This window comes from Brachyhypopomus gauderio, chromosome 2 (genome assembly GCF_052324685.1).
Source record: "Brachyhypopomus gauderio isolate BG-103 chromosome 2, BGAUD_0.2, whole genome shotgun sequence".
Lineage (NCBI taxonomy): Eukaryota > Metazoa > Chordata > Actinopteri > Gymnotiformes > Hypopomidae > Brachyhypopomus > Brachyhypopomus gauderio.
In genome coordinates this window covers 30,385,918-30,457,619 of record NC_135212.1, presented here as the reverse complement: position 1 = coordinate 30,457,619, position 71,702 = coordinate 30,385,918, and the positions used below count along the sequence as shown (strand labels likewise).

At 42.8% G+C, this 71,702-nt stretch overlaps 4 protein-coding genes across 14 annotated transcripts in view; 1 reads left to right on the top strand and 3 right to left on the bottom strand.

The window, feature by feature from the left end:
• Nucleotides 1-4,823, bottom strand: part of homer2 (homer scaffold protein 2) — a 21,380-nt gene extending 16,557 nt beyond the window's left edge. The window contains exon 1 of one of the 2 annotated variants that reach the window (XM_076993725.1): nt 4,579-4,823. In XM_076993725.1, coding sequence (XP_076849840.1) covers nt 4,579-4,580 — 2 coding nt within the window. In that variant the 5' untranslated portion in view covers nt 4,581-4,823. Of the gene's footprint in view, nt 1-3,927; nt 4,375-4,578 lie in introns of those variants that run through there. The other variant, XM_076993723.1, reaches the window with a different exon arrangement.
• A 4,444-nt stretch (nt 4,824-9,267) lies between these two features.
• Nucleotides 9,268-13,924, bottom strand: LOC143498673 (BTB/POZ domain-containing protein 1-like). Of its 2 annotated transcripts, none has more exons than XM_076993721.1 (8): nt 13,395-13,924; nt 11,577-11,733; nt 11,132-11,237; nt 10,786-10,983; nt 10,362-10,554; nt 10,187-10,274; nt 9,956-10,102; nt 9,268-9,750 (listed from the first exon to the last, which is right to left on the bottom strand). In XM_076993721.1, the coding sequence occupies exons 1-8, from the start codon at nt 13,745-13,747 to the stop codon at nt 9,592-9,594; spliced, it is 1,401 nt and encodes a 466-aa protein (XP_076849836.1). In that variant the 5' UTR covers nt 13,748-13,924; the 3' UTR covers nt 9,268-9,591. The 2 variants fall into 2 exon arrangements, with proteins under 2 accessions (XP_076849836.1, XP_076849837.1); XM_076993722.1 differs by having other exon boundaries at nt 10,362-10,491; nt 13,395-13,922.
• Nucleotides 13,925-18,291: 4,367 nt separating this feature from the next.
• LOC143498571 (transmembrane 6 superfamily member 1-like) lies at nt 18,292-69,861 on the top strand. Of its 2 annotated transcripts, none has more exons than XM_076993713.1 (10): nt 18,292-18,639; nt 18,927-19,030; nt 19,148-19,245; nt 19,415-19,518; nt 19,698-19,780; nt 20,133-20,251; nt 28,518-28,622; nt 28,973-29,065; nt 29,335-29,454; nt 69,717-69,861. In XM_076993713.1, the coding sequence occupies exons 1-10, from the start codon at nt 18,539-18,541 to the stop codon at nt 69,732-69,734; spliced, it is 945 nt and encodes a 314-aa protein (XP_076849828.1). In that variant the 5' UTR covers nt 18,292-18,538; the 3' UTR covers nt 69,735-69,861. The 2 variants fall into 2 exon arrangements, with proteins under 2 accessions (XP_076849828.1, XP_076849827.1); XM_076993712.1 differs by lacking the exon at nt 69,717-69,861 and adding an exon at nt 44,911-45,633 and having other exon boundaries at nt 18,296-18,639.
• hdgfl3 (HDGF like 3) lies at nt 45,660-52,048 on the bottom strand. Of its 8 annotated transcripts, XR_013125965.1 has the most exons (8): nt 51,595-52,048; nt 49,843-49,919; nt 49,515-49,653; nt 48,659-48,820; nt 47,606-47,737; nt 47,003-47,057; nt 46,690-46,757; nt 45,660-46,058 (listed from the first exon to the last, which is right to left on the bottom strand). XR_013125965.1 is itself a non-coding variant. In XM_076993716.1 (7 exons), exons 1-6 carry the CDS (start codon nt 51,676-51,678, stop codon nt 47,028-47,030), a joined length of 624 nt encoding a protein of 207 aa, XP_076849831.1. In that variant the 5' UTR covers nt 51,679-52,048; the 3' UTR covers nt 45,660-46,757; nt 47,003-47,027. The 8 variants fall into 8 exon arrangements, 6 of the variants coding, with proteins under 6 accessions (XP_076849831.1, XP_076849832.1, XP_076849834.1 ...); XR_013125964.1 differs by having other exon boundaries at nt 46,690-47,057; nt 51,595-52,046; XM_076993716.1 differs by having other exon boundaries at nt 45,660-46,757.
• Nucleotides 69,862-71,702: the final 1,841 nt, after the last annotated feature.

The following is a 71,702-nucleotide window of genomic DNA, read 5'->3' as shown; positions in this document are numbered from 1 at the left end:
TTTCGGTCACTACCCAAAGCTCGTGACCATAGGTCCTGACATGTAAAGTTTCCCATAGACATGGCTGGCAAGGTAATATAACTAAGAGTACCTTTTGACTGCAGTAATCAGAATGACACATCACATTTGTTAAAAATCCATTTCACATGACATCAACCCACTCTGGGAAGGTATGTTTGCTTTAGCAAGTTCTGTAGTGACTGTATTATCTGACTAAGCAAACTATGATAGCCATCATAGATCTCTGAAACAGAATCCTGGGAATGTAACTTTAGATGCAATGTTACAGCAAGACAAAAATGCCACAACATATAAAATACCAGGACGTGTAAAACACCATGAGCAGCTGTTCCTTGGGGCAATAGGATACTGAATGTGGGTTTCTATTTAGGATGGGATGTAACTTCTACATCCAGGACATTTGTTGTTTGTAACCTTTTCCAGACAGGATAAGAGTAATTCAGAACTGCTGTGAACACCAGACAGTATTGTGGGATGCTTCTGCTCAAAGTGTTTTGCAGTGGAAAGGTGCTTACATTCGCTCACCTCTAGCTTGTGCTTGTGGCTGTGTTCAGACAAAGATCATCTGCTCAGAGCATGCTCAGAACCTCACCACAAGAAATCAAACTCTTCCATTCATTGTACCCAATAATTCTAATCTGAACCCTAGTTGTAATTTAGTTCACCCATGGTACAGGTTGTGTATCAAGGGGAGTGCTGACCTTGTGTGAGGGGCATGTCACCTTTCTGAATCAGACTGGAGCCGATGTAAGGAAAATGAAGAAAAGATTCAGAAACCATTGGCCACCATGCTGTATGCACGATGAAATGGAGCTATGAGCTGTGCACTGTAGAAACTTAGTGTGGCTACTGTCCCCTATTACCCACATTCATCTTTTTACCACTTCCCTTTCCAGTCTGAATTCCTCTGCAGACTCTGTCCTCATGCCATTTCAGTACCTCCCTCCATCCCCTCTCTCCACCACCTCAAGGCAACTCTGCCCTGTTCCTTCCCACTCTGTGATTATGCATATGATGAAGTGTTATATACTATAAATAAACAAAAGAAGACACTAATGCATACTAAAGAATGCATGCAAGGTGTAGCCTAGTCTTGCCAAGTCATGTGAAACATTTCTGGAATTCTTTTGAATGCAGACTACAAACAATGTGATGCACTTGCACTTACAAAACCATAGGAAACTAGTATGCAGCAAAGGAAGACCAACACGCTGGACAGGAATCACCCAGCACAACTCTCCAACTGCTCTCAGGCCCCTGAGTAGTTAGCCTCTCAGGTGTGGTCTGGCATGTGAGTAGATCATGCTGAGTGGGCAGAGCCTTACCAGGTGAGGTCTTACCAATAGCTCTGAGCTAAGCATTGATATCTGATAGTTTACACGTTTAATTGTATGTTCAGGAATACTGGGCATGTTAATGCATAAAGAAAAACTAAAATACATGATACCCCTTGTAAAGTAGCTAATGTTTTCCAGTCAGGAACCAACGGCTAGTTTGAATTTTAGTAGTAAAATGTATTATTTCAAATAATGCCACAATTAAAGGAATCCATTAAACATACATACATTTTATCATTCTGTATAATTGCTTACTTTACACAAATTTTATAATGCATTTTCAGGTTATATTGATCTAAGGATCTCTGTCATTCTAAATCTATCAGGGTCAATTGCACGATGATAAATCAACAATCAAGTCGTGAAAGACAGCATAAATACTTTAATTTTGAATACCCCAAATCATCCAGTTCATTGACCACACACCTTCCATGATTGTACTTGCTGTGCCTGGGTCGTCATTCAAACACTACAAATACACACCCCTCCCCCAACCTTATTCTTTTTATGCTTAAATCAACTGATTAAAGCCTGATTAAACTACAGATGTTGACCAATCACACCAACATTTTACTCTCTTGAAATAGAGGAAGGCTTTCATATGCACAAACAGCAAGAACACATGCACGTTCCTTGTGCAACACTCTTTAAATAGACACGCCCCCTGTGGAAAGCTCTTCGCAAAGACACACCCCCCTGTGCAAAGTGCAATATGTCCGTCACAGTCTCTGGTGGAGTGGTGCAGAAAGAGTGTTTGTACCAGTGTAATGACACAGAAAGCCAGACTGAAAGTGACTTAGTGGGTACAAAATACACATTAAAACTCACTGTGTCACAGTGCTCTCACAAAGTTAATCGGGATATCTCAGTCAGTAAGTGTGTGTGTGATTGGGAGAAGGAAAGAGAGAAGGTGAGAGACAGGAAGAAAGACGGAGAGAGAGAGAGAGAGAGAGAGAGAGAGAGAGAGAGAAGGTGAGAGACAGAACATATGAGGTTAATCTATAAGCTATAAGCTTGTAGCCTCGGGTCTGTCAGACTGCAGGAAAACAATCACCATTGAAAAGCCACTGTGCAACACCATATTCAGGTTCATGTAGAGAAATCACTATGGTGTTTCTAAAAGAGAATGGGAAACAAATTGAGAGCTACGCATACACCCATACAGCTACACTGTGGCAGGAATTGAGGATTAACCTTCTTAAAATCTCCTTATTTATTACCAGCATATTTTCATTGTCAGAGCTGTGTGATTCCTGAAGTCAGTAAGCTGCCCTGCCCTGGAACACTCACTCCACTCCCAAGAATGTGCATGTAATGTCAACGTGCATGTCATGATACCACGTCTCCTAACAGGGAGAAAGCCCACATGAGCAAGCCATAGCGTCTCCCATGGCTGAGATGGTAGTTGGAGAGTCAGTCCGGATAGTTTTTACCTGGTTGTGCTTTTTGTGATATGGTCGTTGTGTTTTTTTGCCAAGTTTCTGTTGCGCAAGGTGAGACTTCTCTGACTGGTCTGGCAGGTTTGATTTCTTCACATATACTAAGTGGCTTCCATACCAGCCTTGACATGGGTGCTTCAATGTTTCACTCTTTGCTCTCAGTTTAGCAATACGACATTCCTGAAGGAGAGGCCCCAAGTGTTGTATCTGCTAGGGAGTCCGGCTGACAAGAAGCCACAGACTGAGTGGAAAATATATAATGAAATACATACATACATACACACACATTATATATATATATATATATATATATATATATATATATATATATATATATATATATATATATATATATATATATATATAAAATTTTTTTTTTCTTCTAGAAATATTTCAATGTTTCATCACCTAAGCGCAGTTTGTTCAATATAAGTATATCACAGATGTGTACCAGGTCTGTTCAAATACATCTGCAAGGGCCCAGCTCGGTCCCCTTGCCCCCGTGTTCTCACAGACGCTGCTTGCTCACGCGTGGGTTGTATTGGTTCTGACCCGCACATTGCCACGAAAAACCAGCGATATCCACCTTCCTTATCACAACGTTACAACACGCCCGAACTAAAGACCTACCGAACAGAGCCGTTATTAAAAGAAAAACAAAACAATTGTGCTAGGTACTTAATTCACCAGGCCATTTTTATTACTAAGTAAATTCACCAACAATAACGACCTGTTAGATTGCTAAATTGCTCCACTTAAAAACATGACGAAGTGACTGCAGTAATGACAGTGACACTAAAGTAAAAATGAAGCCTCCCGTGAGGTTTGAAAAAACAACCCCGCAAAAATTAAAACTGTCCCGTATTTTCTGAAAAAGTTTTCACATTAACATTCCTTTACGGTTACATGTATAGTTCTGAGTACAGACGAGTTACGTTACTGCCCTTGTCATTGTCAAACAAAAGCGAATTTGCTGTCAAATCGCCACAAGAGCACAAGGGAACGACGGACTTAAAGGTAGCCATATGTATATTAAACGTAAACCGCAAGTGCCACATGACAAGTACGAAAATAGAGATTAGTACCTGCGTCTTAAAGAGTTCAAAGCAGAAAAAAGTCACCACACTCACCCCATCGCAGTGGACTTTGTGTCAGAACAGCAGTGAAAAACTAGCTTATCAGATGAAATAGTAAGCGAGACAGTAAAAGCTACTTGTACGGCGAATCCTCTTGGCGTTAGGTCCTCTTTGACTCCATATCAGGTCAGGCTTGACGAAAGAATTCGACAGAACTGAAATATGATAGTCAAGAACTAAAAGACTCCAGTTGCTCCAGGAGAATGCCGTAGATCGTAAAAACGTGCGTATGGTCTCAAGATATTCCACGCGTTTTCGGGTCCAAATAGCAACGGACAGTAAGTTTATCTTTATAAACTATAAGCGTAAAATTTCAAACACTGAGAAATCCTCTTATGTAGTTGTAACCGGGAGAATTTGGTCCGTGTGGTCCGCTCCCTGTCGGATTTAAATTACACGAGAGCGACAGAGCAGCGGCGGCGGCAGCGACACGGAGTGGATATTCCACCTGCTCCAGAACAACCTCCCACGTCTCCTCAATACTCACCAGCGAATCAACATCACCTAGCTTATACAAATGTCCAGTATATGCTTGAATCATTTTTCAGTGATATTCAGATGTCATCATTTAATAATGAGGCACAGGCCTACTGGAAGTGGGTTTTAAATTATATTCAAGTTAGCAGTTTACTTTATTTTGCTTACATGGCTGCGAATCCAAGGTCCGTTTGCTTAAGCAATCGAAAAAGTTGGAAAGAAAACTGGTTCCTGGAATCTGAACACTAGTTCAATTCAATCAATTCAACCGTCTAATCCTAACGGCAGATTAAACAGGTTGATTATTTATACCACATTGGTCACTCATGGAGGATTTTTATACCATGGTACATTTTAAAACATTCCCAACAGCCATTTAAGAGGCAAGTGCTGCGAAAACGCACCAAACAAATAAACCCTCTAAGTGAACCCAGCTGGCTGTTTTCGTGAGAATAAACTTGCAGAAAGATCGAGTCGGAACCTTTGTGGCAGCCACTGGGGGAAGTGAAGAGTGCACACTATAATTCAGCTTCCAGGCTTCCGTGGTGAGAAAGAAGAATAATCAGCTATATATTTCTATCTCAGTTAAATTAAAATTGAGGTTTATTCTTGACATACTACGTAAGTGCATGTTTTGACAGATACCCCAAAAGAACCACCAGTAGCCTCAAGCTGTCCTTTCACATTCACATTATTAAGATAGCTAGGTTAACCTAGCTGGCCAACACAATATCGCTAACTAGCTAGTACAAGATTTTATGGTTATCTTATAAGGGTTTGTCTTTTATTGGCTCTTTGTTTAGCTAATTGTCGTGGGGTATAATGACTGACTGTCCTGAAACATCTCCAAACTACGAGTCGCAGTTCGCGCAGCGGTTTAGTGAGGAGGACGAAGACTTTCAGCAGTATGTCCTCCGTCCTCCGAGCCAGCCACCCATAGTCGAGGCTTGGAGAGGGCGCGGAGGAGGATTTCAGCGAAGCAGAGACAACCGGTAAACTCAAACCTTTCCGCGTAAAAAAATATTTTTGCTATGCTCTTAGCTTGTAGGTCTGCTCATAGCGGATATACATTTTCATGCAAATTGGGTACAACGTTTCCCTATTCTTCGAATTTAGAATATATCCAAAAGAAAATCAACGCCGTCATGTTTATTGAAAGTGTTTTAGCGGTTAGTTCAGTGAAACTTAATCGCGGACAATTAAAATTAAGAAGCATACAATTACGAATTGCAGTTAAGTATGGTAAGCATACCAAGTACACAAAGTTCGGTGAGACTCTAAAGTTAATTATGATTATTAGGGTTTTCTTTAACCGATAATGTCAATGATACCTCAGTAATGGTTAGAGTAGCAAGTCAAGAACTGGAGGTTCAGGTCCATTCAAGATTGGGGGTTACATCTGTGGTAATTAGGGTAAGATTTTCATCTGATGTTTCATCAGATATATGGCAATAATGGTAACATCTAATGTACTAACTACACATTTTCTTGTGTGTGTTTGTGTACACAATTTCTTTGGTAATTATGGTAACATACAATCTAATGATATGTTGATACATTTATTTAATTGAATGATAATTGTGCTGTTGGGGCCTTTGTGCAAGTTATTTCACATTTCATGTTGGTGTTTTTAGTATTTTTATCTGCCTTGGCAATTTAGAGCCTGTTAAAATCATAATTGGACTGCTTCTGTGGTAGTAAGGCTTGGACAATACAGTAGCCTTAAGAATACACATGCTGTTACACCGATTAAAATAATTATGCAGTTGTTATTGTACATTTTAATTCAACATTATCAGCTGTCCTAAACTCAAAGGACCTCTGTGTTGCCTTCAGCTTCCAGGGCAGCAGACAGCATGGTGGACCAGAGTGGGATGGCGGATGGGACAGAGGCCGGGGCAGGGGGCGGAGCCAAGAGGAGGGGGGCTCCCAGCGGTGGGCTCCACATGGAGGGTATCGGAACTCCTACAATCAGAGACCACACTATGGCCGCTACTGATCACCTAGTGGATGTGGATATGCCAAGCTGCTTTTCTTTTCCTGTAAAAGGCTGTGCTCAAATGAACCAGTGTGTGTATATCGCAGTAGTTCAGTGCTTAATGACACTGGGGCCATTGTTTTTTTTTTTTGGGGGGGGGGGGGGGGGGGGTTGAAGCTGGGATGCTGTGTTCAAATTCTGAGCTCATGTAGCTATCTGCTTAGGTTTATTGGATATGTATTATACAGCCCAGTGCTTGACCTGTGATGCAGCTTATTGTGTTCTGCTGTCATGAATTGGGCCCTGTGAGTAAAGTCACTAGACTGAATCTCAGTGAAGAGGTCAAGGGAGCTTTGTAGAGGAGTATCACCAAAATGAACAAGATATAACAATTTGCAATGTAATTAAAGTTGTTTTTTAACGTTCTGTGTAAAGCATTTTGCCTTATGAGGCAGACAGTGTGGCTGTGTGTGGTTGTTTGTATGAAAGTGTGTGCGGAGTTTGGGGGAAACCTGATGAACAAGCTGCTGGGTCTTTATTCACACATCAGTAAGTTCTCAACCATTACAAACTACACTACAACCATTTGTCATCTACTGGGTGCAGCAGTTACTGTCCATATGTTTAGCTCCCACCTGCATCTTGCTTGAGGTTGTTTTGCACTGGATTGTTTTCTGGCAGTAGTATTGCTCAATCCCATTAATCCTGCATTCATTGTTACTGTCACTAAATGGCTAAAAGCTGTTGAAGACATTCCAGAATTCCGACTTTCTATCTCACGTTAACGCAGTACCCGTTTTAAAGACAGCAGGGTTAAACTTAAACCTGACTATACAGAGTGTGTTTTTCCAATCACCACAGATCAAACAATCACAATGTTAATTTACATCATCAATGTTAATTTACATTACAATCCCTGTGACACCACGTAAACCGTGCATGATAGAGAACCCTAATTTAATTTAAAAGAGGAAAAACCCCTATTATGTTTTGAGCAATTCAGTGCAGTAAAACCTTTTTTTTTTACATGAAAACGTGGAAGGACATTTTTCATAAGCATGCACAAAAGTCGAAGAGGATTTAGATGAAGTCATCTCTCAAGGTGTGTCTATGTGTATAAACATGATGTGACAGGACTATAGGGACATTTGGAATGATTGGTCTCACTCGGTGTCTCCATCCCCACATTTCTCTCCTCATCTCCGCATACTTCAACCTACATCTGAACTTTGTGGGATGGTGGGGTACGGAGTCATCTAGGCTGCAGTTGACTGAACATTCAGATTTACAAATCATGTGACTTGCGCAATGAGATGCATCATCTTACTCTAAAGCCCAGCCCTAAAATGTAAATATTGTAACCAATCCCATAATCTAATCATAAAGGAATATAATCTAACATAGTGTTAGACCTAATATATAAAACAATGTAAATCATTTGATTAAACCCTGTCCCCCAAAGCTCTTATGAATTCATACAAAGGAGATTCATTTAAAAAAAGGCTGTGATGGAGACCAAACCTGAGTAAGTCCTTGGTTCTGTCAGGGGAATGTCTGAGTGTTCTAGGCTCTGAGGGGGAGGTGCAGTTTTGTTGTCTCCAGTTGAATCTATTTTTATTCTCACAGGCAGCATTTCTGCCGCAAGCAGGATGATAACAGCAGAGCAGCACAGAAGACACAAAAATACTGTCTGTAAGCCTTTGTGTTAGAGGCTTAAGAGGAGATGGGTTCAGATGGACATGACTTTGCATTCTTCCAAAAAACAGCAATGCAGTGTTAAGATGACTGTAACTATTTTTGACCGTGATACCTGCTCTAAAACAATAATCTTTGTGCTGCAATGCTTTTTGGAATCCCAGCCATGTTAAATAATGTCAGCTTTTATATTACTGCTACTGGAAGTGACAAACTCTCATTGGAGCACCAAACTTCTGTGAATGGTGGGACACACCATATATGCACAATCTCTGCAGTAGCTTCTCTTTAAACCAGGAGGCCATGAGCTTTATGTTCTTAAAGGGCGAAGCACAAGCTATATACTCTCAAGTAAAGCTCAGGCTGCATGTATGTAAAGCAAAACGGATACATGTTCATGAAGTGGAGGGTCCAGACTCTATTTTCATAGTGTCTTAGGGTTAGTGAATGGAGTGTTTATATGGGCTTTGTGTATGTTAAAAAGACAACGGTCTCCTTTGTCTGAGGTTTCTTGGCCACTCATTCCGTGTCCCGTTCGACAAGTCAGTGATCATTTCCTAACCAAATCATAAAAGCAACACGAGAGTTGTGAGCCTTTCTTTCTAGCTATGATAGAGAACAAATATTTGTGTAATTAGATTAGATCTGTTCCAAATTTATTTTTTGTGCGGGTTTCATAATGTAGTTTCTTAAAAAACAGACAGGATGTGTGTACCCTGCAAGGAACATGGCAGAAGTTTCCTCCAGGGAAAACTAATGCTCATATGATTCAGGTTATAGGAAAGGGTCATTAGTCCCTGGTTAGACATTTTGATATCTTTGTGAATGTTACAACTTTCAACTATTTTAACATTTTGCATTTTTATTTTATTTTTCTGTGTACATCTTCCAGAACTGTGGAAATGGCAGAGAGATCTTCCTACTAAACTCATCCATGCTGTAAAATGTCTGCTGAAATTGGTATGGTGCTGAAATACCATATCTTGAAAACAATTTTGTGAACTCCAAACCTGCTGAACTGACACTGGTGAGTTATTTAATATGAACACAAAAATCTGAAAAGCAAATCTATTAGAGAACACAGTCTGACCAGTTCACCCAACCCTGCAGAGGTCACAACCCTGTAGAGGACACACGTTCACCTGAACATGACTCTTTCAGCAAGATCACACAATTCACACTCATTCAGTTTTCTTTTTTAATTGCCAAATCAAAGCTAAAAATAAACATTGCTTTTAAATAATGCTTAACAGCTGTTTCTTTTGCACAAATTATATGGCTACAAACACAATGAAATACCTTAGGAAAATATCTTAATCCAGTATAGGTCTAGTGTGAATGATGCACTATACACACACGCGCACACACACGCGCACACACACACACACACGCACGCACGCACGCACACGATGCCAGGTCAGCGTAAAATGGTGTCCACTTCCATTTGTGAGGCACCTTTTCTCTCTTTGTCCTTTAATGTCCCTGAGCTTGTGAGGCTGATGTCGGTCTCAAGTGTAGAATAAGAGCTCTGGGATCTGTCCGTCCTCCACGGAGGTTCCGTTATTGTTTCCAGGTGAGCTGCAGAACACAAATGTAGTTTTGGCTCCTAAGACGGATTCGTGCGTGACCTTCTTCAGTCCCTTAGTGCCGTAGTGGGAATCTGGACCCTGGAACAAGCAGGAACAGAGTTACCTCCTCACATATATAAACACACACAACAGTGTACTAAATCTTTCACTAAACCAAGGAACTGAGTAGTACTGGCAAAGGCTGATGCAAATCATGGAGGTAGACCTTTCCTCCCTTACACACACCAAGCAGGCCATACTCTAACACACCAAATGGCCAACTTCAGGGTTGCAGGCCTCTCACCTTTAGAGTGGCACAGGCCATGTAGCTCATGTTTGGGAGCAGCTCCACTGCCTCTTTGAACAATACTCTGAAGGTGTTTGCTGTTCCATCACAGCTGAAGCCTGTATCGTTCTGAGCAAGACTTTTGTTTTTGTCACTCTCAATTATCTGTGGTTGAGAGGAAAGTTAAAATTAGGTTGACAATTACCTAAATTCCACCGGATGTATAATAATCCCACATTGAATACACACCTGTATGGTGACCTGATAGTCTGCAGGTCCATGGATGGAGCCATAGAGTCCAAACCCCAGCAGGGAGATCCTCCTGTTTACATTAAACCTGAAGAAACCAGATTCACTCAGCAAACAGCATCATTGGAGGGCACAGCATCAGCAGTGTGAGGCAGCTAGGCTGAGGCAGACATACCGGACACTGTCACTGGTGCCGCTGTAGCCCCAGCGAGACTCCACCTGCTGAAACCTGTTAATGCTGCCCTCTCTCCCCTGCAGGCAGCAGCGTGGTCTGTCTGTAAAGTCTACCCGTGGTTTGGGGTTTACTGTAAAGTGTAAAAACAGATTTACCACCTCCCGATCGAACAACATCCCAGACTGCGCGGGGCCTGTGGCACAAAAGAGAATATCAAACTGGCTTCTATTGTTTATTTACACTCACACACATGCACATGTGTGTTACCACGCACAACCACACACACAAACTACACAAAACGTACCAGTCCACAACAAGGTGCACAGTTAGAGGTTTACTTGGTTTATTTAGTAAATTGTTACACCTGAAACTGAATGTTGCTACACAATAATTGCACTCTACAAAACTATGTTAACTTGTGTACCTGCAGCGAACTCCTCAAGGGACATGAGGGGGAACCGGATGAGGGAGAGAGCCTTGCCCAGGACCTTCTGCTTGTTGTCGGAAGTAGGGGGCAGCTGTTGTCTGTAACACTCTGCGTGAGCCCAGCGCACCACAGCATTGAACAGCCGGCTCTCCCGCATGCCCAGGGTGTCTCTCTCCAGCACAGCACACAGTGTGTCTGCCACACACGTTACAGATGTTAACATGTGCACACCCCTTATCTCTACTCTTTAAAACTGTGAATGAGAGCAGAAAACTGGTCTTATCTTGACCTTAACTCTTGTATTTAACATGGTAGATCAGCACCGCACATCCTAACCACGCACCTAAATCGATGTCTGTGAAACCTTCTGCGTTAACAGCGTCCGCAGTGCTCTTATCGATCGTCTCCAAACACAGGCTCGCAAGCTGAGGTTCATCAAACAGCCTGGCCTATGAACCCACATTACAAAATCACAGTCTTGCAGTCTAGCATATAAACTGTGATAAAAAATTTATACCGGTATATTAAAAATATCATATCTCAGAGTGTATAAGTGATGTTAAGCATACATGACTGATTATGTAAATTTTTATTAATAACTTATTTAGTTCTCTGAAGTGTTACGAGCCTTTTAAATGACAACAGGATCAGCTGCTCACAGCTCTGTGTTACCGGAGAACTGTGTTACCTGAACCCTGTGTTACCTGGGACATGTATTACCTGAACCCTATGTTAACTGGGCCATGTATTATCTGTACCCTGTCTTACCTGGGCTGTCTGAGCATTACCTGTGAAAGAAGCATGAAAGCGTTATCTGCTCGAAGATGCTCCGTCAGAAAATCCACGCAGTGGGACTCCAGTGCTGGAACTGCATATTTTTTTGCGGTGTATAGTGTTGTAATGACAGTCTCAGGACCAATGTGAACCTCATCTGAATAAAGAAACCTGAATACAACATAAACAAAGGAGAAGTTTTAGAGATAGAGAAGAGGAGGGACTGCAGGTGAACCCTTAAACCATGCTACTTACAATCTGATTGGCTACGACATGATCTGACACACTGTAATAAGTTCTAATAATACAGAACTCACAGCAGGGCACTGCTAGTAGCAAATTAAATCCATTCTCTCATTTCTCATGACTCTCAAACAACGAGAAATGAATACATGCCAACATTCTCATCTCGGTTCTGAATATGAACTGAATCAAACACAAGGGCAGACAGGTAGACACTTCTAACCAAATCTATTTCATGGGTCTAACCAAGTCTGTCTGTCTACATTAGCACATTACTCCTAAGGATCCGATAACCAATGTTAATGGAAAAAGACTAGCGAGAGGCTGAAGTAGATACAGCCTTGCCCATGCTCTCTGACTAGGTGTTTAGGTGAGTCCCTTTACCTGGAGCATGTGCACTGCAGCAGCTAGCTGCTGACATCTGTAGTACTGGAAGATAAATTATAAAGGCTCATCAGTACATGTTATAAACAACAACTCTGAGACCAGCGATTGTGGAAAAGCAGGTGTGTAGATTTCAAGAATGAAAGCCCATGAAGGACAAGAGGTCAGAGTGTGGTCCTGATGATGTTTGTTGCATGCTGTGCAAGCACCTCAGTCTTTCCTCGCTACAATTTTAAATACACACTTTACTGTGGTCAAGCATGGTCAACTTTTGAGCTAATAACTTAGTAACATTACACTGTTTGCAGATATATTTATTTTTAGGGTAACATAGCATTCTGTACAATGACATAAGTGTAAGACCGTAGAGCAGCATTGGGCTAGCTGTGATAAAGCTCAATAAAGCAATGAATGGCTCGGAGATGGAGGAATAGCACACTAGTTTGTGTATACAATTTAGAGAGGTGACCTCATTTTCTCATATACCTTGCCAAACTGACAGTCACTAGATGACTGCAGAACAAGAAAAAAAATTAAACCATGTAGTAACACTGTATTGTCAGTTAATTTGACAGTATTGGCAAAAATGTTTCTGCTTGGTGCGATCAAGCTATATAGTCTTGTATTGTTACATATATTTAGCTTATTTTGGCATTTAAATGACAGGAGTCCATTGTGAATAGCCTCTGTACTACACTAACACTGGGCAGCAGTAGAGACCATGTGCTACACCCACACTAACAGATGTAAGAATAACGTTTTCCTTCTGTGAAGTTCGCTCATTGTTTTAAGTTTCCATGGAGAATACATTCACATAAAAAATAACTGGTTTAAATGTAAAATAAATGGTTCGTGAACATACCTTGTTACCAATAATCGCAAGCCCTACCTACATTTTATGGGTTTTAACAGTGATTCAGTTCAACGGGCTCGTATCAAGCCTAATTAAATCGAATGAACAAAAACGGAAAAAAACGAACCTTGACGAGAGCCAGCACAACTGTTTTAGTAAACTATAACCCACAGAAAGCTGAACACGTGTTTAGAAACATAATACTAGAGATCAGATACCTCAACGTTCATTGGTTCATGAACCAAATCATGACATCATCTTAAGAATGAATGAATAACCAAGACAAGCTGATGCATACACGTCCGTGTCCTGGACCGTCTCCTGGACCACCCCGCTTGTCCATGCTGTTTACCTGAGCAATGCGAGGAATGCTGCCGGCTCCACATCAGGAAGCTCAATCTCCGTGGAGTTCGTGGCCATTCCTCCGTTGAACATGGCGTCAAAAACGGCACTTCCAGCGGCCAATACAAATTTATGTGCTGGAATTCTTTGGGCCTGTCTGCCTTTACCAACGACGAACTTCACATCGCTGAGCAGATCATTGTTAAAAAGAAAAGCGAAGCGCTCCTTGACGGAACTTTTGGTTGCTTGCCAGTTGTATTCCCGATGCAGGCCTGGTGAAGGGAACGTCGGCTCAGCAGCCGCAACATTCGGATTTAATGCTCGGTTCCGTCCAGCTCCGGACTCAGCAAAATTGGATGCCATTCCCTTGCTCCGTGTTGACACGCTTAAGTATCCGGACTGACCGTGGATATAAAAAAGATGAATGTCAGTAGAACATCTTGTTTCCAGGGGTATGTTTACCTCACTGACGGTACGTGATGTTTGACGTCGCACTTAGCTGTGTTTACACTTCCGTTGTTGTCGCGCTGTCTCTTCTTTGTGTATCTCTAACCGATAACGATGTAATTATAGCGCCACCTCGCGGAAAGAGTGCGAATACGTAGTATTGTACGTCTTGGAGGCCGGTGAAAAGATGTTGGACAAACGCTACTCTGCGTGATTAGAGCAAATCACTAGAATATCCACAGGGTGGCACTAAGCCAAAGCAAGAAAAAGTATAATGGACAAGCACAGACGCAAAAAACCAGTAACGATTTGGATTATCTCATTTAAATTTCAATTAAATACGTAAAAAAATTTAACCTTAATGGTGAGCAAGAATAGTCGAACACATTAGGGTAAGCTATTAAAGTAAATTACAAAATTTATTAAAGACAGAAACATAGAAAGATGGATAGATCCAGAGATCTTCATTACACACACTCAAGAGCGTCTACAAGAGAGAGCTGCCCCCCTCTCACAGACCTGGGCTCTGTTCGAAATAGACTACTACATACTACTGGCGTACTGATCGAGCCCCAAATCAGTATGCCCTATGCAGTATGTGACCAAAATGAAATTTTCCAGTACGTGAAACATACCCGGATGACCTACTACTTCCGCAAAATATTCCAGTACGCGAACAGAGCTATCTTCGTGGTGTACTGCATCCCATCATGCAATGCTACGTTCACGTGACCCCGTAGTATGCTTTGCTTTTGTCGCATACTGGAAACTACTGCATACTACTACGAGAACCAGTATGCAGTATCCAGTATATACTGAGTCCAGTATGCAGTATCCAGTATGTAGTAGGCTATTTTGAACAGAGCCCATGATTCTTATACTATTTTGCTACATCATACTTCCGTGACATGAGTTAAGCATGTTAGGTCTCATTGGTGGCCCTGATCACCCCATCACCCCTCCCCTGCCAGGGTCATTGGGTCAAGGCCTTCTTGTTCCTCTGGTTCACCAGATGTATCATTTTGACGCAAGGCATGCCAGATATACTACCGTTCTGACACAGCTCATCCTTATCTACAGACCCTAGACATTCAGGGCTGTCTGCCTTCATCTCACAAGGAGTGTATACTAATTTTGTAAATACGGTAGAATACTTCTAAAAAGTATTTATGATTAAATACTATGTAGATACATAAAGGTACTTATTCAGAAAACATTGAGAATATGGCAAGCAAAACATTTGTGCTATATGGTTATATATTAATCACACTTTTAATCACACATTTAATACACACAAAGCAGTTAGCCCTGATGACATTTCTGTATTTGTAAGTAAAGCTTGTTTAGATTAGCTGGAGGGTTTCCAGATCATTTTCAACTTCTCTCTGTAAGTTGTGTCAGAGTGTTTCAGACTGGCCATAATTGCTCATGGTCCAAAGACAGCCAGTGTAACATGCTTTAATGACTGGAACCTTGTTGCTCTAATCTCTACCAAAGCAAGTGCTTTGATAGTCTGGTTAAGAAACTTCATCTGTCACCCACTACCTCACCCACTGCAAATGGTGAACAAATCTACTAATAATTCCATAGTCCTGAGACTACAATGCTCTGTCCCAACTGGACTAGAACACATACACTCACCGGCCACTTTATTAGGTATACCTGTCCAACTGCTCATTAATGCAAATGTCGAATCAGCCAATCACATGGCAGCAATTCAATGCATTTAGGCATGTAGACATGGCCAAGACAATCTGCTGCAGTTCAAACCAAGCATCAGAATAGGGAAGAAAGGTGATTTAAGTGACTTTGAATGTGACATGGTTGATGGTTCCAGACAGGCTGGTCTGATTTTCACGCACAACTATCTAGGGTTTACGGAGCATGGTCCGAAAAAGAAAAAATATCCAGTGAGCGGCAGTTCTGTAAGGCGCAAATGCCTTGTTGAGGTCAGAGGAGAATGGCCAGACTGCTTCAAGTTGATAGAATGGAACCAGTAACTCAACTAACCAGTCATTACAACCGAGGCATGCAGAACAGCATCTCTGAACACACAACACGTCAGCCCTTGAAGCGGATGGGCTACAGAAACTGAGGCTACAATTTGCAGAGACTCATCAAAATTGCACTATAAAAGATTTGAAAAATGTTGCCTGGTCTGATGAGTCTCAATTTCTGCCGTGGCATTCAGATGGTAGGGTCAGAATTTGCTGTCAACAACATGAAAGCATGGATCCATCCTGCCTTGTATCAACGGTTCAAGCTGATGGTGGTGGTGCAATGGTGTGGGGGATATTTTCCTGGCACACTTTGGGCTCATTAGTACCAATTGAGCATCGTGTCAACGCCACAGCCTACCTGAGTATTGTTGCTGACCATGTTCATCCCTTTATGACCACAGTGTACACATCTTCTGATGGCTCCTTCCAGCAAGGTAATGCACCATGTCATAAAGCGCTAATAATTTCAGGCTGGTTTCTTGAACACAAAATGAGTTCACTGTCCTGCACTGGCCTCCACATTCAAAATATCTCAATCCAGTAAAGCACCACTGGGATGTGGTGGAACGGGAGATTCGCATCATGGATGTGCAGCTGACAAATCTGTAGCAACTGCGTGATGCTATCATGTCAATATGGACCAGACTCTCTGAGGAATGTTTCCAGTTACCTTGTTGAATCTATGCCACTAAGGACTAAGGCAGTTCTGAAGGCAAAAGGAGGTCCAACCCTGTACTAGCAAGGTGTAGCTAATAAAGTGGACGGTGAGTGTATGCAAGAATGTTGTTTTTCAACACCATCATCCCTCATAATTGCACACCGTTATCATCATCATGGAACCACTGTAGCCACTTTGAATTTGCCCTATTATAACGATTACTATATTGCTAGCAGTAAGACAGAACATCAGTGTTTGTAGCTAGTAGCTAGCTAGTTCAAGTCTGACCTACGGTGCCAAAAGGATGTTGATTTTGAATTCTATTTCAAATGCATTTTTAATATAGGTTAAAATACACTGCTCAAAAAATAAAGGGAACAATAAAATATGTATTACATAGTGGAATGTATTGAGAACAAAATTAACAAAAATTATCAATGTAAATCAAAATTATTATCCCATGGAGGTCTGGACTTGGAATCATACTCAAAATCCAAGTGGAAAAACAAATGACAGGCTGATCCAATTTCAGTAGAAATTCCTCAAGACAAGTTAAAATTAGGTCTCCGTGTGCCTGTACGACCTCCATACAATGCCCGGGCATGCTCCTGATGAGGCGATGGATGTTCTCCTGAGGAATCTCCTCTCAGACCTGGATCAAAGCATCAGTCAACTCCTGGACAGTCTGTGGTGCAACTTGCCATTGGTGGATGGAACGAGACATGATGTCCCAGATGTGCTTGATTGGATTGAGGTCTGGGGAACGGACAGGCCAGTCCATAGCATCAATGGCTTCATCATGCAGGAACTGCTGACACACTTTAGCCACAAGAGGCCTAGCATTGTCATGCATCAGAAGGAACCCAGGGCCCACTGCATGAGCATATGGTCTCACAATGGGTCTGAGGATCTCATCCCGGTACCTAATGGCAGTCAGGGTACCTCTGGCTAGCACTTGGAGCTCTGTGCAGACCTCGAAAGAAATGCCCCCACTCCCCATATCTGCACTATCACAGCTAACCTTCTTGCCACAGCTCGCTCTGATGTGCCATACTGAATGAGCTGCACTACCTGAGCAACGTCTGTGGGTTGTAGACACTGTCTCATGAAAAATAGAAAAATAGAAAAGCTCTGTGGTCACTACCTGCAGAACCACTGATTTATAGGAGGTGTCTTGCTAATTGCCTCTCATTTCTACCTGTTGTCTGTTTCGTTTGCACAATCAGTGTTGCTTCCTAACTGAATAGGTTGGTATCGCAGAAGTGTGGTTGACTTGGAGTTGCATTGTGTTGTTTAAGTGTTCCATTTTTTTAATTTAGCAGTGTAGGCTATATATATAGTGGTCCTGTACAGACAGCGATAGAGAAAGGGATAAATTGTCCTAAAAATCATAAAATAGACTAACTGCATATGAAATATTTGTATTACAATTGGATAAGTGTTTGAAAAGTGTACGCTTGTTTACAACATACGTTTCAAGCGATTCCCTACATTTCCAATGTCGTAATAAAATCACGAGTTTTGCTACAGCTGTGCCCCTTCATCTCAATCGTTTTGTGTAAGGTGTTCAGGACAGCCGTCTAAAGTCTTTTTCATCTTGCTGTTCCAAAAACTCTCACACATTTAGATTTTAGTGTTTAACTTTATATATAAAAAAAGATTGTTAGCTCTTTTAAATAGCAACCCTCCAGGAATCGAGTCTTTGTAAAATCATAGTCTCATAACTAAAACCTTTGTGACAAATTGTCACTGTCTTAGAGACTATACTACACTATCTACTACACTAGATTCTTATTCTAGTGTGTGAATAAGATTAGGTGACTGTCAGTCTTCGACAAATTAAGCAGATTACGCAATGCCTGAAATAACGTTGACGTTACGGTAAAGCTCTGGAACTGTGCGGCTATTTGTGTTTGGGACGTGCGCGCGCATGCATTCTCGAGACTGCTGCCCTTTTAAATAGCTAAAGTCACCAAAAGTTAGGATTGGTTTGTCTACGTGTTGTTTTCTTTTTCCTCGAGATGGTTTCAATATACGCATTTATGTAAAATGTCTGCAGTTAATGCCTCCGCCGGAACAGGAGTCTTTGTCTTGTCTTTGTTGTCAGTCCCTATTTGCTATTTCTTTAACCAAGTTGTCATTTCCAGCAGGTGAGTATGAATTTGGAGTAGGCTACTACCTGCAGAAGTTGCTCTTGTGGTGTAATGCATGAAGTTTGTTTATTAAAATGTAATTAAATGTAATAAAATAGCAAAGTGTTATCTTTTAATCTATAACTTTAAGTTTAATAGAGATCTTGAATATAGAACTTAAAATGTATAAATATCCAGTAGATAAAGCATACTATAGGCTTGAACAAAAAGCTCTTAATCATTTAATTTATTTGTGCTTTTATTAATTACCTGATGAGATGCTATATCTGTATTTCTCTCTCCAGTGCTGAGATTGTTCTGTTCGCTGGTGTGTCTACTGTTGTGATAGTAACAATCTCCGCTAAAGTTCTTCTACGAGGGAGGGCCCCTTCCGATCCACTCTTCTATGGTAAATTCCGAGTAGAAAAATAGCTTGACTATTCCTTCACTGTGTAATGTTGTAAATGTTGAATAGATGGTTCAGAGTAAGTCCACAAGCAGTTCAGTATGGTTGTGTCTCCTGTAGTCTATGCAGTGTATGCACTGCTCAGTGTGGTGAACCTTATAATAGGCCTGGAGCAGGATGGCATAATCGATGGATTCATGACATTTTACATCAAACAGGCAAGTCCTGAAGGCTTTATATATATATATATATATATATATATATATATATATATATATATATATATATATATATATATATATATATATATATAAGGCACTGTATGGTTGAAAGTGATGAATGTAGAAGTTGGAGTCTGGTGTAATGCTTGGGATTGGTGGATTGCAGGCGGACCTCTATATCAACACAGCTCATGGTCACATGATCTCATACTGGGATGGCTGTGCCCACTATCTTATGTACCTGTTGATGGTAGCAGCGATAACATGGGGGTTAGTACTTCAGCTGTGTCATCATCTGGAGTCCACACACTCATCACAGACTGCTCCCCACAGTACAATAATATGATCTGAGCTGTTACTGTGCTTGTTGTTACTATTGTGTGGGAATGATTTCTTATGATGCTCCAGTGTAGCCTTAATGCAGCTGATTCATGCACTTTCTGTTGCAGGCAGAGTTACCGAGCTATTGGCCTGTACTGGGTGGGATCCTTCCTGATGCAAGTAATCATCTACATTCCAGGGAATGTAGTGGGTGAGTGCCTGAGCCAAAGTTATTCTTGAAACTAGCTAACCCAACCCTTACCCTAACCCAAAACCACAAATCTTTGAGTGAAACAAGATAATCAGGTGGAGACAAAACATGAGTTTAACCATAAGCATTTCGCAGGATGACACTCATATTAACATGAAGAGAACATATTATTGGTTGACATTGCCCCCCCAGACTTTCTAGTAGAATTCTGAAGGATCATGAAAATTAGAGGAATTGATGATACTGATAAATTAAACATATAACTGCCACCAGCTAACTAGGTACAAAGAGATTTTATTTTATCTTGTGTTTAAGAACATGTGTCATCGGTGTGTTTATGTTTGTTTCCCAGGGAAGTATGGTGCTCAGCTGAACACCCTGTTTTTACTTCACCTGCTGTATGCATGTGTATCAGTCTGGGCCTGTTTTAGAGTGTTCCGCCAGCCTGCCACATGGCACCTGCAGCCAGCGGTGAGACACACACACACACACACACACACACACACACACACACACACACACACACACACACACACACACACACACACACACACACACACACACAATCTCCCTTCGCCCACAAATACATGGACACACAGATGCCATCACAAACACACAAGCACAAGACATTACTAAAACTATTATTATATAAAGTTGAATAAAGTATTATTCTGTAACCTGTATGGTCTTAACAATTCTGTTTTTAATTGGTTTAACCTGAATTCCTAAAGATATCTGACACACCAGACTTTGGAAACTTTAAATATAGTCCACAAACTTGCAAGTTATCATAGAGATTAGCATTAGACCTGCCTTTGTTGTTAAGATATAATACTTCAAATTAGCAAAATATTCTGGGCTTAAAATATTACAGGCTTTAAAGTCTTTTAAGTAGGTCTTTGTAATAAATACTATATTAAAATATGCAATATACAACTTTGGTCCACCATGTCACTGTGATTCACTATACAACTGTAGCCAACAATATCCAGATTAATAATGTAAGATTATATTAGCTGTCACTAACAGCTGTAGCTAACATTAGAAACAATGCAATAAAGCATCAACAATATACCATAAGTAATGTTAAAAAATCATATAATGTCATCTGCACTTCCCAAATTCATGGAAAACTTTCTTCCTTCTAGAAAATCACAATGTAACCTTCTACAGTTTAGTAACAGTGCCTAGTTTGCCCCTCCATCTCCAAGGCCAGGATTGAACCTGTTCCTTCACTTACTGAGACACTTTGTAGGCTACTACATACAATGTTCTATTTAGAACATTATGCAGAGTAGCTGTAGGGATATAATGGAGTAAATAGCACTTACATGGAAGTGTACCATAAACATGTCATCTTTTGTTGCATGAACAATCAAAATGGCAACAACAGTAATATGTAGCATTAGTACAGATAGTACACAGTACATAGAGAATCACTTAACTTAGTGCACTATATGAAAAGAAGTTAAAGAATTCACACAATCATCATAACCAATTTTCTCAATGACAATTTTTTTTATAAGACAGACAGACAAATGTATAACCAGTGATGTCAGTAACTCTAATCTTACCACTTTTTTCGGTAACGAGTAATATAACGCGCTACTATTTCCAGTCCAGTAATCAGATTAAAGTTACTTATCCAAATAACTGTGCGTTACTATTTTTATTTTCCCTAGTAAAAATATATATTTTGCTTTCTTCTTGGTCAGTTCTACTTTTGTGTCTGACCGTAGCGCTCGACTCCGCACGCTGCGCGCGACCCTGTGAAAGCGCGAGCACGTTTTACAAGTCATTTTTTGCAGTGTCCTCCCGAAACGATATGTGGTAGTTAGATAGGAACAATATTCCATTTGTTCACGTCGCTTTAATGAATACAACAGTGAAATTACAATAATCAAACAAGTTATTGACGTGTCTCTGAATGCTATACGGCATCACTTTAACATGTTATACACTTCCTGTTTTCCCGTGTCACAGTATAACGTAACGTAGTGCAACATTCTCTATCTCCCCCCGAGCCTTTAACACCCGTAAACAAAGGCTGAAGAATAACAAAATGCAGGTAGCATAAATAGTGCAGAAACAATGGCAAACAGTGAACTAAGCGGTAACGTACACCGAAACAAATCGTACTATGCCCAGAAACCCATTAAAGGCTACCCTACAACATAGTCTTTGTGCCAGGCAGGCACGCCGGACGGCCTTGTGGACCGCCGCAAGCCCATCGCAGGTGGCACGTCAGGCGATGGAGGCGGGGCAGCCGCAGGGGCTACAGGAGCAGGCGACGTAGGGAGGGGGCCTTGGGCTGAGGCCACTGGTGTGAGAGGCCTCCCAGCGAGCCGGGAAGAGTCCAAGGGAGGCAGGGCAACAGGCAAGGTGCTCAGAGGCAAGGGGGATCCTGGCCCCGTCGCAGTCGTCGCTGGACCATCCAGAGGGCCGGACAGCAGTGGCAGCGTGACAGGCGGTGGGGTGCTAGCGCGAGTTGCCAGATCGTCGTGGATAGACCGGGGGGCAGGCAGGCTGTTGTGAACGGGGTGGAACGTGCGCAGGAATCTCCGGTTCCGAAGGGAGACCCTGCCTGATCCATCAACCTTGACCACGTACTGATCATGCTGGCGCACCTCAACGACGCGGCCAGTCCTGTCCCATTTGTTGGGGTAAGGCCCGGTCTGGTTCTGCATGCGTACCAAGTCCCCCACTTTGAGGGGTGGCAGACGTTTGGTGTGCTCCGCCCAATTGTCAGCTGCGCGGATGTGTCGTTTGCGGAGGGCCTCCTCCCTCAGTGTCAGAGTCTCACGCCACGTTGCATGGGGCCTGTATCTCCCGGGTGGAATCGGGATGAAGTCCCGTATTGGCCGGCCGAAGACGCACATCGCAGGGGAAAGTTTCGTGTCAGGGTCGGGTGTGTTGCGGTAATGCAGTATCGCCCTCTGTACGGAGTCGGTGTCCAGTTCCCCTTTCAGGCCAGTGTTGTCTGTGATGAGCCGCTTCATCGTCTTGACGCCGATCTCAGCACGGCAGTTGCTGTGGGGGAAGGCCACAGACGCGAGGCGGTGGTGCACGCCCCATCTACGCAGGAAGGATCTGGTGTCAGCAGAGGTGAATTCGGGCCCCCCGTCGGACGCTAGTTCTTCAGGCGTCCCGTATGTGGCGAAGGCCCGGCGCAGGTGGCATATGAGGTCTGCGGCGCCACCCTCAGACCTGGATATGACCGGCCAGTTAGAGTAACGGTCCACTATCACAAGGTAGTGTACACCTCTGTGCATGAAGAAGTCAGCACACACAGCCTGGAAGGGGTACACGGGCAAGATGGGGGGAGTCGGTGGCGCAGCAGGCTGAGAGGGCGCCATCCGATGACAGTGTTCGCAGTCATTCCGAGTGGCAAGGATGTCGGCCGACATGCCCGGCCAGAATACAGATGATTCGGCACGGGCGGTCATCATGGAGACACCCTGGTGAGCGGCGTGCAGGGCGTCCAGCACCTCGCTGCGGAGAGAGGGCGGTATCACCACCCTGTCCCTGTACAGGACAACCCCATCAGCTGACGTAATGTCCTCGCGATACTGGTGGAAGCCACGGATTGCCGCAGGCATCCCCGCCCTGGATTCGGGAAAGCCGTCTGCCGCCATCTCCTCTAGCACTCGCATGTCATCATCACTGCTGGTGGCCTCCCTGACGCGGTCCCATGTCACAGACTGCAGTGACTCAAGACCTGCAGCGCACCAGGTCAGGTCACCATCGTCATCGTCACCCACGGGCCCCATCCGTCGAATGAGAGACAGAACATCGGCGTGAGCGTTGGGTGAGAGGTGGGTTACCACGGCAGCGTTATCGTCTGGGAGATCCATGGGCGATGGGCAAGGCGTGCCAACTGGTCTGCGCGACATGGCGTCCGCTGCCCTGTTCTTCATGCCCGGGACATGTATGATGCGAAAGCGGTAGCGCAGGGTCTTTTCCTTGAGGTTCCTGAGGCGAGGGTTGGGTATGTCGTCGAGCGCCCTATCGCCGATGAGCTTGAGCAATGGCTTGTGGTCGACAGCCACGATGAGGTCCTTGCAGCCCAACACGAAGTAGCGGGCCTTGTCCAACGCGTCGGCGACAGCAAGTGCCTCACCTTCTATGGGTGCGTATCTAGACTCAGCAGCATGGGTGAACCTGCTCCCGACCAGGGTCACCTTCCAGCCATCGGTGCAGCAGAATGGTTTGATTGGAGTGCACTTGCAGTGCTTCTGGAACAGCCAGAAACCGACCCCCTCCTTTGACCAGTCTGTAGCAAGGCATGTGGGCTTGGACTTGTCGAAGATGCGGACACCACACTCGATCTCTCGGACGATCGTCTCCTTGGACTCACGGAAGACATCCTCCAGCTCTGAGGACCATTCAAAGCGCACGCCATTCTGCAGGAGTCTCCGGAACGGTTGCATGCGCTCAGCCATACTGAAGGCGTAGGCCACCTGGTTGACTAGACCAAACCAGGACCTGACGTCGGTGACGTTACGTGGCCGGGGGAAGTCTCTGATGGCCTCCAGGTAATGACTGCATGGCCGAACGTCAGTCATGGTGATGGTAAAGCCAGCGAAGTCCACCGTTGGTGAGGCGAAGACGAACTTGTCGGGGTTGAGGATGATGCCGTTCCTGCCGCAGATATCGAGCCATTGTGCCGCTTGGAAGTACGCTTCCTCGATGGTGTCAGCCCACAGCAATGAGTCGTCCACGCACTTCGTCTTGTTGCCAATATCCGCGACCACCTCGTCGTATCGCCGTGAGTAACCATCCCCCGATGCTATGTACCCTTGCGGGGCTGAGAGGTACCGGTATCTCCCCCATGGGGTGATGAAGGTCGTTTTGTGGCGGTCATCTTCGTGCAGTGGGACACTGTGGTAGCCATTCCAGGCATCGAACACGGTTTTGTACTTCCCGCTGGGTACCTGCCTCGCCTGGTGGAATGGTGACTGTGTGTGGTGGGTCTCACGGAGGGCGTGCTTGTTCAGGGCCTGGAAGTCAACGGTGCGCCGTGGCTTGCCAGTCTTTTTCGCGCATATCACCATCCGGTGACACCATGTCACTGGTGTGCCAATGGGTACCTCCTCCAGCACGCCGAGGCGAACGTCCTGGTCGAGGCCGGCCTTTACTTCGCTCTGCCAGTGTATGGCCACTGGGATGGGGGTGTGGTGGGCCACTGGCACTGCGTCGTCGTCGAGCATGAGGCGAAGTGGGGGACCGGACATCCTTGGCAGGGGCTGATGAGGGCATGTATTGAACGTGCTCTGAGCGTATAGCTGTAGGAGGTGCTCCCGTAACGCCTCCCTGTTGGCCTCCGTGGCTGGCATGGGAATCGTGGTAGGTTTGGTTGGAGGCTCTGCACGTCGTGGGCAGTCACACGGGTCTGAGGCCGCCAGGTTGACTTCGCCGAGGGTTGGGAATTTGTCCGATATCATGCCGAGGTCCACGCAGGCCGTACGAGAGAGGAATATACGGTCTGAGGTGTCCGTCACGTATGTGACCTGACGCGTTTCCAACCTTCGGGCGTCACTGCTGCTGCCAGCGAACCTGACGATGGCGGCCCCGAGGATGCGTATTCCCTCATTGTTCGCAGCTCTCATGGTCATGGACACCGGGATGAGGTCGTCAGTGCTCAGACCCAGCTGCTGGGCAACCTTGACGCCGATCAGACAGCTCTGGCAACCCGTGTCAGCCATGGCGGGTAGGGTCACAGCGCGGGTGTGTTTCCGAAGGTCAAGACCCAGTGCTTTGTAGTCCTCACGCTCGACAGCGAGGGTGAGGCGGATGTATGGTTGTGGGGTAGACGGGCGCTTCATCCATTTGTCGCACATGTCGTCATACAGATGGTGGGCTAAGGGCAGTGTGCACACCTTGTTGTTGTCACCGTCCATGGTGAGCGTGCATAATTCGCCAAACGCTACCATCTGCTGTTCCTCGCACACTCCGTCAGCTTCTTCTGGTGGGGGTCTGGATGAGCGGCCACCTAGACAGACTTTGTCGAGGTGGTTTTGCCGGCTGCACTTCCGGCACGTCTTGCCATATGCGGGGCATTCAGTACGCCGGATGCGCCACTGTGGCGTCTTGCCATGGCCTGTCTCGCCACAATAGGTGCAGGTCCCCTCAGGTTTCGCCTTTGATTTTTCCATTCTTTGGACCCCTTTGTTGCGGACGTCCTGTTGTTTCCCTCGCCGATATGAGCTGCTGATTGAGTCTGTGCTTTGGGGGTCGAGCAAGCGTGAGGCCGAGCGCTTTCCTGACTCTTTAGCTTCAATATACTCTATCATGTCTCTTAATGGCATATTTTGATTTTTTTCGCCCAGTAAGTCAAGCTGTATCTCTTGGTCTGCTATGCCTCGGGCAATCACATCACGTAATATTTCCTCAGTGAAGTCATTCATTTGGCCACAGCCCTCTTTAGTGCACCTCATTTCATATTTACATGTGTCTGCTTGCCCCTTCAAGCGAGCATGGAATGACCTGATGGGCTCCTCATGCCCCTGCCGCATATTGGATAGGGCCACTCGAGCCACCATTGTGTTTTCTGCACGGACAGCGAGTGCCTTCATAGCTGAAAGGACGTCTTTTTCATCACTATCCACAAGACTCCTGCCTGCCGCGCGAGTGAGGTCTTTTCTTAAATCCTCCTCGCAGCACTCTAGCAGCTGCGTGACGATGTCAGAACCGGCCAACTTAGTGCCCCTTTTGTATTCGTCCCAGCGGGTCAGGAAGTACGACCATGTCTCGGCTGTCCCCGCCAACGCGATGGAGGGTCGTCTGAGCTTCTCTGCCTTAGCGCTCGTGTGCGGCTCTCTGGGGGCTGCAGTGTGAGTGGTCGCATGGATGTTTAGCATTGCTGCCACCACTGCCGCCTCCGCATGTGTAGCCACATAGTCACAGCCCGCAATAGGGCAACGTACGCTCATGTTTGTAGGGTCGTACGGGTTTATATTTCACTCTCTTTGCCTTCGATGACGTATTAATTCACGAGTCAGCGGTGGCGGGTTATTCCTCAATGCATTAACCGTCTACTCACTCATTATTCGCATTCCAACGTTGGCGAGCTCCGTTTGGTAGAGCCTGAATGTTTGATTATAGATAGGAACAATATTCCATTTGTTCACGTCGCTTTAATGAATACAACAGTGAAATTACAATAATCAAACAAGTTATTGACGTGTCTCTGAATGCTATACGGCATCACTTTAACATGTTATACACTTCCTGTTTTCCCGTGTCACAGTATAACGTAACGTAGTGCAACATTCTCTAGTAGTATAAAGAAATACCCCTCAAAAACAGGGGAAGGGACATTTACCTGAAGAATTTTAATGTTGCTTTGTGTTCCACGTTTGAAAAGTGCTGGAATTTTGACTAACGTCGCCTACTTTAAAATGCTTGAAATTGTAATGGTATACGTGCAATAAAGGGAAAAAAACATTAAACTGTCGTTCCAGAATAACAAGTGAGAAGTATTTTAAACTTTGATTTAAAAATGTCTAAAGTCATGGCTCTTCTAATGTTTTTATTCAGCTACTTTTGTGCAAGAATGTCATATACTTCTGTTTAAAGAGCTTCTCCGTGCAGTTTCCGCCTTCATTTGGCAGATCTGTTAAGATGATTGGCTGCAGTAAAAAATGATTGACAGCTAACTCTGGCTGATAATTGGCTTAATAAAAATTGATTGAGAACGAAAGTCTAGTATCTGATTGGCTGCATTCGAAAATGATTGACACATGCTCCGCCCTTTACCCACGCCCACCGGGGCTCCGGCCTGCAGCATTACCTTTCTCGGAGATACCTTTAAGTGACACTGGGGGGGCGGCGGCGCGCGCCAGGGTTGCGTTATCAATAAAGTTTCCCTCCTCTGGATTTTTGGATTAAGCAGTTTCTGCCTCGGTTACCGAACCTGCTTCAATACATTGTTACTGTTAAAAATGCACTTCCAATAAAGTGAGTATTGGAAAAATTAATTTTGCTGCTGAATGTAACTATTAAAGTAACTTGTAATCTAACGTAGATACTTTTAAAATCAAATAATCAGTAACGTAACTAAGTTACTTTTAAAAGGAGTAATCAGTAACCAGTAATCGGATTACTTTTTCAAGGTAACTTAGCCATCACTGTGTAAAACTTTTATAAATGTATAATGCCCAAAAGAAAAGGTCTGAAGTTCATAGTATGTTAATGTAAACTAATACCATATATATTGTTAATCAGGGGATCATAAAGTTTTGTGGTATGGGGTAGGATAGCTGATTAAATGTCAGACCAAGAGATAGATGTCTGTATTCTTTCAATGTAGATACAACATAGAGGTATCCAGTGAAATGGGTAGTCAATGAAATGAAATGAAATGAAATATGCCATATTTGTCAATTGTGAATTTACACCCCAATCGAAATTTGTCCTCCACATTTACCCATCTGTGCAATTAGAACACACACACAAACACACACTAGTGATTACTAGGGGGCTATTGTGCACACATGCCCAGAGCGGTGGGCAGCCCTAGCCCGGCGCCTGGGGAGCAGTAGGGGTTAAGTGCCTTGCTCAAGGGCACCTCAGTCATGGCCTCAGGCTTGGGAATCGAACCCACGACCCTCCGGTCACAAGACCAGTTCCCTAACACAAGGCCATGACTGCCCCAATGTAGTTCTATTTTAAGTGCTTTTTAATCTCTATTTTTATGATGTGTAGAAAGTAAATATGTTTGATTATTATGGTGCAGAATACTCAGTGTGAAGAGAAGAAGAGCGTTCTACAGAGACCTACTGATTTACTCTTCATCCTCGGTCTTCTTGGAGCTAGTACCTTCTGTATCTTCAGAGGCCTGGTGAGTGAAAAGCTAGCATCAGCTGCTACGTTGTGCAGGTCCAGCATGTCTTGCTGATATCATGGCATCTGTAGCAGGACATCAGAACACCTGCACAGTTATAGAAGTGATGTCAGAGTGAAATAGTGGTGTCAGGAGTCTGGATTACAACTGACAACAGACGGTAAATTATATATAGCAGCAACAGTGCACCTAATACAATGATCACTCATTGCATTCATTCTTATATATTCTGGTTATTTATGAGATAGTATTTTAGTTAGGTATTAGACCCTGTGGACAAAGTGCACACTGCCACTGGTTACGTTCTGCTTCTGATAAAGTTTGATAAATATGAGTGTTTTACATAGGTAGTACTGGACTGTCCTGCTGACTGGTGTCGGGACTATGTCCTGAATTATGAGCCATATCTCAAAGACCCCTCTGCCTACCCTGCCATACAGGTACTGTCTCTGTCTATACATTCTGAGAAATGTGTTGCATTGTGTGGGTGTCATACATTGTTTATTGTCATACTGTGTGGTTAATATGCCATGATGTGTTTGCATGTTTATAGATGGTGGTTAATATAGCATACTGTGTATGTTTATAGATTACAAACTGTTCGTACTTGTTTCCATATGCTGATTAATGTCATATGGTTTGTGTCTTTACAGCTGCTGGTTAATTTGTGATATGGTGTGTGTGTGTGTGTGTGTGTGTGTGTTTACAGATGCTGGTTAATATGCTGTATTCCACTCCATGTTATGTCATAATGCTGTATGGACTGCTAGTCCCAGGTTGTGATTGGCTGCCTGATCTGAGCCTGGTGCATGCAGGGGCTGTCGCTCAGGTAGGAAATTTGCTGTCTACACTCTGACAACATTTTTGTGTTTGTTATGGATTTGGTTAAAATCATTAGGGACTGGGTTAGGGTTATTACATTTTAGTGGTGGTAAGGCTATTTGAGTTATGGTCATTTTGATCACTATTATAGTAAGAATACAGATCTGTGTACTATGCTCAAGCATGCCCACAAAATGGAAAAAAATCTAAACAAGGTACTTAACTCCTATCCATAATGCTACTGTAGCAATTACTAGCACACCACTGTTAACCTACCACTGTGGCAAATTCATCTATCCCAAAGGTGAAGGCCAATCAAAACTGATATGTAAATGAGGCTATACATTTACAGATACATACCACAAGTCAGGTGACTGATTAACTCCCTAAGTCAACATTTCCATTTTGCCCTCTTATGTGTTTAATAACGGGGCCCATACCCAAATTAAAACCCATATAGCCCAGTAAAAAATACATTGCTGGTACGCTGAAATGCTAGTTACATAATAATGTAAGGCATTTGAAACTTTCATATGGGAATTGTACATTTGCGCTGAGCTGAGGACTTCAGTACTTATTAATCATGGCAGAGCAGCAATAGATTTTCTCTCCTATGAGAATGTGCCTATGGTTTATTTTCTGTAACACCTACAGTCCCTGACATAAGTTCTGTCGCTTATCCATGTTGTGGAAACAAAAGCTTATAACCTGATTTTAAATTCATCGATTGGTTTTATAAATGACTCATATGAAAGCTGAAACCCTCCCAAATGAGATTTAATTTACGAAAATAAATTTGCTTTACTGTAGAAATATTGATCATTTAATGAACACAGAAAGGTCAGATTTTGGCAAGACAAACGTTTTGTCACCCACAGAAAGTAAGGTGAAAATCAAACAAATAATTCACTTCATATACAAATATATGCTTCATAACACTGGTGAATGACGTTGTGATGCTATTAGAGCCATATTTTATATTTTGTGTGACTTCCATGAGCTTGAAGGACCGCATCCATGCGGTTCGACAATGATTCATACAATTTATTGATGAAGTCATCAGGAATAGCAAAGCATGCAGTCTTACATGCCTTCTTTGGTTTTGTCTTCCAAGCTTCCTCTTTCATCCTACCCCAAACATGCTGAATGATATTCATGTCTGGTGACTGGGCTGGCCAGTCCTGGAGCACCTTCATGTTCTTTGCCTTGAGGAACTTTGATGTAGAGATGGATGTATGAGATGGAGTACCATCCTGCTGCAAAATGTGACCCCTTTTATGATTGGGAATGTAAGATGTAGCTAATATTTCTTGATATTTTAGGCCACATGTGTCAAAGTCAAGGCCCTTCTATGGCCCCCTGGCCTTCTAATTACTATTAGAACCGGCCCACAGGCCACAGCCGCCCGATGGTGTTTTGCACGCACAAACACTACATTCCCTGTAAATTTCCAAATCCACTGATAGATTGAGCCGCGTAACCGACGCGTGTTCCATTGTAGTAGCCTATTCACCAAACGATTCTTCGAAACAGCTTTTATTGTGTAATTTTGACGAATAGACAAATACAAATAAACAAAGTACAAATTATAAAGTTATCTGTAACTTTATGCTCTCACTTTATGTTGTATGTCTTATAAAGTAACACGACGCAAAGAGACACGTTCGGAAAACAGTGCGACTCCCTCGATCCTAATCCACAAACTAAACCAGCGGGAAAATTCCACTAGCCCCACTTGAGCATGCACGCTACGCATCATGACGTCTCATTGCGTACATAAACATATTATCCCTTAACCTATAAGAAGCGCCTTTGGCTCCTACATTACCGGCCCCTAATTGTTCTCATTTAACTAACTAGAGAACAATTACTACTCTTATGTAAGTCTATATTCCAAAATAATAATATCAGGATATTTACTCTAAACATTTAAACATTCAACAAATTAGTACATAAAACAATATCCCAGAGTCCTTTCTCTTTCTTGAAGAAAAATATCTTCTGAAAACTGAGAAATAGAAAGAAAAATTAAAGAAAGGAAAGAGCCAGAGGTTTCTAGCACATGGCTCATCGTTGGAGCTGAGTCTTTACCACTAGCTCATTCCATCTCCTGTAGCAGACATATCTTTGTGATGAGTTTGTCTAATATGTTGGTTTTGGTCTTGATGCGAACACGACGAACAAATCCCTTCATGTCTGGCATTGTCTAAATGATCCTTCCCATCATCCAAGAATTTCTGGGCGCTTTATCGTCCACCAAGAGGACAACATCTCCTTGAATGAAATTCCTTGATGCTGTAAGCCATTTCTGTCTGTCCTGAAATTGAAGTAGGTATTCTTTAGTCCACCTTTTCCAGAATAAATCTGCTATATACTGAACCTGCCTCCACCTACGACGAGTGTAGGAATCATTCTTGTCAAATAATCCAGGAGGTAATGTTGGCTTAACCTAGTGGTTCCCAAACTTTTTCTGCCGTGCCCCCCTTTAGTAGATGAGAATATTTTGCACCTATTGACTAGGGATGCACCGATTCACGTTTTTCACTTCCGATATTAATTCAGATATCTGAGGCTTCGTATCGGCCGATACTGATCTGATACCCAGTGGCGGACTTAGCAATTTGGGGCTCAAGGCGAAATTAGCTAGGGGGCCAATCAACATTAATATGCGAGAAATAAGTCAGCTAATCAGGGGGCCCTTACAGTGGGAGGGGCCCAAGGCAGTTGCCTAGCCATGCCTCTATGCAAAGACCACCTCTGCCGATACCGATCAGTAAAACTGTGCTGAATCGACTTAAAGCATCTTTTTAAAACACAGACATACTGAATTACAAGTTTATTGAAAACTCTGCACCAGTATAGCACACTTAAACACACATAAAACATGTAAAAACAACACAACTTGCATTTGTTCAGTCAGTGCAATTATGAATATAACATTGAATGTAAAATAAATAATACCAAAGAACCTGAAACTTACAAAAACAATAGGTTCACAACTTTGGTCAAACATGAAAAAATAAACTGCAAGAAACCTTTAAAATGGTTCAAGAATTCTAAATATAATTTAAAATAAATAAGGAGATGAAATAAGAGAAACAGCAATACATATGCGGCTAGTTTGCAAGCGCAGACATCACGCAGAGCACAAAGCATGTAACTAACGATTGTGGCAGCTGGAAGTGAGGAGGTGGACGCATGTGCTGAGCAGAGCAAGGTGTTTTGAAGGGCAATCCAAAATCAGGGTCATATAAACAGGCCAGGGTCAAATCCATGAGAGAATCATTCATATTTAATACAACCAGGCCATTTCTGTCTGTCCTGAAATTGAAGTAGGTATTCTTTAGTCCACCTTTTCCAGAATAAATCTGCTATATACTGAACCTGCCTCCACCTACAACGAGTGTAGGAATCATTCTTGTCAAATAATCCAGGAGGTAATGTTGGCTTAACCCAGTGGTTCCCAAACTTCTTCTGCCGTGCCCCCCTTTAGTAGATGAGAATATTTTTGCGCCCCCCCCACACCCCATATTGACTAGAGATCAAGGAAAAAATGGGGATACACCAGGGGGAGAAGCAGACAATACATCAAGTCCATGACCACAAGTGGGCAACACAGTCACTGGGGGAACAGGATGGACGGTGACGGGCTGGCGGGCAGCGGGGACTGGTGCAGGCCTCTCCTGGGCCTGTGCAACAGGAGGCAGTGAGCCCCTCCGGGGCGCGGGGACTGGTGCAGGCCTCTCCTGGGCCTGTGCAACAGGAGGCAGTGAGCCCCTCCGGGGTGCGGGGACTGGTACAGGCCTCTCCTGGGCCTGTGCAACAGGAGGCAGTGAGCCCCTCTGGGGCGCGGGGACTGGTACAGGCCTCTCCTGGGCCTGTGCAACTCGAGACAGTGAGCCCCTCCGGGGCGCGGGGACTGGTGCAGGCCTCTCCTGGGCCTGTGCAACTGGAAGCAGTGAGCCCCTCCGGGGCGCGGGGACTGGTGCAGGCCTCTCCTGGGCCTCTGGGTCGCGCTCCAGCCCCTCCTGGGGAGTGTGTCCACTACTCCCCCCCAAAAAATCCTTTGGGGTCTCCAGGGGTGAGGTTGGTGGGATGAGTGGAGGGAGGTCAGTGGTGACATCCATGGGTGCAGCCTGGAGCAAAGGAGACATGGGCGTGGTGCCTCCTTCACCAGCAACCGGAGCTGACGGGGTGGCAGTGGAGTCCTCCATCACCACTGGTGCCTTAGAAACCCTGGAGGAACATACAGATACAAGATCCCCTCGGCGGCTCTTATTGCGTTCGCTCCGCCCCACACGAGGCACCGGGAGCTCACACTGACCCTTAAAAGCATGCAGAGTGTTGGTATACAGATCATCTGCACATTCACTCCGCCTGACCACATCTTGCGCTACAGGGAAGAGCGACCTGTACTGTTGGCCAAGACGGGCAGACTCCTGGCGCTTACCTGGGCTCTTGTACACAGTCAACTATGCCTGAATGTGACCATGCCTTTCTATTAGCTCGACGAGCCACCCGTGTACCCACCGCGCCAGGGGATTTCCTCTCACTGGTTTGCCAGCACTGTGTCACAGAAGATTCCAACTGCACAAAGCCAGTCAGAACCTGATCACAGTGAATTGGCTTACCAGATCCTTGCTCTCTCGCTGTGTCCTGGTAGGGCTGGTCATTCTGTAACGATTGTGGCAGCTGGAAGTGAGGAGGTGGACGCATGTGCTGAGCAGAGCAAGGTGTTTTGAAGGGCAATCCAAAATCAGGGTCATATAAACAGGCCAGGGTCAAATCCATGAGAGAATCATTAATATTTAATACAACTAACTAAAACCAACAATAACAGACTTACATACAGGAATCACTGGACGGAACTAAGAACCACAGAGATGTTACCAACATAAAGACCAGCACAGACTGCACAGAAACCAGGGATAAAATACAGGGGAAATCAAGAGAAACCAAATACAAACACATGGGAACCCTAATTGGGGGGCAGGGTTACAAACAAGGAGTGAACAGAAACACACTGAAACCAGACTCAATGAATTTCAAAATAAGAGTACAAACAGAGACATGACTGACTGGAGGGAGGCAGGACTGACAGAACCCCCCTCCAAGGCGTGCCGCTCCAAGGCGCGCAACCGAACTCAAAAAAACAAGCACAGATAGGAGGAACCAAACCAGGAAACGAAGGACAAGCTGGGGGCTGGGGAGAATGCATTGAGGGGAACGCAACTGGAACAGAGGACCTAGGGGCAAAAACAGAAGGCTCAGGGGACAGAGGGCTAGGAGATACAAACACAGGAGCGGAAACAGGTTGAGGGGGACAGGAAAACGGGACCTCTGGGGACTGGACAGGACGAGACACCGGGGAAGCAGGATCCGAACAGGGAACAGTACTGTGGACAGGGAACGAGGCAGAGACAGATGCAAATATATTCAAAAGTACAGACACATGAACAGGAACAAAATGGGTGACAACTCTAGGAACAAACATGGGTACAGGGACAGAAACAACAACACCAGATACAGTAACGGGCATGGGCACATTAACAATGACGGTATCACGTACAGAGACAGGGAACAGAACAAAACCGGGCACAGAACAAGGCAAAAATGGGGATACACCAGGCCATTTCTGTCTGTCCTGAAATTGAAGTAGGTATTCTTTAGGCAGGACTGACAGTAACGGCCAGAAATATGTGTACTGTCTCTTTAAGGGAGCGAGTTGAGCGCGCGTATGGAATATTGTTTTTTTAGCTTTCTGCCGTAGACCGAGTCAGACCACTGCTCTTTAATTTATTTCTGTAAGTAACGCATTAAATGAGCTTTGGACAACTCACCAGTTCATGTATGAACAGTGAAGTATTGCTGGAGCCCAGGTTTATTTTGGTCAACCAGCAAATAAACGGACTAAGTGGAATAGCACCAGCGCGAGTATTAAGGTTGAACTAACTCCAAAAAGCAAGCAATACAAGCATAGAATTAGACTGAATAGATCTGTTTTTATGGATCGGTCACATTGTCCCCGATACCCGATCTAGAATTTTTTCAGATATTAATATCGGAATCGGTGCATCCCTAATATTGACACATGTGCACGTTTTACTTTCAAGCTCCGCGCCCCCCCTGCAATAGCTGCGCGCCCCCCACTTTGGGAACCACTGGCTTAACCTTTAAGAGTAACAAATGATTTGGTGTTAGTGCCTCCAAGTCATTTGGATCGGAGGATGCCTTCGTGATAGGACGACTATTAAGAATAGACTCCACCTCGCATAGAATTGTGTGCAGGTTTTCTTCATCAATTACTTGTTCCCACAAGGTCGAATTTAGCACCTTTCTCACAGATCTAATTAATCGCTCCCAAACTCCTCCGTGGTGTGAGCCTGTAGGAGGATTGAATTTCCACTTGATTTCACGCTGGTGACAGTAATTTTCAATCTTAACAGCGTTCCATTCTGCTATTGCTGCTCGCAATTCATGTTCGGCTCCGATTACATTTGTGCCATTATCCGAGCGGAGCTCCTTAACTTGCCCTCTTCGTGCCACAAAATGTCTAATAGCATTTATACACAAGTCAGTGTCCAGAGATGCAGCAAGCTCAATATGCAATGCGCGTGTGGCTAGACAAGTAAAAAGAACACCATATCGTTTGATGAGGCTTCTTCCACGTTTTACCTCAAGAGGTCCGAAATAATCGACACCCACTCTTGAGAATGACGGCTCGTCAGGCATAACTCTGTCAATGGGGAGATCTGCCTTATGGATCTTCCTTAAAATCAAATCCATGATGGGAATGTCCTAAGACAGAATTGCAGGTTTCTTACTCTCATCCGGCATAGATGACCAATGAAGTCTCCCGCCTACATGCAGCACACCATCCTAAAGTACAGGATTAAGTCTGCATATTCTGCTACTACGTTTCACGTTCTGTCCCTTACTCAGAGCAGATATTTCTTCAGAGAATGTATACCCTTGACACCATATAATAATCTGTGTTTCTGCGTCTTTGAGATCCCTTACGGAGAGGGTAGTTCTACTCAAGTGGGCCTTGAAAAGAGTAACTTCTCTGTTGACCAACTCCACTCGTTGGTTCTCAGCCAAACCGGCCTCACTATTAATCCACATGCAACTCTTTTCTTTTTCGACTAATCTCTAGCAGTAAACCTTTTAGCCTCAGGATCCATGCAACAGATCTTTTCAATCTAATCCATGAAGAATGATAATTAATCAATCGATCTACAGAGTTTGTCTCTTCCTTCACCTTTGTCATATTCATTCTACATTTCCTGATCTCCGGATCATGAAACGTGACGTTCGACTGTTCAGGAGTTTTTGGCCAGCATTCCTCAGCTTGGCAGAGAAAATCTGGGCCCATAGTCCAAGATTGCATCTTCATGAAGTCGTCTGTCTTTAGCCCTCTACTGGCATGATCAGCAGGATTCTTGTCAGTAGTGACATGTCTCCATTGCTCCACTCTGGACTCTTTGAGAATAGCTGAAACTCTATTCACTACAAAGGTACGAAAGCGTGAAGATTCGTTCTGCAGATATCTTAGCACCACTGTGTTATCTGTCCAGAAGATTGAATCTGCGAGATCCCACTCTATTTCTCGCCTCAATATGTTATCCATCTTGGTAGCTACTACAGCTGCAGTCAGCTCCATACGAGGAATAGTTGGTGCTCTAAGAGGCGCCACTCTGGCCTTGCCCATCATGAAGGCACAATGGGATTGATCGTTCTCGTTTCGCAAAAGCAGATAACTAACTGTGCCATATGCATCTTCGCTTGCGTCCGAGAAGTGATGTAACTGAGCGAACGTACGCTCTCCAAAGCCTTCTGGTTGAATACATCTTCTAACATTGAAATCCTTCAGCTTTAATAGTCCATCCCTCCACTTGCTCCATAAGCCTTTGATATGTTCTGACAAGTCGTCATCCCACCCTAACTTCATCCTACAAAGTTCTTGTAAGATCTTCTTCACAGACAAAGTTATGGGAGCTAGGATTCCCAGTGGGTCATATATAGAACTAACAACTGAGAGTAGTCCTCTTCAAGTCATAGGGTGATCTCTGATGCTGATATTAAACCTAAATGTGTCTGACTCTACACACCATGTGAGCCCGAGCGCTCTCTCCAGCGGAAGTTTATCTTGATCCAGATCTAAGCTCTTCACTTCCTTAGCCAATTCATGTTTGGGGATAGTGTCTAGCACCTTGCGACTGTTAGACACCCATTTGGTAAGATGAAATCCCCCCTTGGCACAAATGTTCATCAGATCACGACACAAAGCTATGGCTTCACCTTCAGTAGCAACTGACTTGAGACAGTCGTTCACATAAAAATTATGTAGCACCGTTTCCACAACTTCAGCCTTAAATTGTCCAGAGTGCTCTTCAGCACATTTTCTCAGAGCGAAACTAGCACAGCTGGGTGATGATGTGGCACCAAACAAGTGTACAGTCATTTTGTAGTCTTCAAACTCTTGACTACAGTCGCCCGCTGTCCACCATAGAAATCTCAGTAGGTTAGAGTCATCATCTGGCACTTTCACTTGATGAAACATGGCTTCTATGTCAGCCATAACAGCAATGGGTTCCTGTCTGAACCTAATGACAACTCCTATTAAACTACTCGTCAAATCTGGTCCTTGCAGCAATTGATTATTCAGTGACAAGCCTTGAAAGGATGCTCCACAGTCTAACACAACTCAAAGTTTCTGCTTTGCTGGGTGATACACACCATGATGGGGTATGTACCACACCTTCCCTTCCTCATGCATGAGCTCTTGGGCTGATACCTTTGATGCATAACCTTTGTGAATCAGATCATCCATATAGGTGATGTATTCTTGTTTGAAATTTGCATTTCTTTGAAACTTTCTCCGTAGATTATGTGCACGTTGTTCGGCGACCTTGCGATTGTTAGGCATGTGCATCTTCCTGTTCTTTAAGGGTAAGCATATGTTGTAATGACCGTTATCAAGCTTAGCTGATTCTGTGACCATATCCATGAACATATGATCTTCTCTGGACATCTCAACAGCATCATGCTTTGTTCTCTCAGGGAAGTCCATCTCAAACTGCTGAAGCCACAAATCCTCCAACTGTGTCACTGATATGTGGTTCACTATCGCCTTAGTCTGTTTCCCTGTCTTTGCACTTCCACCACATTCACGCAGTGGTCCATTTACAGTCCAGCCTATCCGTGTCTTTACTGCGTAGGGTCCGTTATTGACACTACTCACAATTTGCCATGGTTCCATAGCTTGGGGCACATCAGATCCGATGAACAACCCAACTTCAGCCTGAATCTTTGGCAGATACACATCTTTGAGGTAAGACCATCTATCTATTTCTTGCTGTTGCGGTATGTTCTCTCTTCCCACGGGTATTACCCTTTGTGTGTAAACATCAGGAAGTTCGATAAAATCATCTTCCGCCAAGCTACTAATTTCCAGGCCAGACATTACATAGGTAGGAACAGACCTTTCTTCATTCATAGTCTTGAGCAGTATATTTGTTTTTCGACTAATGAATTGTAGCTCTTTCATTAATACTTCTGTACAGAATGTAGAAGTACTACCTTGGTCTAGAAACGCATATGTCTGAACTACTTTAGTTCCCTTCTTTGCTTTGATCCTGACAGGAACTATTGGAAGAATACGCTCCGCCTCACCGGCCCCAGTGGGGTCACGGCGTCTATATTTAGTGCAGACAAATGCACTGGTAACTGACTGACCTTCATGGTCATTATCTTGATCTTCTTGTTCATTTGTGACTTCTCCTTTCTTAATGTGTAGCAAAGTAGGATGTGTCAGAGAACAGATCGAGCATCTTGACCTACCTTTGCAATTGTTACTCATGTGACCATGCTTCAAGCAACTAAAACACAGTCCCTTGGATCGTAGAAACTCTATCTTCTCTTTATGCGTCATGATCCTTAGCTTACTGCAGGATCCCAAGTTGTGGTTCTCTTTGCAGAAGGAACATGTTTTGTCTAATCCTCCATTGTATTCTGCTTCTCTAGGATGCATGTTGACTTCGTTTTGGGTATCTAGTGGCCTAGCACTTGTGGCGAATGTCCCTCTAACTCCACTTTTCCTTTGTGTTTTGTAATCTGTTTGTCTTCGAACTGGATTGTTAGCTGAGGGCTATCCTTTATGTCTCCAAAGATAGGATGCAATGCAATTTTCGCATTTCGCATAAGTTTACTTATGAAGTCAACTAGCTCTTTAAATGTGGCTCTTGTGTTGTACTGTTCCTGCATGCTCCACACTACTGTCCTCCACAGGGCTCTCAAGTCTCACGCATTGAGCGTGTGACACACTCATTTGACCGTCTTCACACGCTCACACGCCACACTTCCGATTTCACACGGCGAGAAAAAAAAATCTAGTTTATTTACCCCCCCCCCCCCCCCCCCCCCGGTCACCAACTCTCACACTCTGACATGAATCCAAAACTTGAGAGCCCTGGTCCTCCATCTTTCACGCAACTTGTACGGAAGTTTGCCTACGATGGCCTTCATGTTGGCTGAATTATTTAATTCCCCCAAGTAACACACCTCTGTCATTGTATTAGCATCCGGTCAGGAAAAGTGAGAAGGCGTTTAATGCTTCTGCATCCTCATGCCTTATTGGAGACCAACTCAGAACTTTGTTCATATAAGCAGTGGCTATCTTATAATAATTTCCAAAATTCTCTTTGAGAAGTTGTCTAGCTCTACAATATCCTACTTCAGGCTTCATGTGAAGAAAACTCTTAACCAGCTCTTTCGGCTGACCATTTGTAAACTGTTCTAAAAAATAAAGACAGTCTTTATGACTGTCAGTGCGTGCTTCAACTCCGTGTTCAAAGGCTCTAATGAACACATTGTATTCAAGAGGATCACCACTGAGGACAGGGATGTCCAACGATGGTAATGTAGACATTCTTTGCTGTTTTAACATCAGCTCAGTGATAGTATTCAGTCGTGCCATTACATTGCACAGATTTTCGACCACGCACTCATCTACGGCTTGTGTGTTTGGTTGTTTTTGAAAATCAGGCTGTGGTTTAAGTGGTCCGAATGCTATATTTTCGTCCTCCATTTTGATGACTTCGTCTCTGATTACGTTTCTTGGTAGCAAACCGGATTCGACTCCTACTGAACTAACTGGTCTTGAACGCTCCCTTTCGAAGTTCGCCAATACCTTGAGCTTAGCTTCTGAGGCTGCTATAGCAGTCTGCAGCTCTAATTGCTCCTTTTCCGCCCTTAATTCAGCTTCCCGGCGTTCAATAGTTTGCCTTTTCTTAAGTGCGGCAGCTTGAGCTAGCAATGTGGCTCTTTGCACTTCGGCTCTAAGGCGTACAGACGACGTAGCAGATGACATGGATCTTTCACTTTCTGGTCTAGATTTTCTGCTCTTTTGGCTTAAAGCGAATGACGCCATGGAGACGCTATCCGAGGGTTTTATTTCTCCTTCATACTGCTCGGCTTGACTTGAGCGTTCTCTAACTCGATTAAGCCACATATCTACTTTGCTCATAAAGCCTTCAATCCACTGCATTTTAGGTGCATACCATGAGCTTTGATCTTCGTTGTACAACTGCTCCGACATAACGTGCCTTAATTTGTCGTTTATTTGACACAGCTCTCTTAGCAAACATCGGCACTCTTCGTAATTGTCTATGAGCGAGAGTATGTTAGCGTCATCGTCCATTAATTCTTCGAGCTCTTTTGATCGGCTAGTTAGCTGACCTAGCTTAGCCTTCCGGCTTTGTTTCAATCTATAAATTTTATCCTCGATAGCCTTTTCCGTCATTTTCGCTTGCCGTTTTAGAGACATTAAGCTTGCGTCGATATCAACTAAATAATTTTCAGAACTTCTGTGATTACACCACTTTGTAGAGTCAGCGTTAGAAATATGTAGCTTACCAGCCGTATTAGCTTCTTTTTCCGTAGTTCCAAGTCGTCTCAGGTAAACTTTGCCAGCTCGTCCGTCGCGTCAAACGTTCGCTTATCTTCTTTTAATATCCTCTTTAGTGACAAGGAGCAAAGGTTTTCCGACTAATGTAAATTTCCAAATCCACTCATAGATTGAGCCGCGTAACCGACGCGTGTTCCATTGTAGTAGCCTATTCACCAAACGATTCTTCGAAACAGCTTTTATTGAGTAATTTCGACGAATAGACAAATACAAATAAACAAAGTACAAATTATAAAGTTATCTGTAACTTTATGCTCTCACTTTATGTTGTATGTCTTATAAAGTAACACGACGCAAAGAGACACGTTCGGAAAACCGTGCGACTCCCTCGATCCTAATTCACAAACTAATCCAGCGGGAAAATTCCACTAGCCCCACTTGAGCATGCACGCTACGCATCATGACATCTCATTGCGTACATAAACATATTATCCCTTAACCTATAAGAAGCGCCTTTGGCTCCTACATTCCCCACAATGCAACGGTAGCCCACGAAGTCACTGCAGCGCGACGCGTCGCGAGGGTCCGCGCAGCAAAAATGACGTAATCGCAGTGGTTCCGCCCGTGCGCGAGGGCCTCGCACGCTGTCGATTCTCGAGGTCATGCACCACTCAAATGTTGTAACTTCGCACGCGCCGCGCCTCAGTGCAATGAACAAAGTCATGTTTGCAGGGTTCATTCACCTTCACAAGGTGGAATTAAAGCACTTGTACGTCATTTTAAAGGTCCATTTCAATATTTCCCAGCACGGTAAATTTAATTAAGTTAAATATTTATACATATACTCGAAATGGTTAAAAAAAATTCGCTTTTTATCACATTATTTAATGGTTGTTTATTTTCAAAACGCCCAATCTTAACGTCTTCACGTTCTCTCATGTTTCGTCCTGGAATTACAAGAGGCTCGTATTTGTTAACGTAATACAAGAGAACTGTTCAGTCAGACAGATATTTGTTGTGAAACGAAGTAGTTACAATTTCGAGCATTTTCAATTACTTTAGCCTAAATTCCAGCACTTTTCAAACCTGCAACACAAAGCAATATTAAAATTCGGAGTCGTGCACTATGGTCACTCGCGAAAGTATAAACCTAAATCAGCAGTCAGAGCAGACATCAACGTTCAGCTATCCCCCTGCTCAAAAATGACTAAACGTAAGGTGGACACTGAGAACGGGTTTCAAGCCAGGTGGGAGGCCAAGTACATGTTCACGGAGGTAAAAGGTAAACCTGTGTGTCTTCTGTGTGGAGAAAGTTTGGCTGTAATGAAAGAATATAATCTAAGAAGGCACTATCAAATGTCTCAGAAACACACAGACAAAGATTACTTATAAAGATTACAGACAAAGTTACTGACAGAGCCATAACAAAATATTGCTTTATTCATTTAATGTACAGGACATGTGATTTTTCTTTGAAGGAAGTTTGCTTTTATATGTTTGCCTGTTGAAAAATGTTTTCACTTGAAATTAGAGACAGATCCATAAGAAAATATTGCTTTATTCATTTAAGCATTAAATAATATACACTGTGTTAGGTCTTGGTTCAATAGGCTATGTGCAATCATTTGAATATATTTTAATAAACATTGAACCAGTCCGGCCCTTGGCTTGTAGCAAATTTGGTTTTTTGGCCCTCGGTGTATTTGACTTTGACATCCCTGTTTTAGGCTATTGATATTGCCTTCCACCTTGCAAATGTTTCGCACACCCCCATACTGAATGTAACCCCAGACCATGATATTTCCACCACCAAACTTGACTGTTTTCTGGGTGAATCTTGGATCCATATGGGCTCCAGTAGGTCTCCTGCAGTATTTGCGGCAGCTGTGGTGTAATTCAACTAAAGATTCATCTGAGAAATCCACCTTCTGCCACTTTTCCAGCGTCCATCCGTTTAGCCACATGGTGTTTTTTTTACCTGCCTTTTGTTTAGTGTTGGCTTCGACCGTGGAGGCCATTTCGAGACAGAATCCTACAAACTGTTCTAGTTGACACAGGGACTTGAGGTGACCAGGCCTGGTGGAGCTCTGCTGCAGTGGAAGGGGGACTGGCTTTGGTTTTCTAACCAACAAACTGGTTTGCCAGACCTGGGCTTGTCAAAAACATCTCCAGTCTCTTCAAATCTTTTTTTAATTCTTTGTACTTGACGCTGAGACACATTAAAGGTGCCAGCCACCTCTGCAGTGGATTTGGACTTCAGCGTCTTGATAATCAAGGCTTTGGTCGCAGGATGGATTTTTGGCATGTTGTCAGAGGTCAAGTTGCAGTGCAAGTGAAGGTCTGGGGTGCTGGAGTTCTTTTTATACACACCCAGGGCTTAATTTGAGCCGGGTCCTGCCGGAACAGGATCCGGGAACTCTTTAATTTTGAAGCGTGCGTTCCGGTAACTGTCTGCCTCGATCCGGTAACATTTTATGTTGTCCGCTGTTTGCGTTCTGGCATCGTTTGATTTACAAATTAAGCACTGTACACACCCACTAATTAACCAATCATTTAGTGAGCACAGGTGAGGCTGTAAACTAGGATTGGGTGCATTATATGACAAGGCGACAAAATTTTTGTCTTGCCAAAATCTGACCTTTCTGTGTTCATTAAATGATCAATATTTCTGCAGTAAAGTAAATTTATTTTTGTAAAATTAAATCTAATTTGGGAGGGTTTTAGCTTTCATATGAGTCATTTCTAAAACCAATCAATGAATTTAAAGTCAGGTTATAAGCTTTTGTTTCCACAACATGGATAAGCGACAGAACTTATGTCAGGGACTGTATAATTGCATTTCCAATGGTTTATGGTATTCTTAGATAACCTTCCTCCTTGTGTACTCCTAGAATTTATCTGAACGTTTGCCATCAAGTGCACTCCAAACACACCAATTTTATATAAATTTGTCAGTTAGCTAGTCCACATTGGCTTCTTACTGGGACATTTTGCTTAGTGAAAAAAAGCACCATATATCATGCAAACAGTAAAATACGCCAGCAACCCACATTTATATGAATGAGGAAACGTGTTACCATGGCACAACTTGCTGTTAATGTCACATTAAATCTGGCTGTAGGTTTTATGAATTGGGTTCAGTGTGTAAAGTAGCATAAGTGATTTTGACAGGTTTGACTAAGAGAAGTGCCCCCTTGGGTTTATGAACATGTGCCCATGAGGACATGATGCATGTTTGGCTGTGGTTCTGAGCAGCATATAGACTGAGGAATGGAGTTATTCTCCACTTCAGCTGCCACCTCTAAATATAGAATTCACCACCGTAGGGTGGTCAGTGGGTTTGGTTGCTATGCAACCAACTCTGACTTTTCCAAAGGTTCCATGCCTGGCAGGAAGCATAGTGAGTAGGCATGGCCATTCTTTTCATAGGACCAGCTAGGCCTGGTTGGGGTTAACCATATCTCTACTCCTAGCATTATGTGTGAGAAGCTGGGTGAAGGTTCATAAAATATGATGCAAATGTTGTTGAGGTTGTGCTTCTGTCTCTTGTCCCAGGCTCAGTTCTGTCACACTGGTGCATCACTCCACAGTCGAACGCCTGTAACCCATCGTGTACCATCTGAACAGCGGCTCCCCTTCCTCATTCTGAACCTGTTTTATGCTTTACTACCACAACTGTTCAGCTACCGCTGCATCAGCTATCCTGCATTTTTCACCAGCAAAAATGCCCTCAGCAGGTGTGACTGAGACTAACAACAGCACAACAGTGTGGATCAGAGGGCATACACCGCTCCCCATGGCCCATCAGAGGGCATATGGTGGCTCAGTTTAGACACAGCATTGTTCTATTTTAGAGGCAGGAGTTGTCCACCTAACATATTATACACATAAAGACAAAAATCTTTAATCTTCATATCTTTTACAAGTACATGCAACAGTATGAAGCAGTGTTATCATCTCCATATATGTAAATTCAATTGTTTTCTTAAAAATTAATGTAAAAATAATAATTGTAAGTTCAACTTGTATAGTACTTTTCCCATACCATGTCACTAATTGTGTAAAATAAGCGACAAAGACCTCAAAAAGTAATTTAGTAAACATGTACTTAACTATTTAGCAGTGTAAGAAAGTAGGATGTTACAAACATGGATGTTTTTTGTAATAAAAGTCCTGTAAATAACTGGTACAAATGCAGATAATTAAATGGAAATACTAATAAAATTGAGCATTAACAATATTAATAAATAATAAAAGTTTACTGTTTATTAATAGCTATTAGTGCATTATCAGATGTGAGACAGTTTGCATTCCATCAAGTTTATTCTGTAAAAGTCTTGTGAATTAACAGGAAAAACAGTTTACATTGAACTACAAACGTTGAAAATGTAAGATAGAACTGTAACATATCCTGATTCCGAGCATAACAAAGGAGAAAAGGGGAAGAAAATCTAGGCTGATGAGTTTACACTTACCACAGACGTGTCATCTACTATCAGCAAAAATAAATATAATATATTCTTTATATAAACACAGATAAGAAAGAAATGTGTCTTATTTAGAAGGGTGCTCAGTAAGATTTGATAATGGACGGCTAAAGGTAATGACTGGTGTGCCTAGTGCCAGGTTTGAACCAGGTAGTGCAGAAGGGCTTTCGATCTTTCTGTATGAGGGTCAGGGTGCACTGCATACTCTGCTGTGTTCTGTAAAAATGCAAATGTAAAACAAGAGTAAGTGGTAAGGGGAACAATTTCTATCTCACATGATGAATACAACAGATGCACATGCCACTAAAAGCCTAGGAAACAACCAACCCCACTGACACAGGAACGGTTTCACTTCATAAAGAATGAGCACTGGACCGGGCTGTTAGATTAGCCTACTGATCTCAGATTCTACAGCAAAATAAAATGAGTGATATTGAGTTACACTGTGGCCCTTTCTCTGTCTGCAACCCTTTTACCGGGTTTACACTCTCCATTAATTTTTCAGATTACATGAAAGGGAAACACATGGCTGATGTTTTATGGAGTAATGTACTAGAAGGCAGACTAACGGCTTCTCCACTGTGTAAGGAAGAAATCGGAACTACAACACACAGCGCTGAGTGGCACAGTGAATGACAGCATGTGGAAGGTCAGAGTGGGATGGAAAGTCAGGGTTAAAGGACAGAACATTGGGGCACTGGACTCATAGCACGCATACACTGGCTGCTTCAGCTATACAGCTACAGCTAAAAAATTACGCTAAATTTTATGAATATATTACAGTTTACTGTTAGTTAAGATGTGTAAATGTTATACATTAAAGAAGCAGTAAGTAGGTATTAACCACCTATTCTTAAATCAAACCGGCAATTGGCTTGTCAGCACTTTAATAGGAGAAAACCAGCTTCAACCTGACTGGAAAAGAGAAATACCACAAACAGTATTAATTCTTTAAATCTTACTTCATTTTAATTGAAAACATTACTTATTGCTCCTTTAAGTAAATTTGTCTAACTTTGTATTTGCTCCAGTGATGAGCAGGGGATGGTTGAATTTATAACAATGTTTTCTTCTGTGATTTTGATTATGTCAATGCAAGTTATACATTTCCAATATCACATAACCACCGCCACAAATGACCAGGGTGTAACCACCGCCACCTCAGGATCACACGTTCCTCAGGCTCTAATGTTCCTCTCGGAGCAACTGGTTCTGCTATGGAAATAAACACATTTTTAATAAAAAATAATTAAAACAATTAAAATCAGAGAAAACATGTTTGATTAATAATAAGTCAAATAATATAATAGATAATAAGTCTATAAATTGTAATAGTATGACCTCTGGTGGTAGTTCTGAAAACTTATTCACATGCTCTAAACAACCATTATATACATGCAAACTCATACATAAACTTGCATGAAAATAATAATGTGGTAAAGCAACTCTATGCTACACTACAACTATAATTTTACTGCTGTGGCTCATCTAATATATCAGGAAGAGCAAAGTGCTAGTAACACGAAGGTCATTAGGTTAAGAGTATACCTAATTTGTAAATATAATAGTAGTATAGAAATACAGTATACACAGAAACACAGTAAATACAGTACAATACCACTCTGGATAAGAGCACTTGCCAAATGCATAAACGTACATGTAGATAATATCATCCAATCAGCTGCTCCAAGTACTTATGCAGATGGCAGATTGTATACACGTGAATTATATACTCCAAATGTGGCTACATAAATGCTACATACCCCTTGACAGCATGTCTTCTTGTCTGAGGAGTTCTGGATGTCGTTGTCATCATCTCTCTTCTGCTCATCTTCTTTCCCATCTTTTTCCTCGTCCTCTTCCCCTGAGCATTTCCTGGACAGCTTTGATGACTTCTAGAAAAAAAACATACAAATGTAATCTGAAATACTACTACGGTGAAACATACAGGCCTCTGACATGCCCTATGTCCCTATCTCTCTCTCTCTCTCTCTCTCTCTCTCTCTCTCTCTCTCTCTCTCACACACACACACACACACACACACACACACACACACACACACACACACACACACACACAGACACACACCTCATTCAGACCATGAAGGACTTGATTAGTTTACAAAGATGAATCAAACAGATTAGAAGTGGCAGTGCAGTGGTGCTGTAGCAGGGTAACATTGCTTAGTAAAAGGACATTCTCAGATTCCAGGGTAACACTTATTTTTTCTACATCGTGAGGTTTCAAAATCAAGTTTTTTGTCAGTTACCATCACTGATTTTAACAGCTAATTTTATGATTGGTTAATTAACATCTGTAACCTCCAGGCAAGACTTTCCATTATCGGTGCTACTAATCTGCCAAAAATGTGCGTACTATGAACTGAGCAGGAAATTACTACAAGACCTGCAGCAAAAGCATTCGCTCATGTCTAAACTCCTATGTAAATCCCTCTTCCCAAAAACGACACACTGTACTCTACCATCTACTTCACAATCGATGGGATATATGAACGTTAAACCCTGTTGCTAGGCAACAGTGGTTGCTAAGTGGAGCAAGAGCAGAGTGTGGAATCCGAGGTATGAAATACTGCAGTAGTTCTGAAACACACTTCAGCTTCTCTATAACCTGCCACTGTAGCAGCCTGCCAGTCATTCAGCAGATGGCAGTGACCCACGACAGTGTGCAGATGGTTAAAATTAGAATTCATTGGGGGGGGGGGGGGGGGGGGGACATTTTAGCCTGAAGAGTCAGGGGATGGTTTCACTCATGTCTGTTGTCCATTCCTTGTCTACCATGTATTGCTGAGTGGTACCTTTGAGGATGCAGTCTTTTTCCGTTTGGAGCCAACCTTGTCACCCTTCATCTTGCCCTCCTCTTCCTCTCCGATGGAGTCTCCCTCCTCTGCCTCACTGCTACCATCCGCGGTGTCAGCTCCCTCACCCTCTCCCTCTGACCAACTCTGCTGCTGCATGGTCTGCACATGCAGGCACACACCCACACTCACTGTATATATACTGGAACTAACCAATGTTCACATAAAACATCATTCAGATATACATATACTCAAAATTCATGCAATTTGACCGTCAACCCATTTCAAATTATAATAATAATATAATAATACATTTTATTTGATGGCGCCTTTCTGACACTCAAGGTCACCTTACATAATAATAATAAATAAAAATTAAGACAGAGAAAAGATTTAAATAATGGATAAAATAGACAGAAGATAGGAGTCATACATTAAAAGCAACTTTAAACAAGTATGTTTTGAGACCTGATTTAAAATACGTAATAGAGTCAGAGTTTCTTAAATCGGGTGGTAAGAAATTAGTCAGTCATATACAAGTCATCATGTCAAGCAATGTGTTTAAGGTTGAACTTTAGTTGTGTGAATAACAACACTCTTATAACTCTAATGTTAATGCGTTCGGGTCCGGATCCGGACCGCGGTCCGCCTGTTAGTGACCTCTGTACTATACCTACAATCCATTACTTACAATTAATTTCTACAACAGTGAAATTAATTCGGCCCAACAAGGGTCACTGGTTTTAACATAAACACTGCTGCATATACTACCAGAGACTACCATCTCCAGAACATTTCTTGTTGTATTTTCATGTTTCTGAGTTTCTGTCTCAGATATAAAGTCATGACAACACACCTGGTAGCCAGTGAACTTGACACCGGGGTTATTTTCAATCTCCCACAGGCCCTCGTTGAAGCCCTTTCTCTTGTTTGACTTCCCAAACTTGTCTTTGTACTCCTTATATGGCAGCAAATCCTTAGGCCCAAGGAAGGCACTAGAAAAGGTACAAGCCAAATCAAAATGACAGGAGATACACAACTCATTCTGCTGAGCTCTTGGTTTTTTTTTTATTTATTTAGCAACTCAGTCTCACTTACACATATTACACAGTCAACTAACTCTCACTTACACACTATTCCCAATCAACGCACTCCCACTCACTCATTACACACAATTTACTTACGTCTCATGGGTGCCAAAGAAGAAGATGGGGTATTTATTAGCAGGAGGCTTTACTGCTCCCTCTGGCAGCTCATCGATCTGCAAACCATCAGAACACAGAGCAGTGATGGCTAAATGATAAATCATTATCATCCAATTGACCTATGCTTGCCTGGATAACCAAACCCTCAAAAACACTGCTATTTTCATCTTATTACTAAATATGTACCTTCCAAAATATGAAAGTGAAAACGTTTAAGATTTATAAGAGTTGGTGCTGCTGCTAATAGCATGATCTACATGAAATATTGTCACAGCGCCCCCATGAGGCTCAGGACACCTGGCTTAGGCATTTGAAATGTTCTGTAATTGAAGTTAGCGAGACTGACATCATAGTGCCATTCCTGATCCCCAAACACCTGTAGTAGAAACTTTAGTATATTGAAGTTTTTTCAAATATAAATGTGTTCAGGATCAGTTACTAGCTACTTACTGATAGTCGTGTTCATATGTACCGCTAGGGCTACTAGCTATAATTTGGTGTTTATGCCAATATGTTGATGCAGTCTAGGTAAACTGGTCATTTCTACTTAGTTGGTTAACGAAAAGCAGAGGACACCGAAAAAGTACTCAGTGCATCAGAAACTTTCAGAAGGATCCAATGCATTTAATGTCTGAATGATGTTGAGTGTTTTGGTTTTTGATATAGGCTACTGCTTTATGTTTTTGCTCATTCTCAAAGTAACTAGACAGCAACCGCAATTTTCTTTACAACCTTCACTACCAAACCGTGAAGGATTGGTGTTTGACATATTAGATCTTTGTATTGCTGTGATGTAACTAATTTGAAAAGCTGTAGCAGCTTGTTTTTAAATATTGGCTATAAATGGTGTATAAAAAGCAGTAGGTAGTTTGTGTGGTCAAGATATATTAGTCTAATGCAGTCCAACATTCCGCGGGAATCTCTGAAATACCATTTCGCAGTGGAGTACTGCCGTCCGTACTAGGTCTGTATTTATAAAACAAAGCCTTCCAACAAGGGCATAATGTAAGAACAAGGTGCAGTAAATGTCTGACAATCACCGATAAACACAGTGAAGAGACTGAGTAAGGAACACAACTGACAACAATGTCAAACAGCACGTATCTGAATACGTACTACCAGGGTCTTTACTGAAAATACCAACTAATCGAAAAGCTCGTTCATGGTTAAGGCGCTGAACATGTACATCAATACAACGTTTTCATTCAAACGAGCAAATCAGGAGACATTAGGACGGTGGTCCCGTCGTGGGAGAATATTGAGATGGGTCGCAGCAGCGCAGGAGGGCGGACCGCTACAGGCTCCGCTAGCACAGCGGCTAAGGGCTAGCGCATAGCGCCAGTTCAAAAACATAAACACGAGTCACAAAACAAACAACACGTCTGGTTTACACCGGCGACACACTGTAGATGAATGGATACAAAACGTGTACATTTCAATCGCCTACGACCCCAAATAATAAAGAAACGTCGGTAATTAAGGCTGCAGACGAAAAAAACACGGCTGTACATCTGAGAGGAACAGCGCCATATCCTACGATACACATGCACATATACGCGTATTCCCGCAGCTGAAAGCTGTTTCGCAAACAGAATTAGGCTGATTTAGGCGTAAAGGCAAACAAGTGAACTAAACGCGTCGCCCCAGAAGTCTTATCGTACAACACCGGTCGTGTTGTCCTCGCCAACCCCGCCTCCCTGCGTTTCGACTCGGCTGCACCCTCATACTCACCCTCGCTGGCCAGTGTGGATATCCCTTCATTTTTGCAAAAACCAAATCCCCTGCCTTGTATTCCCGTGGCCGTGGACGAGCCATCACAACAGCACGTTAGGACTGAATCTAAAGCGTATTAAAAATCTCAGACGTTCCCAGCACTGATGGAAATATTCGACCATCAATGCTTTGATAGCAACACTGCAGTTAAAAAGGAAATAAATAATTAAAAGAGAGAAAAGGCCCGGAAAACACTTCTTCCCTCCTCTTCGTCTTCAAACACAAATTGTGAGTGTAGGTTAACAATGCAAAATTTGAATCCTTTCGTCATGAGATGCTGAAGAGGCAAATCCTTTCAGATTTTGATGTTTTACATTTATTTGCTCAATGTGAGCAAAAGCAGCTTATTCTGTCCCCGTGTGTTTGAAACTTGGAGGAACTGGCGAACGCTAAGAACGCTACTCACTTATTCTTTCGGTTGGGAGCGACTATTAAGCCAAATAGATATGTAGCAAGTGTAACCGCAACATCATAGGCACAAAATAATGAAGAAAACAAAGGAAATGTGAATTAGTATAGAAGGTCTATTCGCTTACCAGGTTAGTGTAATTCGATTTAACGCTGTAATAAGGCGTTTATCTATCAGTAGACGATATTTACTGAACTTATACATATATAAAATTAATAGTATTTTCAAAACGTGTTTTTTTCAGTTCAGTTCAATTTTATCTAGTAAAATAACGAATGGTTTGATTACGGAATTATAGATGTCACTATTTTAATACGTATACTGATGGTAAGGCTGTGATATACTGTTAAAACTATTTATACTATTAAATGTATATACTATTAAATTATATTATATATTATATTATATTAAACATCAACCCTATTGCAATAATATTACAACTAGACATCAGCAATGAGTAAATTAAACAGAAGGAAGGCCATAGGCAGGAGTGAAGAGGTGAATATTAAGATTAGATTTAAATATGGAAAGAAAGGAAGATTGTTTGGCTACAGTTGGGAGGGAGTTCCACAGACGAGGATCAAGTGTGGAAAATGCCATATTACCAAAAACCAGTTTATATATACGCGTGCACACACACACACATCTCTCACCATAGAGGTAGCATGATGCAGTGTCTACAACCCACAGTAGTTGTGAGATGTGACAAGAAGGTTTGCTGTGTCTGTCCAGAGCATGGAGACCTGGAGGGGACCGTAGGAGGGCAACAACCCAGCAGCAGGACCACTAATTCCTCCTTTGTGCAAGGAGGAACAGGAGGAACAGTGCCAGAGCCCTGCAAAATGACCTCCAGCACGCCACAAATATCCATGTTTCTGCTGAAACTGGCAGAAACATGAGGGTGGTACAAGGGCCCGACGTCCAAAAGTGGGGCTTGTGCCGACAGCTCCACACCGTGCAGGGCGACTGGCATTTGCCAGAGAACACCAAGATTGGCAAATTCACCACTAGTGCCTTGTGCTCTTTACAGATGAGAGCAGGTTCACACTGAGCACACTGAGTCTGGAGACGTGACGCTGTGGAGAATGTTCTGCTGCCTGCAACATCCTCCAGCATGACCGGTTTGGCAGTGGCTCAGTAATGGTGTGGGGAGGCATTTCTTTGGAGGGCCGCACAGACCTCCATGTGCTAGCCAGAGGTACCCTGGCTGCCATTAGGTAGTGAGATGAGATCCTCAGACCCATTGTGAGACCCTATGCTGGTGCAGTGGGCCCTGGGTTCCTTTTGATGCATGACAATGCTAGGCCTCATGTGGCTGAAGTGTGTCAGCAGTTCCTGCATGATGAAGGCATTGATGCTATGGACTGGCCTGCCCATTCCCCAGACCTGAATCCAATCAAGCACATCTGGGACATCGTCCACAAACACCACATTGCACCACAGACTGTCCAAGAGTTGACTGACGCTTTATTCCAGGTCTGGGAGGAAATTCCTTAGGAGAACATCCACTGTCTCATCAGGAGCATGCCCAGGTGTTGTAGGGAGGTCATACAGGCACGTGAAGGCCGCACACACTACTTAGCCTCATTTTAACTTGTCTTGAGGAATTTCCACTGAAGTTGAATCAGCTTGTCATTTGATTTTCCACTTTGGTTTAGAGTATGATTCCAAATCCAGACCTCCATGGGATAATAATATTGATTTACATTGATCATTTTTTATGTTATTTTGTTCTCAATAGTGTGTGTTTGTTCTTCATCCACAGATAAGTAAATGCAGAGGACAAAGTTTGATTGCGGTGAAGAATCACAATTGACAAATATGGCACATTTCATCATTTCGTTCGTTATGTACACCTAATGCAATGAAACGCTTTTCCTGGTGAAAGAGTTATGGAAGCTCCCCAAGTGGCTAACAGCTGACATTACAATCATGGTGATGGCCTAGTTTGCACAAGTTTGTAGCTAGTTTAAATGCAGCTGATCATCCTTTAATAATTCAATTCAGTTTATTAAGTAATTCAGTTAATTTCTGGTAGCCTATATTTAGCCTCCGTTTCTCTTTGGTGGCCCCCTCTTACAATTGTTGCCGGTGATCTGTTGTAATGTAAAGTCAAACCTTTTTCTTTTTTATTAGAATCAGAATCAGAAATACTTTATTGATCCCAGGTGGGAAATTGCACTTATTACCATAGCAACCTGAATAGGTATAAGCCCTCCCAAGATGTAAGTTACAGCAAGAAATGATACATTTTTGGTTCACTTTATGAATATTATTGGATAAAATGGGACCCAAGGCCCCAGCTGGACAACATGAATTCAAAATTGCCATTGAGTTTACTATAATAAATTATACTATAATACTACTACTGTAGTAATTATTAACAATTGTGATTAAAATAACAGCAATAATGTGTATATTTGTGTCTTGTGACACTTTTGCCCAGTGCTGCCAGGAATAGCTTTAGCCACTACAACCATGAACTGGACTAAGCACTTCAGAAGATAAATTAATAAATAAATGTACTGGTACAAGGCCAAACCTTTATGGTTTTGAATAAGATAATACTGAGCAGTTTTGCTAATTTTGAAAATTGAAGATTGAGTAGTGCAGTAAGTTCATATAAAACATCAAGGAGATCATGTATGGATCAGAATCAGACTTTATTGGCCAAGTATGCTCACACATACAAGGAATTTGTGTTTGGTTACAGTAGCCCCCAGTGCACAATATCTAACAGTAACATCACCGACGTAAAACATTTACTCACACACAAACGCACACACAAAACATACATTGTAACTGTGTGCAAAGTAGTATATCTACAATAAAGTGCTGAGAGCAGCAGTAAAAGGCACTGAGGTGCAGACTGAGTTAAATAGATAAATTAAACTGAATTAAATAAGATGTATAAATAAGAGGAAATTACTGGCAGAGACAATAGGTACAGTGGTCCTTAGGCACCAGGGCCGGTGCCACGGGGGGGCGAGGTGTCAGGCAAGGTGTCCCGCCCCCTCAATGTAAATAATAAGACCCATTTATTTTACAGCAATCGCTACATGGTGCCCCCTCGCCTGCTCAACAATCGTTACACGCCACAATTTACGTTCGACACCCCCCGCTCAACAACTTACGTTCGCCACCCCCCACTGTATATGTTCTGGCACCGGCCCTGTTAGGCACCATCACCAGATTAATAAAGTGCAGTACAGGAGGTGAACAGGGTGAGAGGGATAAGCCGGATATGGATTGTGAGTCTTGTGTGTATGTAACAGACTGTATCCTGGATGTTGTGTTGTAGTGTTCAGCTGTTCATAAGAGTGATGGCATGTGGGAAGAAGCTTCTCTTTAGTCTGGTGGTCTTAATCATCAGTTGTCTAAAATGCCGTCCCGAGGGGAGACGCTGGAACAGGTGGTGTCCAGGGTGTGACACAATCAGACACAATATTCTCTGCACGCTTCCTGGTTCTGGTGGTGTGCAGATCTGGTAGGGTAGGTAGTGTCACACCGATGGTCCTCTCTGCAGACCTGGGGCCTCATGTACGAACGGTGCGTACGCACAAAAACATTGCATATGCTATGTTTCATGCAAACGGTCAGATGTACGAAATGTGATTTGAACGTGAGAAAGTGCGTACACCCACGACACCTTCACCTCAGACGTACGCATGTTTCTAATGTGTTTTCGTCAATTAGTGACACTTATAGGTGATGCATTGAAATTACAACTATTAAGATATCCTTCACGAACACATTGTAGTAAGCCCTTATTGGGTAAAATAAAATAAATTAATGAGAAAACTAAACAGTAAATTAATCAGACAATTTCTGATTAAACATATATATATATAAACATGCATATAAATGTTGCGCTGGAGTTCTTGGGAGATGGCAGCATTGGCATTATTGGAATGTATTGCTAATGGCCGAATTCGCAGAGAGCGCGTTTTCCATGACCATTAGGCCTATGATTTTTTGGCCCATGATGATGAGTGGCTTATAAGCCGTTTCAGATTTCCAAGAAGATTTTCTTGTGTTGAGTTGGGTCCAGTTTTGGAGAGAGAAACGCGAGGAGTTGCGCATTGCCAGCGACAACACTCGGCTTCCAGGTAACTGGCTCGTTTCAAAGAGAACTGGCAGACCGGTTGGGGATATCCCAGTCATCTTTGAGCCGGATCATGCCAGCTATTTTGGATGGGATCATCTGCATGTTAGCTAGGTATATAAAGTTCCCATATGAAGCGGTTGACCAGGCAAACATTAAAGCGCAATTTGCAGCAATAGCCGGTTTCTCTAATATAATCTGAGCGATCGACTGCACACACATTAAAGGCACCATCTGAGGAGGAATTTGCTTATGTGAATAGAAAGGACGTTAATTCCACAAACGTGCAAATAATCTGTGATGCAAAAATGTGCCTTACTAATGTAGTGGCACGTTGGCCTGGATCAACCCAATAGGCTTGTCACCTTGTCACCAAGAATTACATACTTTAAAAAATATTGAAATTCGATACCATTTTCAAAATCAAAGTCAGATACTGTGCTCATTTCCATTTTAAAGCCTTTTTATTTTTTTATAAACAAACAAATGAATATTGTATTTTGTTTCACAAATGTCAAATAAATAAAAGGTATAGTCCCTCCCACATTAAAACAGAAAAATAAATAATTGCACATTAATATAAATTAACTTAAATAATAGTAGTGCACTCTGGAATTCACATTTAGAAGTCAAAAAAGGCTAGTGCAAAAAGTGTATTTTAAGTATACTTTAAACAACTTTAACTTCAGTATTAGAGTAGAGTTCAGTATTCATAGATGATTGATCTGTTGTAGTACGATAACTCTTTTTTTCTCCCTGTATGCTGTCGCAATTACGATTCTTAAACCAAGAATATAACTAACGTTTGCTAGGATACCATAATCGGACACATAATCTTGTATGTTGTAATAATACTAGAAATGGGAATAATTACCAGCCTCTTGGAATTCTTTGTACAAATCTGCGTGCCGGTCCTTCAGGTGTTTGGCCAGATTCCTTGTGTTAAGCTAGGTTTATACTTTTGCGAGTGACCGTAGCGCGCGACCCTGCACGAACCGCAGAGGCGTTTATATTCTTTGCAGTCTCACATTCTTTGCAGTGTTGTCTGGAACGTTATGTGGTAGTATAAAGAAACACCCCTCAAAAACAGGGGAAGGAACATTTACCTGACAAATTTTTATGTTGTATTGTGTTTCAGGTTTGAAAAGTGCTGGAATTTAGGCTAAAGTACTTGAAAATGCTTGAAATTGTAACTTCATTTCACAACAAACAGAACTGTCTGACTGAACAGTTCTCTTGTATTACGTTAACCTCTTGTAATTCCAGGACGAAACATGAGAGAACGTGAAGACGTTAAGATTTGCGTTTTGAAAATAAACATCCATTAAATAATGTGATTAATTATTTTGATTATATGTATAAATATTTAACTTAATTAAGTTTATTGTGCTGGGAAATATTGAAATGGACCTGGAAAGTGACGTACAAGTGCTTGAATTCCACCTTGTTAAGGTGTATGATCCTTGCAAATATGACTTTGTTCATTGCGCTGAGGTGCGGTGCGTGCGAAGTTACAAAATTCGAGAGGTGCACGACCTTGCGAATCGACAGCGCGCGAGGCCACCGCGATTACGTCATTTTCGCCGCGCAGACCCTCACGCCGCCCACAGAGTGTCAAGTATAAACCAGGCTTTAGCGCCCTTCGTTGAAATGTTCCGAAAGCACCGCTTGATTTTCCATCTGTATCTGCTTTGAATCCAAAGTATTTCCACACGGTACTTCTGCTGCTTTCTTTGCTTATTAAGACGAGCTGCGAACACACTGTGTTTGCTTTAGCTGCCATTTTAGCATTACAAACTGTTCTGTGCATTGGAAGCTTGGGTGGGTCAAACAAAAGCGCATTTTATATAAAAAGAATCGATACTTGGAGAAATGAGTATTGTACCGTTTCAGAATGTTCAGTATCGATACGTATCGATATATCGATTTTTTTGACAGCACTACAACCCAATGATTCGTACATCCTTACAAACTGCATGGTTGGGATAAGATTACAAGCTAGCAGAGTGCGTGACGGGTGGCTTCTTGGTAACAAATTTTAAGCATTTAAATAAAAGCATTTGACATTTCCAGCTATAATTCATTTTAAACATGGGTAATTGTTAAATTACTTAGGAAACAGCGGCTACGTGCTCAAGATGTGGCTGATGTAATCCACAGACTGACCGGGAGCAGAGATACAATTCTCTCCATTCTTGCACCCGGTGGTGGTGGAGCACCCAGCGAACCCAGAGCCAGGACAAATTAATGCGCAGTGCAAATTTTAACCAATTCTTTAATTGAGTCGCGGATGCTAGTGAGCGCATCACTGATATTTTTTTGGTGCATTATATTATTCTGCCAGTGTGCATTATTCTGACCCCACAACATTTAAAGCTTCACACACGCTGTCCCACTCAGACCTTTTGCGCTTTGCCGTAATGCCACAATGTGCCAAACAAACATTTTTTCCACACCACTACCTCATTCAGGAGCGTCTCTACTTTAACATTTGGTAAAGTTCCTCTTCCTTCCCCATTTAGACATGGTTTGTGATAGATCAGAGAGCAAACTTCTCCGGTGCAGGGCCAATTTAAATGAATTTGCATATTTATAGGGGGGCGTGTCACCGTGTGCACTCAATTCCACGTTGATTGGGATGTACAAAAGAAATGTGCGTGGATTGTGCTGATGTTGTAGTGCCATTTCAGGTCCTTGGAGATTGTTGTACCAAAGAACTTGTAGGAGTCCACGGCCATCACAGTACTGTCCAGGATGGTGAGTGCTGGAAGGGTTGGGGGGCTTCTCCTGAAGTCCACTCTCATCTCCACTGTTTTTGCTGTGTTCAGCTCCAGATTGTTGTAGTTGCTCCAGAGGACCACCTTCCCAACAGCCCATCTGTAAGCAGACTAATCACTGTCCCAGATGAGACCAATGACTGTCAAATCGTCTGCAAACTTCAGGATTTTGACTGAGGAGTCTGTGGAGGTACACTCTTTAATGTAGAGTGAGAAAAGCAGAGGGGAGAGAACACAACCTTGTGGGGCTCCTGTGCTGGTGGTCCTGGTTCCTGAAGTGATCTTTCCCAGCCTCACCTGCTGCTCTCTGCTAGTGAGGAAGCTGGTGATCCACTGGCAGGTGGAGGCTGGCACACTGAGTTGGGTCAGTTTGGTGTGTAGATGTCCGGGGATGATCGTGTAGAACGCAGAGCTGAAGTCCAAGAACAGAACTCTTGCGTATGTACTTGGATGGTCAAGGTGCTGGAGGATGTGACGAAGACCCATGTTCACTGCATCGTCCACCGACCTGTTGGCTTGATAAGCTAACTGCAGGGTACTACAGGATTATGAGCCTGCAATCTATGGCAATTGTTTTTATATTCCTGTAGTCCTTGAAGCCCTTAAATCCATATGTATGTTAGTTTCAAATACCTTTTCAGTGAACAAAAGAGTAATATTAAAGATGCAATTGAAATTGAATGCTGAACCCTAAGGACCACATAAGTGTCAGACCACATCAGCCCAGAACTACATGGGAGGAGCTGGACAATGACCGGAAGACAGCTGGCACCACTGTTTTCTGTGGGTAATACACTTAAGACGTTATAGTTTATGATGTCAAGTCATGCATGGCACGGAAGGTTCCCCTGCTTAAATCAGCTCACATCCAGGCCCACCTTAAGTTTGCCCATGACCATTTTTATGATCCAAAGGAGTCATGGAAGAAAGTTCTATGGTCAGAGAGAATAAATTAGAACTTTTTTGCTGTGTTTGGAGGACAAAGAAAGATGAGTACCATCCCAAAAACACCATCCCTACTGTAAAGCATGGGGGTGGCAGTATCACGCTTTGGAGCTGTTTTTCTGCACATGGAACAGGACAACTGCACTGTATTAAGGAGAGGATGACCGGGGCCATGTATTGCGAGATTGTGAGATCAGGTCTGGCTCTAAGTTGGTTTCTCCTGCCGCTACAGGGAAAAGCTCACGAGCCAGTTCCAGGCAAAGCTCCTGTAATTGTCAGTGATGAGCCACAGCTGTCTTCCTTCTTACTTTAGGGAGAGGGCTGTGGCATCTCACTGCTGAATTGTTTGGACTCCATGCTGTACATTTTGTCAGCCAGTTCTTCTTTGAGTCTCAAGCTTTGTCCCTGGTGTGTGTCACCACTCTCTCTCTCTTTTTGAACCTTTGCTCATTCGAGTACTCTACTCCTGCGCCTCTTTCTGGCCTCCCTCAAGTTTTCTATCACTGTTATTTTTCTGTCCAGTTTGGTTTTGGTTTGGGAAGGGTTTTTTGTTCTTTGTGGCGTTTGCCTGTTACTGTAACGAGTGATGGAGGCAGGCTGTCACGTGGTCCTGCCTCCCCCCTGTCAGTAATGTCTTTTGTTTTGTTCTCTGTGTGCTTGAGTGTCTTTTATTTTGATATTCCTAGATGTCTGTTTTCACACCCCTGCCTTGTTCTCCGCTAACACTAAAGAGCTTAACAGACACGGGGGTTGTAGAAGGATAGCGAGGGTAACAAACACTGATTGAAACAGACCGGGGTGTAAGGGAAGAAATTAGAAGCATACACAAAGAGGCAGAGCATAAAATGGCAAGGAGTTACGTGCAATAATATAAACTAGGTAAGACAGAGAGAAGACAAGGCAGAGTAAGGCAGGGCGAGGAAGAACTTATGAACACAATGACTGACAATGAGGGGTAGAACAGAGGGGTTTTAATATACTGAAACATGGAAGTGAAACGAGATGCAGGTGGAAACACTGAGGACAGGGGCGTGGCAGACAGAAGGGAAACCAAGGAGACGAGGAAACAAGGTGGGGCTAGGGCAGATGACACGGGACTGGGAAGGAGGGCTGAGCTGGACGTGACAGTTACTTCTCCTAGCGTTTTTTGTTTATTGGCTTTACGTTCTCATTTTACGTGTTGAGTTTTCCTCATTCTTTGAGTTCACGTTTAATATTTTCTCCCGGGTGTTTTACGGTTGAGTTTTGGTTCACATGTTAATTTAATCTACATATTTTTCTGTTTGTTTTGTTTCAGTCGTTTCCCTCTGAGTTTTACCAAGTTTCTCACTCTTCAGTGGTAGTCATTTATTTGTTATCGTGAACCAGCACTTGGGTTCAAACCCTGTCTCTATAACCGGTGGTGGATTCCGCTATCAAATCCAACAACGTCACAGTAATACACAAATTAATTATTTAAAATATCACACATTGTGATTTCTGGATTTTTAAAGATTATATCTCTCACATGCTGAAAATTTCAGACCCCTCCATGATTTCTAAGTGGGAGAACTTGCAAAGTTGCAGGGTGTTCAAATACTTATTATGTCTAATGTCTAAGCCTATGTAATACTTTATGTAGTGATTAAGTTTAAACTGTAAGTGTTTAAAATTCATTCTTCTTCTTGTGGTGAGTGAGCTAGACAAAGAGGTTGAAGAATGTGGTTTACGTATGTTTCTGGTTTAGGTGAAAAGGGACCCTAGTCCAAGGGTCAAAGGTCTGGTGGGCCCTTTTCCTGTCTCTACCGAGACAAAAACATCAAGGCCCCTTTCTTTCCTACTCGTCTTTCTTTTTCAATATGTATGACATGCTATGCAGGTATGAGGGGTCCTAGTATTCTTTGAACAACTCGCATATATAGGTGTGAAGATGCATAATTCAAGAGGGGAAGATTTCACATTGGCCAGAGAGCTCTCTCAAGCAAGTCTTAGGTGCTTGATTTGATGCTTTTAGTGGCAGAATACAAATTATGAATAAAAGTGAATGAATACAATGTTTTATGAATAAAAGTTTTAAACACATACCTATTTTATGTTATGTAAAAGTAAAAAATAAATGCACCAATTAAACCTGAAACGAACAGGTAGTGATATCCTATACATTTAATTGTATTGGTAAATACAGGGTTGAGGCAGCAGGTATGGCCATTTCTACCTTTAGTGAAGTTGCCTCTGCTATGCTGACTGATATGGAGAGGTTGTGGCTGCAGAGCCCAGTCTTACTGTCAATGTAATGACGTTGATATGATCAGAATATCAAAAGTAGAGGTTGTCACATCTGACACGTCCGCCAGCGTGAAACATAAGTGCAAGCCTGAGCACAGCTAAACAGCTGAAAAGACATCATCAGGAAATTTGTGAGGGACCTACATATGGAGCAGGGATGGTTGACTAGGTTGTAAACAGGACTGAGTGACTAATGTGCAGGACAGACATACAACAATCTAGGGTGAGAGTTCTACAGGTTGCAGTGTGTGTGCTGTGTTTGCGTTTTATTGAAGTTAAATTTAGTCATTACATTGTTCTGTTTTGCTGTTGTTTGTCCTTTTATTGTTGGGGATGCTCTACATCATTGCTGCTAATGATATGATTAGATTTTAAGTAAGTAAACAATGGTTTCCAATACAAATTCATGAAATTTCAAAATTTAGGCCATTTTCTCAAAACGAGTTTTTTCTTATACTCTGAGCCAGAAATCTCCAGTTCACTTGTACTTACATATATGAAACTTTCCACTTTTATTCATATCTATATTCAGAAGGTTTTTACAGAAGGAATTCTTCATATATCAATTATAGCCTGAATTATCTAACAATTTATGCCTAAAAACATGGCGAAAGTTGATAATTTTTTACTTATGACAGTATTTTCTGATTTATAAAGTAATAAAAAGAGATATTCAGAATTCCTTCTGTAAAAACATTTGATTCTAATGTGTTAACAAAATGAAACAAGAATTTTGAACCTGACTTTATGCATTGTTCAGATTTCTGTTCTTGAATTATATGCAAATTTGCATATATTTAATTAGATAATGCCTAATTTGCATATTTAAACATAACATTTCAGAAAACTTGTAATACAAAAAGTTATTCTCTTAATGTCATTAATCAATGTGGTAAGTTTCATTGTGATTGCTATTAGATAATTTTTTTACCCTATTCACCTGTAGTGTCTTGCCTTAAGCAGATTTAAATGAATGATATTGCAATTTTCCATGTGCCAACATTGTCAACAAAAAATGTAAACAACGCACGTGACACTTTGTCATGTAGGGCTACGCCCCCCTCTCCTAGCTGTCACTCCGGTTTCCCTGTTCCTCGTGTCTGTGTTGTTCCCTGCTTTTTGAGCCCGCCTTGTTGTCTGTTTCTATGGTTTCCCCACGTCTGCCACGCCCATGTCGTTATTGTCTTCACCTGTTTCTAGTCTAGTTCAATGTATTTATCGTCCCCATGTCTCCCATGTCGGTATTGGTTATTTTGTGCTACTTACCTGTTTGTTCTCTTGCCTTGATCGTGCTCTAGTGGATTTAACTGTTTGTTTCGTCTTCGTCGTAAGTACGTTCAGCCTAGTCTTTGTTTCCCCTGCCTTTTTTTGTTCTTTGTGCCACCATGCCCGTTTATATTTCATGTTCGGACTGCCTACCTGTTATGACCCCTGCCCGGTATTACGACTCTGCCTTGGAATTCCATTCAATAAATCTCGCTCTCTTCAGCGTTTGTGTCCACCTCCCTGCTCTGACTCACGCAGTTCGTTACACTGTTAAAGTGCACTATTGCACTAAATATTTCCCAGCACGTTAAACTTAAAATTAAATATTTATACATATAGCCGATATGATTCGATATAATTCACTTTTTAAATTACATTATTTAATGGTGGTTTATTTTCAAAACGCCCAATCTTAACGTCTTCACGTTTTCTCATGTTTCGTCCTGGAATTATAACGTAATACAAGAGAACTATTCAGTCAGACAGATATTTGTTGTGAGACGAAGTAGTTACAATTTCAAGCATTTTCAAATAGGCTACATAGCCTAAATTCCAGCACTTTTCAAACCTGAAACACAAAGCAACATTAAAATTCGTCAAGTAAATGTTCCTTTCCCTGTTTTTGAGGGATGTTTCTTTATACTACCACATATCGTTTGCGCGATGTGTGGCGGAGTCGCGCGCTATGGTGACTTGTGAGATGGCTTCCCCCGCTGCCTGCATTGTTTCACTTTCGGCATATTACTTGGGATGCCTACGTCTCAAGTGATTGAATAAATTTGTTGTACTGGCATCGGACGTTTTCACGTGTTCTTTGCACACTTTACATATCGCTGTAGTTTGGTCTTGATCAGTGGAAGAAAATCAATTCCAGATTACAGAGTTGTATTTTCTCTTTGTTACCAGCTCCTCGGTTTGGCTTTCAGCCTTCGTTGTCCACTTTTAGTTTTTACAAACACAACATGGAGGCGTGGAAGACGCACAGTTCGCTGTGATTGGTCAGTTCTAGGTCAGATTGGTCCTACCCACTCAAAAGGACATACACTGGACTTAATATGTTGTTCTGGTCTCATCCCTTCTAACTGCGCAGCTGATGATCTCCATATAACTGACCATTTCCTACTTACTTGTAACTTTTCACTCTCTGTCCAAATCCAAACCATCACGTTACATTGCCTTCAGGAATATCAAAAACTTTAATTCAGATGTTCTCACCGCCAGCCTCGACAACATTCAACACCCAGTCTTTTCATCCCCACCCGATGAATTGACTACTCACTACAATAACACTTTAACCAGCATCCTGGACTGTCTGGCCCCAGTGAAAGTTTCTTTCACTCACTCTGCCCCATGGTTCACCCCTGAACTCCGATCACTGAAAGCTAAAGCCCGTCAGCTCGAAAGACTCTATAAAAAATCCGGTCTCACTATACATAAGGTAATGCACAAAACCCACATTATATATTACAAGGACAAAATCTCCCAAGCAAAATCTACATACTACTCAGGTTTAATTGATACTAACAAAGGGAACACTAAAACATTGTTTCACCTAGTCAACGCATCTCTCCAACCTACAGCCCCCCTACCCCCACACTTTTATTCAACAGCCTCCTGTAATTCACTAATGACATTTTTTCATGAAAAAAATTGTAAAATCCACCACAACATCATTAATCCTCTATCTCCTCCACCTCCACCCCCTACACCACTCTCCCAGTCACTCTCTCTTTCCTGTTTTCAACTCCCTGACTCAGCCTATATTTCTGATACTATTATTAATTCTAAACCGTCCTCGTCCCAGCTGGATCCCCTCCCCACAGTCTTAGTCAAGTCCTGTATCTCCTCTCTGCTCCCCCTCATTACTGCTATTATACATTCCTCACTTAAATCTGGTATTGTCCCTTCACTTTTCAAAACAGCAATAATTACTCCAATTTTGAAAAAACCCGGCTTAGATCCCAATAACTTTAATAACCTCCGCCCCATTTCTAACCTCCCCTTCCTCTCCAAAATTTTGGAAAAAATTGTTGCGACACAACTCAACTCTTAGCACTCTTTCCCTAAATCACCTATATGAAAAATTCCAGTCTGGTTTTCGCCCCCTCCACAGCACGGAGACTGCCCTTATCAAAATCACAAATGACCTCCTTATGACTGCTGACCAGGGCCGGAGTGGGACATTTTTTCAGCCCGGGAGTTTCATGCCCAAATACGGCCCAAAATAATTTTCCCCTCCCAATCGGCCCAAACTAGAGATTGACATGAGCCGGCCCATCGGGAATCCTCCCGAATCTCCCGATTAGCCACTCCGGCTCTGCTGCTGACTCTAATTCTTTCTCCATATTGATTCTCCTTGATCTGACTGCAGCTTTTGACACCATTTCCCACACCATCCTTTTAAATAGATTATCTTCCATAGGCATTAACCATATCACACTCAACTGGTTTCACTCTTATCTCTCTGGCTGCACACAGTTCATACAACTTAAATCCTTCAGGTCTCAGTCCTCTTCGGTTTCTTCTGGTGTGCCCCAGGGGTCTGTCCTGGGGCCCCTCCTTTTCATCATCTATCTGCTACCCCTTGGAAATATATTTCGCACATTTAACATTGATTTCCACTGCTATGCGGATGACACCCAGCTCTACATAGCCAGTAAACCTAGCTCTCCATTCCCTCCCTCATCCCTCTCCAATTGTCTGTCTGAAATAAAAATCTGGTTCTCCTCTAATTTCCTTAAACTAAACTCTGATAAAACAGAAACATTGTTCTGTGGTACTAAATGCACACTATCCAAAGTTCACAGTTCCTCTATCCTGATTGACAGCTCCATAGTCTCCCCCTCACCACAGGTTAAGAGTCTGGGTGTCATCTTAGACAGCACTCTTTCATTTCACTCCCACATTAGCAATATAACCCGGGCTGCGTACTTTCATCTCCGCAACATCAATCGTCTACGTCCCTCTCTCACCCCACACACTGCCTCTATTCTTGTTCACAGCCTCGTTACCTCCCGTATTGATTATTGCAACTCTCTCCTTTATGGCCTTCCTCAAAAGTCCCTCAATAAACTTCAACTGGTTCAGAATGCAGCCGCTCGTATTATCTTTAGAACGCCCTCTTCTCACCACATCTCACCTATCCTCAAACAACTCCACTGGCTACCGGTTAGATTCAGAATACATTTTAAAATCCTCTTATATACATTCAAGGCACTCCACAATCTGGCTCCACCATATCTCTCAAACCTCCTCACTATCATATCTTCCTCCCGCTCCCTCAGATCCTCCTCCTCCACTCATCTATCTGTGCCACCTGCTCGTTTAAGTACTATGGGATACAGAGCTTTCAGCCGCTCTGCTCCCAAACTCTGGAACGCTCTCCCGCCAGACATCCGCAATATAGATTCACTCCCTCTTTTCAAAACACGACTTAAAACTCACCTGTTCAACATCGCTTACTCCCAATGACCTCTTTGTCTGTTTTTTGTTTAGGTATGTGTTGTTTTGATACTGTATGTGCTGCATGTTTTCTAATTTCTTGGAAAGTGTCCTTGGGTGTCCTGAAAGGTGCTTGAAATAAAATGTATTATTATTATTATTATTATTATTACGCCCTACGTCTGCCGCATCGGCGGGAACCAGCATAAAAAAAGTCATTGCGCTGATTGGCAAAGGCAATCTATACGATTTCTCTAATTTGGTAGATCGCCTGCAATTCTCCACTCGTCATCGCCATTCACAATTTTATATCATATCGTGCACCTCTAATCTCAACCATATTTTCATATCGCAGGCTTTCAAGCCATTAGAATAGGACCATCTCCAAGTTCGCCAGAAGAGGGTGCCAGAGCACTTCCTAAGTCTTCCTATAGAGGAAAGCTAATACTTGGTAACTAAAGTTTGCTGATACCTTGTTCTAATTTGTTTACCAGTTGGTTACTATTCACATTCATTGAACAATCAACTGAAGATCAGTATATTTATTTTACTCATTTAATTTCTGATTACTTCAATAGTAATTCAGTTGCTCTATCTTGTGTGGCATCCCACTGATTTCCCCTGTACTGCAGAAGTATTGGGATAATTATTTAGCACAGTTATCAGATTCACTGTCTTTGTATAACTCCACTGTTGCAGTCTTTTATCCAGTGTGCTAGTGTTTAGTTTCAGAGACCATAATCACCTTTGCACAATTCTTTTTACTGAAGAATCAGTAATTTTTTTTTCTGAAGCTCAAAGGATGTTGACAATGTGACGACGGGTGTACGATTGGCACACACCGCGTCAGAAAATGTAGAGAGAGATGGACCCAAGCGCCGTATGAAGCAGGCAGGAGATAATCGTTGAAAATTGCGTGCGTGCAATGAACCCACACGCAGATCAACAGAAAATAAATCCCACAGCTTGCACGTAAACACACACACACACACACACTGTAGAAAAAACCAAAGTCAAAAGGACGCGGAAAACTCAACACGCAAGAAAACGAAACTAAAAAGGACGCGAAAGACTTCAACGCGTGACAATGGAACTAAGGACGCCAGAGGAAAACTGGCAGCAGGCAAACACTGCAACAAAACAAAACCCTGCCCAATATTAAAGAGTAACCGATAGGAAGAGAGATAGCTGGAGGAAAACTTGAGAAGCGCCAGTAAAAGGCGCAGGAGATAGACACTCGAAAGTAAAGGGTAGAGACAAGCGAGAGAGAGAGAGAATGGTGGCGAAACACCTTCACAAAGAGAAAAGAGAAAGGGCTGAGAACGTAACGGTAAAACCAAAACGAATCAGCAATGATCCATCTCCACAAGCTTCTTTAAGAAGCCATGGCAACAGGTGAAACAGATCATTGCTGATTGCGCTGATTCTGTCTAGGACTGACTCGGGTGCCTCTTGTGGAGGTAGAAGGCGTGGCATCCGAGCCAGCCCTGACAGACAAACCTCTAAAGGACTCCTTTGAGGAGACCCCTACCATTCCAGATCTAGTTTTTAAAATGTTCCTTCTATGTCAGCAGCAGGCTAGCCTAGAAGTAGAAGCACTACGCAAGGAAAATAGACTCCTAAAACAGGACACTGCTAAGCTCAGTTCTGAGGTTGAGAGCCTTCACCACAACCTTCAACTGACCACTCATGCGCTGAATGACGTGCTCACTGAAAGTGAACGTCACACAGAAACTGCCAATCTCCAAAGGGAGAGTGAGCTTGCCCGTGCTAGAGCGCAAGATTTCCTTACAACTAGGTCTGACACCTCTAGAACTTCTAAATTAGTTTCTGTGGAAAGCCAACATAGACAGCACTCCACAGGTGATGATGCACCTGTTGTACATCCTAAGGCCCCGGCTCCAGTCCCCAGTCTTAGGTTAGATGTAACTAGTTCTTCCTCAGAGTATCCATATGATACTACTGACTGTTCAGCTTCTGAAGCTCAAAGTGAAGCCTCTGTGGAGAATCACCCTCCTAGAGCAAATGCCCCGTCTGCATCCTCTTGCTACGAGTCAGCAGAGCCCTCTTACTCGTCCCTAGCTTCTGCCCACTTACTCTTGTAGGTAGCATGCTAGACCAGCAGGTGGCAGTACCACTGGCAACACATTGAACAAGCTTGCTTTGACGGAAGTAAGGGTGTGTCTACAGTCAAGGTGTTCAATACCCTGAACAGCCATTCACTTATCTCTCTCTGGTTTGACTGACACTGAGGTTAGACCTATTAAAGAGAGGCTCCGCCATTTCTCTCTCGCCGGTTTTCTTTATTGAGAGCACGCGAACTTTGATACGACTAACAGCAAACAGCTGAAAGTCGTACTACTTAATTAACGAGCCCAAGTTACGGTGTAATCTACCAGCATACTGATCAACGTTACCATGACAACAGATTCACCGAACTACTTAAATTAAGTTTGATGACGCGGCCACACAGACTGAAACAAAGGCGATCAGTTCCCTGTTAAACCGTGAACGAGACTCTCATTCCTGGACCTCAGAAGGACGATTTCCAGCTCACCTGGACGACGTCGCTTTTTATCAACGAGGAGCCTGTGGTGGTAATTCCCTCCTAATTCAGGGAGGACGACGAAACCACCAAAAACCCTCCACACGTGAGACTCTTACCGCTGGGCATAGTTTATAAAAGGTCATAGTTACTTGAACTTGTCAGGAATAGCCAATGGCATAACCAAGTTCACCATGCCCACATTCCATATGTACTTAAGCACCAGAACTACACTTCCTGGTTGCGAAGTATTGCCTCCATGTTGTCACGTACCAAGCCTTTATTCCTGACTGTCTCTCTGTGCACCGAACTCTGCTTGTCCCCTAGACCACGTCTCCTGCCTGATCCCTGGTACCTTCTCGGACTCTGCTCTCGCCTCATGACCCCGGACCGTCCTGACCACCGCTACTTCGCTGCAGCCCTGCACCAGCATAACACCGCAGCATCGTCTGCGCGGCTCGCTGTACAGCATTGTATCAATAAAAACAGATCATTTCCGCATCAGGATCTCTCTCTGCGTGCTCTATTCGTTACAGAACTGTAGACTTATCTAAGTTTAACTAAAACCTTCTCAGTGTTTTGTGTTCAACTTTGTTTAGATAGTCTTCATCAAGATTTGTATATACAAAGTTCTCTTTGCTGTGCATGCCACCATCTTTTATTTATCTGATTAATTGACAACTTGTAGTCTTCCCCATTCTCAGACACACCACATAAATTTTTAGTTATTAAGCCAGCGCCATTACTCTTTGTTCTGACCATGTTAGAATAAACCAGCTGAGCTCATTAACATAGTCACGCTGCTCTACTGTTTAAAGTCAGCGCCATTTTAGTTGCTTTGTTCTCTATAGGAGAACTGAAACTACAACCCCTGCCTCCTCACACGCGCACAAGCACGTGCACACATTACTCTCCTCCCCTTTTTACACACACACACACACACACACACACACTAGATACCCAGTCTTCACTGTAAATATACTGATCCTTGTTGATGCTGTTTGTTTTAGAATAGTTGGTTTTAAATAAATGTATCATTTATTTTCACCAAATTGTCTGTGTTGATGTCATTCAAAAGTGGTTGTTGCCAAAACCTCCAAAGAATTCATAGTTAAATCCTTCAGATACCAAACCATTAATTACCTTTAGTTGATAAATAAACTTGTGGTTCTGGTATAATTAGAATATGAGACTGATTAATAATTAGGTAAAACAAATTATATCTACTTTAAAGGATTAGTAGGTGAAACCCCTACACATGTTTTCCCTCTTACGGCAATTTGATACATGATTCGTTAAATATGAATTAATATGACTGTGATGATGTAGATGTACACATCACCAATAGATATAGTATAAGAACATATTATGATTATACTTACCTGTGACCAGTCTGCATCCGGTGGACCAAAAGAGTAAGACTCCCTACGTCTGTACACTTCAGGAGTTTTGGGTCGCGCTTTATCACAATGACACTTATTTTGGGTACATTTACCTTCTAAATTGGCAGGCACCCTTCTTCAATGCTACTCATCTCTGTGTTAAAAGACAATCAAATCAATGGGCCGGAGCAAGAGTCTGCTAAAAAGTGGGGATACAGTGGCATCGATGTGGTGCAGTTTTTAGGGCTACTTTTGAGTTGGGCTACCGCGGGAGTTACAAGTCAACACTAAGAATAGATCGCGATATAATACTTAATTTGTCTCAATTTTACACACTCCCCCCCCCTCCCCTGTTGTCAACTTACACTCGCCATTCGCTCCCATACCCCCCCCCCCCCCCCCCCCCCCCCCCTCCCCCGTCAACAACTTTGGGCTTTGGGCTAGTTTAGGCTTCTGAAGGGCGGGTTTTACACTGATTTTGTGCAGGATATATTTGTAGGACCTGGCAACCCTGCTTTGACCATAGCGCGACTCCGCCCACCTCGCCCGCGCGTTTAAATTTGCGTCTTCTGCATCTTACTTAAGCCTTCGACCACAGAGAGCGGTCTACAGTCCACAGCAATCCATCTAGCCAGTGAATTGGTCAATTTGTCTGACGTGGACTTTGAAATTTTGTTTCTTAATTTGAACCCCGACATGTGGTCGAGTGTTGACTGGCGACACTACTTGTACTAGGAATACATTTAGCAGCTAAGTTATCATTACTGACCTGCGCGTTAGCCCCAACATGTTTTGCGTTGTGGTGGTAACAAAGGGTGGAAGTGCTCCTGTGATAAGTGAACTCCTTATAAAGTGCAAATAACAATATTTGTTTTTTTATTATTATATTTACTATTTATATTATATATAAATAGTAAATATATATAAATTT

Bases quoted from the DNA above. Each gene is read 5' to 3' on its own strand.
- LOC143498571 (XM_076993712.1), top strand. From the start codon at position 18,539: ATGTCTGCAGTTAATGCCTCCGCCGGAACAGGAGTCTTTGTCTTGTCT. The intron at 19,246-19,414 runs GCAAGTCCTGAA...GGTGGATTGCAG, and splicing joins TGACATTTTACATCAAACAG to GCGGACCTCTATATCAACAC. The intron at 19,781-20,132 runs GTGAGTGCCTGA...TTTGTTTCCCAG, and splicing joins CATTCCAGGGAATGTAGTGG to GGAAGTATGGTGCTCAGCTG.
- LOC143498673 (XM_076993721.1), bottom strand. From the start codon at position 13,747: ATGGCATCCAATTTTGCTGAGTCCGGAGCTGGACGGAACCGAGCATTA. The intron at 10,984-11,131 runs GTGCGTGGTTAG...CGTGTGTGGCAG, and splicing joins TTTCACAGACATCGATTTAG to ACACACTGTGTGCTGTGCTG. The intron at 10,555-10,785 runs GTACACAAGTTA...TTTGTGCCACAG, and splicing joins CCTTGAGGAGTTCGCTGCAG to GCCCCGCGCAGTCTGGGATG.
- hdgfl3 (XM_076993716.1), bottom strand. From the start codon at position 51,678: ATGGCTCGTCCACGGCCACGGGAATACAAGGCAGGGGATTTGGTTTTT. The intron at 49,654-49,842 runs GTAAGTAAATTG...TACCTTTTCTAG, and splicing joins TTCTTTGGCACCCATGAGAC to TGCCTTCCTTGGGCCTAAGG. The intron at 47,058-47,605 runs GTATGTAGCATT...TTATTTCCATAG, and splicing joins AGAAGACATGCTGTCAAGGG to CAGAACCAGTTGCTCCGAGA.